This window comes from Pomacea canaliculata, linkage group LG10 (genome assembly GCF_003073045.1).
Source record: "Pomacea canaliculata isolate SZHN2017 linkage group LG10, ASM307304v1, whole genome shotgun sequence".
In the NCBI taxonomy this organism is placed as follows: domain Eukaryota; kingdom Metazoa; phylum Mollusca; class Gastropoda; order Architaenioglossa; family Ampullariidae; genus Pomacea; species Pomacea canaliculata.
This window is the reverse complement of record NC_037599.1, coordinates 5,352,947-5,425,035: the sequence shown is the minus strand read 5'-3', so window position 1 is coordinate 5,425,035 and position 72,089 is coordinate 5,352,947. Positions and strand designations below refer to the sequence as shown.

General features: G+C 41.8%; 3 protein-coding genes across 3 annotated transcripts; 1 reads left to right on the top strand and 2 right to left on the bottom strand.

The window, feature by feature from the left end:
* Nucleotides 1–24,025: 24,025 nt before the first annotated feature.
* On the bottom strand, nucleotides 24,026–26,166 carry LOC112573657. Its single transcript, XM_025254219.1, has 4 exons — nucleotides 26,067–26,166; nucleotides 24,759–24,889; nucleotides 24,078–24,281; nucleotides 24,026–24,031 (listed from the first exon to the last, which is right to left on the bottom strand). Exons 1-4 carry the CDS (start codon nucleotides 26,164–26,166, stop codon nucleotides 24,026–24,028), a joined length of 441 nt encoding a protein of 146 aa, XP_025110004.1.
* A 1,511-nt stretch (nucleotides 26,167–27,677) lies between these two features.
* On the bottom strand, nucleotides 27,678–30,828 carry LOC112573655. The gene is made up of 5 exons (XM_025254216.1): nucleotides 30,753–30,828; nucleotides 30,356–30,546; nucleotides 29,768–29,868; nucleotides 29,054–29,264; nucleotides 27,678–28,464 (listed from the first exon to the last, which is right to left on the bottom strand). Exons 1-5 carry the CDS (start codon nucleotides 30,826–30,828, stop codon nucleotides 28,342–28,344), a joined length of 702 nt encoding a protein of 233 aa, XP_025110001.1. The 3' UTR covers nucleotides 27,678–28,341.
* Nucleotides 30,829–40,284: 9,456 nt separating this feature from the next.
* LOC112573971 lies at nucleotides 40,285–53,133 on the top strand. Its single transcript, XM_025254723.1, has 2 exons — nucleotides 40,285–40,895; nucleotides 50,067–53,133. The coding sequence occupies exons 1-2, from the start codon at nucleotides 40,608–40,610 to the stop codon at nucleotides 50,568–50,570; spliced, it is 792 nt and encodes a 263-aa protein (XP_025110508.1). The 5' UTR covers nucleotides 40,285–40,607; the 3' UTR covers nucleotides 50,571–53,133.
* Nucleotides 53,134–72,089: the final 18,956 nt, after the last annotated feature.

Sequence of the window (72,089 nt, the reverse complement as noted above, 5' to 3'; positions counted from 1 at the left end):
TAACTACTTTGTTGTAGACAAGTCTCAACAATATTTAATTGCATAAAATTTTTGCATTCCATCAAACTGTACTTTTTCAGACCATGAATAACGGGATCATCGCCTTGGTCGTTGCTTTGATTACGTCACACGCTAGTCTCGCGCTCACCACGTACAAGACTTATGAAAAAGTTAGTGAGAAGTCGTTGTCGCAACAACCGGAAATGACGTTACCGGCACTATCCCGGATCCACTGCGCCATCAAGTGTAAGAAATACCCACACTGCACTGCGTTTGCCTACGACGATCATTCTTCCTTGTGTTTACTCTTCTCTGCAATGCCGGCGACCGTAGCTGATGCCAACCACACCTCGTCTAGTGGATTGTCGGTCTACACAGACACTAGTGAGTTGTCTCTCTCTGGGAAAGCCCTCTGAACATGTTTAGCTTCTTTCTACATACAGACTTTAATATTCTTATACCTATCGTCGCATATTAAATTGACAAATAGTCATCGAGATATTGTAGTCCACAAAGTAGACATGTCAGACCACTCCCTTGCCGTGGGCTGCATGAGCATGATGTGGGCTGTATGAATGTTGGGCTTATTAAGAAGGTTTATTCCGAACTGATCACCTGTCTCGTGGGCACCATTCTTCCATAATCAAAGAGTATGAGTATTATGTGAGCTGTACCAGCGTTACGAGGCAGTCTGGGTGTTTTTTGGGTTGTAAATCAAGTAAGGGTTAGGGTTTGGATATTTTAAGTGTTGTGTGGACTTTATGAGCAGCATGTTGACTGTCTATACAGGTAGTCACTGTCTAGACACCGCACTTAACGTAAGCCATGGCTTAGTGTCGGTACAACGGTCACTGTGGTCAGTGGAAGGAAACATCACCTGTGACAACGACTACTGCTCCTTCCAACTGTGACGTCAGCAGTCACGTGCCTGGCTGATGGCAGCTGGTCCACGATCAACGCTGAGTGTGTGAAGAGAGTGTGGAGATACCCCGAGGTGAGTGTGAGATCACTCGGGTAGCTCTCATTTCCACCCGACGAGAGACTGAATCATTATGTTTATCATGAGAATCCTGCAGGGCTTTAGAAGAAAGAAGATTTTCAGCAATGCGCCAGAGGGAAGACCGTTTAGATAATTACCACAGTACTCGCGTGATTGATGACAGCACATACATACAAGTAGACAAACAAATAAACCTGTACGAAGGCAAGGCGTGCCCCTTCAAAGCTCACTCATACAAGTATGTTTGCTTCTTAGCTAGTATAACATTCGTATTTTTATATTTTTGCAGACAAAGATGATTTTACCACGTCACCTTTCCCATACCTGGTTCTGTGATCAAAGGTTGGTCACTGTGTGTCGAGGGGGTTCCTACCAGCAACACTAAGTGAGCAGTCAATGAATCTATGTTATCTGTTTATATATGTATGTGTTTCAAGCTACAGCAGAAATTATTCACACATTGTGATTTCTACAAATCGCTCTCCCTAATAATACCTTCAGGGCTTGCAAAAATATTTTTCTGCAATCCACAGTTGCCTGTTAAATGAACTAGCTGTTTACCAAATTAATAAAACGAATGAACCAATGTACGTATAAAAACAAATTACTTTTGTTTGGAATGTAAACGTATTTATTTTTTCAACAGAACAGTAGTGGAGATATTTCAAGGCTCATCTTTAAACCGTCCCATTCACACAAGCTGGCGGCTTACTACCTACTTGGCCATCAATGACATGATCAATGGCATATGGGGAGCAGAAGTGGGTGTTTGGACTCCCCCTTTCCCTCTGGTGGTCGGGAAACCATTTTTTTGCAGACTGACAGTTAACACCTCGACCTCTGTTGATGTGAGCAAAATTTAGGTCAATATTTGTTAAAAGCAATACTGAAGCATGATTACAACATAATTAAGGCCAATAAGATGCTGGTTATTTTTCTACAAGGCCACACTTGCATCTTCAGATTGGTCAAGATTTTACAATAATTATGGTTATCTAAAACATTGACAATTTTTTAAAACTTTCTTTTATATTTGTTTTGTTCAAAAGGGCCTTTAAAATATTTTAATTACCAAAGTCAGCAGCATGTAAGACAGAGAGTGCTAGCCATGTCTTAAGCACTCAAGTAGACATGACAAGGAAAAGCGTCAAACATCCACGACTAGTACAAACAAAAACAAAACCCGTGCAATAAATCGCTTCTGACATCCTAAACAAGTTGTCTGCGAATTTTTCTTATTATGCATTCGTCATTTAATCTTTGTTTTAGTGTGTCGTCTGTTTACATGAAACTGAAGGGTTCTGACTCTGTTCTATAACCAATATTTTTCTCTGTTACAGGTCTCCATGGACAACGTCTTCTTCAAAAGATTTAATCTCAGATTTCCTCCTCGTCATTTACTCTCGTGAATATTTATGGTGATGTCAACGTGACTAAAGTAGAAACGTGGTGTACAGGCTGACCAACGAGAGTTTTGTACAAACTGTTCCTTCTGTGATTGACTGGTAATACCATTGACGTGTATACACAGTCCGTGATAATACCAGATCACAGGAATGGGCTACATTCTTCTTTGATAGTAATGTCTGTCAGACACGCTTTGCTAAGCACTGCTAATATCCACATTCCATTGGAAAAAAATCTTCAGCACGAACACAATATTTCTCTTTTTCCTTTACATAGTCCTCATTTGCGTCCGTGATATGTTTTTTTAAGTACCAGGAAGAGTTTAATCCCACGATCAACGTTTACCGAGATATTATTTCAATGTAACTCATCTTTTTTTTCAAAAATTTAAATGTAATTAACAATTGTATCGCTTTTAATGAAACGAAATTTAATAGTTGAGGCGCAGCGGCTGCTGAACAACCAAGCCATGATGATCATCTGATCTACAAACAGATTTGTTTATAAGCAGGTGTCACAAACCTGATGTTTATTTGGAGTGGGTTTGTTCTGGTTTTGTTTTCATGAAAGTGGGACACGGAAAAAGTAGGAGGATTTCTAATGTTTTGCTTGGAAGTTCCTGGGTGCATGCAGGCGCGAGCGAGGGTGTGAGGGTCTCATGATGGCCGTTTCTTCTTTGATGTAAGGGCATCACTGAGAGGCTCCGCTAATATGATGGGAAGATTAGGATTGTTGCCTCTTGTCTGAACTTTGACTATGAAAGAACCTGGCCATTTACCATGCATGGGGCCACAGATATAGCTATTTACGATTAGTTCGGTTTTATGTTGCTAGACAAAAGCATGTTCGTTGATTCTTGTCTCATATTTTTTCTTCCGATCCATAACATAGAACAGTTTCCGTTATATGTTACAGTGTATATCTAACACATTTATTACTTTGTAACTAACTCCTTTTTTATACATTACCAGCCAATAACTGACACTAACTTTTGTAATTAATTAATTAATCTTTCACTTTTCAACTGACTTTTTATATCTTAAAAGCTAAGTCGTTTTTCTTTAGGTTTCTATCAGAAAGATTACATTTATTGTCACTTTGCTTTTTCAAAGAAATTTAGTGTGTTGCAACCCAAATAAAAGTAATGGAGGCAGTCAACAGAGTTGATCTGACATACTCATTTCCTAAATTAGCTAAAGAACACAAAATGTTTTGAATGCTTTTTGGAGACTTGTCATAAAGTCGTGTATGATTGTTTGATCGGTTTATTTTTGAGGGCCATGATGTGCAGTCTACAGAATGTGAACAAGCATACCAGAATATTACAATACAAAGCATAGTGGGAAAACGTTTTCTTAACATCGTGATCCAATCATTAAGAATAATTCCTGCCTGATTAGTAATCATAAATTGAAATACATAATATAGAGAATATCCCATTCTGTTCAGCACTATGATAGTAAAATGCTAACTACTCAGCAGATATCTCTAACACGAAGAGAGGACACAGTATCTCAAAGCAATACAAAATACAAAATAATATTAATGTTCTTAAATTGTTTTACAAATTCAGTATTGTAAAACACCAGCAACTAATAAGACTTTTTCGTTTCGTAAATTTAGTGTCAAACGATAAACACAAGGAATCAACGAAGAAAAAAATCCTGAGCAAGGTAACAATGGTACGACAGTCAGAGAGCAGAAATTTCCGACATCATCTGTCCCCGTCGGAATATTAAACCTATTCACATTTTTATGGACAAACACTTTGATAGCGAGCTTTGTCCTTCTGTGGTATGCTTTAAATTAAAATGGATCTTTTCCTTTAATAATTAATTTAAAAAATTTCTTCATATCTAGCGTTTGTTAGCCGCTGCACCAGGTTTCCACTTTCGTCAGGTTGACATACATATCGGCGCTGATGTAGTAAAGTGACGAGAGAGGCGCACTCAGTGTCCAGTCACTGTAGAACTGCTTGTCCATGTAGACCTGAAACATAACACACGGTGACAACTCTTGTAATAAAACACTTTGTATGTTCATTGTTGACGGCAACCACCACCACTTTGTCACTTTCACTCGGTGAATCAGGACGTGATTCACTTTCTAGCGATCACCAGGGTTCACACACACACACGAGGTAGTAAGAGTAAGAGCATCCACCTTTTCAAATTGTCTCGGTGAAAATATAATTCAATAACAATGTCGGGAATGGTTTTAGTTGCCTGTCTGTGAGTGCGTACCAGTGTGTACGAAAGAAGAAAAGCATAATTTGCGTGAGCGCCAGAAGATGACAGGGGAGCTCACTCTCGAACTTCCGAGAGTGAAAAAAAGTGGATGATGGGACTGAATCATGAGTGAAAAATAATCTTGAATAGAGTTAATTGAAAGTAATGAATTTCTATGAATTTCTTGGTGGTACTATGAAAATTTCGTTGCCCAGACAAGGACAAAGAGTGTGTAATAGATACATAACCTGCTTGAGCTGCGTATATTGAGCGATGACTCAAAAGAAAACGAGTTTCCCCAAACAAGTTGTCTGCCCAGTTTAACACTGGGAGACGAAATGGGATAAATAGCTTCCTTAATTAATGCAAACAACACAATCAGCAGAACTCTACTTACATAAACGGTTCGTGACGTTTTCACTGTCAGTTTGAAGTCAAACGGCTGACCGACCTTCAGGAGCAAGGGAGGTGACCGCACCCGCTTCTCTAACCCCCACACTCCATCGAAAGTGTTAAGTGCCAGATAAGGGTTAGGTTCGATGTAGTTTAGCCTCCAGCTGGTGTGGACTAGGATGACCTTGTCCGACTTGTCACGTATTTCCAACGCAAACCTGTAGAAACGCAAACGACGATAGAATATCAGTGTACCGATGTCTGAGTCTGCCACGCCACATTTTATTTTTCTTGTTCTTCTAGTGTTGTTGTTGTTGTTGTCGTTGTTGTTGTTGTTGTTGTTGTTGTCGTTGTTGTTGTCGTTTTTTCTTTTCTCTTGCTACTTTTTTCTTCTTTCCTTCGTCCTCCCTCCCTCCATCCCCATCTCAGTCTATCGCTTATCGCATGTGTCTTTCCTTTAAATGTAACATTAAAAGTATAATCAAACGTTATCAAAACTAAATACTAAGACTAAAATGCATTGACTTTTGAAAAAACTGAGAGAGAGAGAGAGAGAGTGAGAGAGAGAGAGAGATCGTGAGAGAATGTGTGAGGGGGGAAAGCTGAATTTTGAGTGAGAATAAATAAGCAAGAATGGTGGGTAGGGTGAAGGAATTGATGAGTCAGGAAACGACAAAGTAGTCAGCCCGGTAAAAAAGATGTCACACAGAGAGAAAGAGGGTGGAAAGACATGGGAGACTGAAAAAATTGCGAGATTAAAAGTATTTACCATAGGTTTGCCGTTGGCTTTCCTTGGATGCATAGTGACCAGCCCACAGTCACAGTTCCCGGTATCTTAAAAATTTGACGGTCGACACGCTCCATTGTCTGAATGACAGACAGGAAACAGACTGTGGATTCACATGGCACTATACTATCATAGGAAGTGTCTTCGCAAAGCGAAAGAAATTTCGCCCTCAGTTGCAGTCAGTTAAAATACTTGCTAATTATATACAAAACGAATCAAGACAAGACTTTAAAAACTACTTCTTATCTTGGAGATCATATGATGCTGTAAAAATATGAAATTTCAGTTTCGTCAAATATGAATGACTACAAATGTGAATTAATAAACATTTTTACCATAAAATATAAAATGGAATAGACGCTAAAGAAAAAACTCTTGCACGAAAGAGGTAAAAGTTTATCTGTACTAAAGAAGTACAACCTTACTTATACTCAAATAAAATCAAAACATGTTCAGAAACTTTGTTTTTTGTTCTGCCTGCGGTAGCAGCCATTTTCACTGTTCCTTACTCCTTCCCTTTATTTAAGTCATTGCGGGCAATTTTCATTCTTTATTCCTTTTGAGTTATTCGTTTCTGATGGTTTCTGTATTCAGATTTACCTCTGGGTAACTCCAAACCCTCTTCAAACATCGGACTTCATTCCACTTCCCATCAGCCGCACACGTGACCTGCAGTGTAGACGGGAAGTAGTCGTCATGACACGTGACCTTTGCTAGCACGCTCCACAGAGACCGCTGAATGGTCACTGCCTTCATTGAATCATTAAGAGGAATGCCACTGCACCTTGGATCTCATGAAACAAAAGCAATTAGCTGTTTAAAAATAAACTTTAATTCTTTTTCCTCGCTTCAAAATGATCACCTAAAAAAATTAACTGAATAAAAGTAAACATTAAGTTATCTGCCTTTAAATACGTGCTCTATAAACAAACTTGGGCTGATTGTAGTAAATCTTTTCAATTTTAAAAACTTCTTACTTTCTTCTGAGAAAACCACAGCAGTCTTGCTCGTCTGCGTGTCTCCTGATGTGACAGGATGAAGATAACAGAAGGAATCAGTCCGACTGTACGTGAAAGAAGTGCAGTATGGGTATCGTCTGCAGTGCACAGCGCACTCTATCTTAGAGCGAGCCTGGATTGTCGCCTCCTGACTGATAACCGCTCCTCCGCCAACGGCCTCTAGCGCCGTGAACACTGTGGCGCCACTGCCACCAAGGGACGTCATCAAAATGCAGGATAACCTCACACACACTAGGATTGAGAGGTAATCCATGATCTACAAATAATTAAACCAAACATCAACTTCAAAAGTCAACACCAAAGCATTAACGGAATATAAATTTATTGTAGGTAAAGCTTCATATTTAAAGTCCTTATTAATTCGGGTATTTTTTGCAAACAATTACACTTCATCAGCACCATTTCTTACAGTTTTGTATGAGTAGGTTAGAAATAAAAGTAAAACAAGCTAAATAAAATCAAACTTTTTAAACAATCTACAGGGTTTTTTTTAAATAGTTAGAATTCATATCTCTTCGAAAGAATGTGTTCACTTTAATAAATAAATGTACACTACTTAATAAGCACGGCAGTTTATTTCTTGAGAGACGACATTTTGGCTGAGCCTTCAGACTTTTACTTACCCTCATGGGATGCTCTGTTGCTGTAAGCAGCACTCCGAATGAAATGTCTTGACTGATATCATGCGACAACTCCGCGTTTCACTGCTTCTCTTCGATCAGTGTGTTGCACCTTTATAGTTTTCAACCCACATTTTAAAATAAACTTCGACGTATATCTTAATGGACCTTCGTCTTGAAAAAATTTTGCTTCGTCCAAGTCTGCTTTGTCTACATGAGAATTCTTCCCTCCTGTCGGCTTGGAAAAATTGTAGGACTAAAACACCCTTTAGCAGCAGGAATAGACATGAAAGGTGTATTCATGTTAAGCTGTTAAAGAGCAAACGAGACTTCTTCTCAAAACTTGAGTTAAACAATAAATGTCTTTACATTGACGATTCACTCGTACGACCGCTGACATTTGACGACAGCCACGTCCATTCGATCGGGTACAGGCGGCCAACAGCCAATCGACCAGCAAAAGTGAGATTGAATACCGAACTTGCAACGCAAGAAAGCAATTTTGATGAAAAAAAAGAAAATTAAAACAACCAGGACCAATGGGGAGGAATCCCCGGATCAACGACCGCTTCTTACCTGGTAACCACAGCGAGATGTTGGCTCAAGCCATGATGATGATGTACGAAGTCGGTGGCTTAAAGAGGCTGTGACACTCCCACCACCCCACCTACACCCACATTTTGTGTTTTGTTCAGAAAAGGACAACATTAAGTGGAACCACACGGACAAACTAAAAACCACTACGGCAAATTCGATGACAGAAAAAAAGTACTATTGTACTGTTGGTGGACAAATACAATACATACCCAGACCTCTCCACCAACCACATAAAAGCTCAACAACTAAACGACCCACAAGAACTATGGAACAAAGCAAAACTGAAAAGAGATGCTTTGCTTCTTAGAATCCTTATTTATTCTTTTTTTTTTCTTTCGTCCCTTGACTGACACTAGATGACGAACTGTTCCGAATTAGTGTCGAGGAGAATAGCTGGATAGTCACAGCTGCTGACAAGGTTCGCAGTCTAGACCTCTGTTGGGTAAAGGTGACAATGTCCTGCATGGAGCGCCATGTCTACTCCACAAAGAGGTTCAATATCAAGTTCTACAGAAGCGTTTCTTGTTTCCTCGGTTATACGAAAGTTTTGGACAATTTCGAAACATTTTTTTTTTTGCCTTTTTCTTCAGCAGTTCTGCTTTGTTCAATTTGCTTTGTCTACACAGGAATTCTTCCCTTCTGTTGGCTTGGTAACAGGATCGAAACACCCTTTCGCTACAGGAATCGACATGAAGGGGCATTCATGTTCAGCTGTATAAGATCACACGAGGCGTTTTCTCAAAACTCGAAATAAACAATAAAATGTGCTTCTATTGATGTTTCACTCTAGCAACCATAGACAGTTGATGAAAGCCACGTTCGTTCGATCGGCTACAGGGTTCAACAACAAATCGACCCACAGAAGACTTAAAGCGCAAGAAAGCAATCACGTGACCAAGATAAACGAGGAACAATTCTCAGAACAATGTTGGCTCAAACAGTGATCATGATGGCTTGAAGAGGCGGAGTGACACTTCCACCACTCCACCTACACCCACGCTTTCTGTTTTGTTTGGTCAGAAGCAGACAACATTTAGTTTTTAAAAAAGTAGACCAAACGCCACGATGGCAAACTCATTTACAGGAAAAAAAAGCCCTAATTAATTAGGACCTACTGTCGTGCTGCGGGCCTAGGTAACAGTTAATACAACACACGCGGACCTCTCATCCAACCACATAAAAGCTTCACAATAAAGAGACTGCAAGATCTTTGGAACAAAATTAAAAAAAAGAAATAGTTTCTTTGAATCAATAACAGACGGGAGTTCTCTGTCTCGTACTCCTCTCCACTTGGACAAGTAAAAGAAGACGTGGAGTAAAAACTGCAGAGAAGCACACTGTAGAAAATGTGAAAAATAAATGACTCTCTTTGGTCCGTAATGACTACTTTATTGAAACACACTACAAAAAGGGCTTAATAATTAATAACATGCAATAACTGGTGCTTTCAGAAAATTGGTAAATCTTTACATCTTAGAAACAGCACAAAGCTTTGAGGATCAGAAGCAGTAACCATTGAGCAGAGGTAAAGTTACCTCCAGGTTAGCTAAGGACTTAAAGAGTTGATGGTAGGTGAAAAATGAAACCGGCAAAGACCAAATAGATTGACTTATTGTAGTGGTCATTAATCCTTATCGTACCTATAAACACCTGTATCATTATAATTATGACTTACTAGGGTTGTAGGTGGGCGATGGAGAGAAAGCAAACTCGGTAGTTTGCATAATCCTGAAGAACTATAAATACAGACCTGAAACTTTTTACTCTGATCTACATTAATTAAGCATGTTTAAATAAATAACAAGATTTTACTTTACTCTAAATTTACTTCGGTAGGATTTAATATTTCTTAATGTTTATTTTATTATAGAAATTGCGTCTACGAAGACACCTTTCACTATTTTTATTTCTTTTATTCTTTTGTGAAAACCAGCTGAAACAATGGGCTATATATATAAGTATTAACGAAAATCAAAGCGTCTAGATTCTTAAAGAAATGATGATAACAATACAGTGCAATATGGTTCTTGTTTTCTATCCTAATCATATAACGTGATCTAAGTTAGTTTAGTTTAAATACAAATAATAAGATTTATTCCTGTATATTAATAGCCATTTTCATAGAAGTAAAAAATCAGATGACTGGACACTGGACTGATAAAACAGAAAGGGGACAGTACAAATAAACTCGGACACATTCCGCTACCGATGAAAAAGGAGGATTTATTTAATTGCCAACAGCAAGGAAAAACATTAGCAGATCTTGGTTCCTCTATTCATTATTTTGAATAAATATTAAAGGGTATAAATAAAAGTGTGATATCTATTGCACCAAGCCTCCACTTTCGTCAAGTTGACATCACCAGTACCGCTGATGTAGTAAAATGAAGACAGAGGTACCTTCAGGGTCCAGTCACCAAAGAACTGGTGGTCCATGAAGATCTGAAACATGGACGTGAGGGCGACAGGTGACATGATAAACTGGTTTTGTAGTCCTACACTCACTCACTCACTCACTCACTCACTCACTCACTCACTCACTCACTCACTCACTCACTCGCTCGCTCACTCACTCACTCGCTCGCTCACTCACTCACTCACTCACTCACTCACTCACTCACTCACTCACTCAGCTTGGGCTGTCCTCGCAAGCTACCACCCTTCATCTTTTGGTTGACATAAAGTAACAGCCAACTGCACATCCTTTTCTCAATAGATGTGATGTATGTTCTCTAAGATAATGTATGATTTACAATGAGTGAAAAGTATTTCTCTAACTAATAACATATTCAAACAAATTTGACGAAAACAATAATCACATTTCAAGTCATTTTTCGTACTTCACATTCATTTTTTTAAGTTTTCAGTTTTCAAAACTTTTGGGTCTCTTACATTTCGTCATTCAACGCATTCATGTTCAGAATAATTTGACAATACTGTCATTCACATGTTCTTCAAATAAATGAAACAACCAGTGTAAATAAACTGAGTTGTACTTACGTGAAGAATACCTGACAGTATTTACTGTCAGCTTGAAAGTCGAAAGGCTGGGAGACACGGAGGAGCAGGGGAGGAGAAAACACTAGTTTCGCTGATCCCCACACTCCATAGAAATCGTTCACCTCCAGATAAGGTGTCGATCCGTAGGGATTTAATCTCCAACTGGTGTGGATGAGGATGTTGTTGCCAGTTTTGTCACGGATTTCCAAATTAAATCTGGAAACGCAAGCAACAATATATAACCGATGCAGTAATGTCTGAGCCTGTTTTATTTGTTGTCGATCTGCCTATTGTTGTTTGGTTGTTTTGTTTGTTTTGTTTTGTTTTGTTTTTGTTTTTTTTGTTTTTTTTTTTTTTTTTGTTTTTTTTTTGGGGGGGAGTTGTCTTATTTCTTTCTCTCTCTCTCTGGAGGTTAGGAAATGTTTTAACTACTTATAGATGCGTGTATTTATAGATTGATGGAAGTATAAAGAAATACAGGTGGTAACCGTTGCATATAATTAGCACAGTATGGTTGTAAACTAAAAGAAATATACTTAAAATATACTGAAAAAAAGAAATAACTGCTCATATTACGCATGCGCAGACACAGAGAGATTGGAGAGAGAACGGGCGATTGGAGATAAATAAGAGATCAAGATTATTGCATAATTACATTGTTTTTGCTGTAGGTATTCCCTGCATGCAGGCTGACCAGCCCACTGTCACTGTTCCCGGTATTTGAAAAAGCTGAACGCCGATTGTCTAATGAAAAATGGAAAACAAACCGTTGATGGATATGACACTTTACAGGTGTACCAGGTATCATCAGTTAAAATATTTGCTAATTATGTACAGCTCAAGATGAATCTACACAAACTGATTGTTATCGATTTTATTAAGATGATAAGTCGTTGCAAAATGTGGCACTAATACAAATATTAAAGAGTAGAAATGTTTTTAAATAAACATTTTATTTATACTAACGAAGTAAAACTAACAAATATTTAGACGCAATTTTCTTGCGGTGCTTGAGGCAGCAACCATCACTCCTCCTCAAGATTTCCCTTTTGTACGTCACTGAATCACAAACCCATTCTTTCTTTCCTTATTAATTTATTTTTATTTATTTGCCTTGTCTTTCCTTCCTGTAGCTTGGTTCATTCTAGTCATAGTCGATTAAGTATCATATCTCCCATCGTTTCTGTATTCATCACTTACCTCCGGGTATCTCCACACTCTCTTCAAACATCGCACGTCACTCCACTTCCCATCAGCCGCACACGTGACCTGCAGTGTAGACGGGAAGTAGTCGTCATGACACGTGACGTTTGCTTGCACGCTCCACAGGGACCGCTGAATGGTCACTGCCTTCATGGAAACATCAAGAGGAATACCACTGCACCTTGGGTCTGACGAAACAAGAAGAAAGAATGAAATGAAACAGAAATCGTGAATTTTAATTGACTTCTTTACACACTGTTGTTTGACTCATTATGTATGTGTGTATGCATGTATGTATGTGGGTCGAATTTTGTAATTTTTCACCCACTTCCCCTCGACGTAGAGGCATGAAATTTTAACCAGTTATTTTTTCCAGTGACAATACAATATTCAATCATTTCCAGCAGTCAAAAATTAGTAAATTTGTTTTTTATTTTCTACGAGAACTTATAGACCTAATTAGAGGAGATATGTAACGACCTTAGGATTAGTAAACCATAGCTTATCTCCCCAAATTATTGAAAGTCTAATTAAAGCAGGGTGACGACAAAGCATCGTCACAAATGCACCAACATTTTTTCATTCCGATCTCCTCACCATCGAAAAGGGGTTAAAATGTCTTCATTTTCACGTGAGGTGTAGATGAATATAAGACTTGCTAAATCTCCTTCTTTGAAAATAAAAATTGTTTTACCATCACTTAAAAATCATTAACAAAAAAACCTTATACAAACTAAACTTAATTTATCTATCTGAATTTAGAACATGAAAATTATTGCTAAATATAAGTGTCTTACTTTTTTCTGTGAAAACAGCTACAGTTTGGTCCCTGGTGTTGCTTGGCTGCGTGACTTCTACTTCTGTTGACGTCACAGGATGCAGACGGCACGTGGAGTTACTGTATGCAAACGAAATGCAGTATGGGAACCTCCGGCAGAGAGCAGCGCACTCTATCGTAGAGCGAGCCTGGATTGTCTTCTCCTGGCTGATGACCGTTCTGGAGCCAGTGCCCCCTAGTGACTGGAATGTCGTTGCTCCAGTGCCATCCAATGACGTCATCAACAGGCACCACAGCCTCACAGACACCAAGACTGTCACATGATCCATGATCTACAAATAATTAAGTGGGTCACAGAGATTTAATTGTGATCATTTAGATAAGCAGGTAAACAGTAGATAAGTTTCGTATAGGTAGACTTGATAGTTAAGGTGTCTGTGTGTCAGCCTGTCTGTCTGGTTGAACTTTTGTATTCGATTCTTCCCCTGCTTCACATCGTCCTAGAGGTATAAAATTCTCACCAGTTACTCGCTTCCAGAGAAAATACAAATAACCAAGCGCATTTCCTACTGGGACTAATCAAGTTGGTCATTTGTCATTTATGGTTTACAATTAAGAGTACATGAAAATGATAAGTTATCAGTAACATGTTCCAATTTAACCTCTACCGTTTTTAAAGAGAACAAACTATGTCGATGATTGATGATTGAGCAGGAGAGAAAGTGCCTGGGCATACTTTATGATAATTGTCTTAAAAATAATTTAGAAGTTTAGAAAATTTTGCTTGATAAATGACAAAAGCTTTTGATTTACCTTCTGAAGAACACGGGTAGCTACAAGCAGCTCTGCCAACACAATGTCTCTTGATTCAGTCTCACTGGTACTTTGACAACGGCTCTGTCTTTGGGAAAGAGAAAGAGGCGGGTGCTTTGTTCTTTAGCTGGTAAAAACAAATGTTGTTAATGTTAACTGTAAACTTTTCAAACATTTTTATTTTCTTGTCTCTCAAGATTTATCATTGTTTTCAATGTATTTCTTTTCCTTACGTCGATGGGCTGGCACTTAAGACTCAGCTTTCATCGTTTCAAAAGTTTTTATTTAACAAGAAGATATAATGATTAAACCAGTGTAATATTCATGTAAAAGGATTGCTGCAGACGTGCATGACTGATTTTCAAAATCACTAAAAGGAGACACGAAGAGTGGTTTTATTGTGTAGATGGTTTGGTTAATAATTAATAAACAAAGTATAAAGTCCACCACATGGCATCAAGGACTTTCAGTTTCATCGGCTAACTTTCTTCAGTCGAGGCAATCAGTGTGCAGCGAATTCATTACGAAAATCCCAAACTAACATAGACCAAGACAGTGATTCTATCTTCAGCAATTTTTACCCGAGGTGTATCTTGTCCTTTTATTACTACTGATTTGGATGGAATTGTTCTACACAAATACTTCTGGTATCCACAATGCCATCTTCTAAAATCGCTCCTTTTCCCCTTCACCACGCCAGTTGATCATTACACACACACACAGCATAAGCCAACAAATATTTACACAAGGTATACGCATGGTACGACATCGACCAACCTTTACAATCCATTGTGTCGACTGAGAAATTAGACTATGTGTGTGTTGTGATAGAAGTTGTAGTCCACAGTAAAGGGACTTTAGTCATGATCGTTACAACCGTGAAACGACTGCTTGTGTAATAAATAAGCTTCGAATGTTCTCACAAGTTTATCCCCTTTCATCTTTTGCGTTGACATAAGAAGTAAGTCGATTGTCATGATTGTCATAACGGATGTGACAAATTGTTTTTTCCAAAGTCCTGCTCGCTTTCTGATGAATGAAAACCATTCTGTACCTTAATGACTGGAACGTCATTTTCATTGAATTTCAATCATGAAAACAAATATCCACAAACCAAAGCATTGTTTGTTTCTTTATACTCTTCTTAATTAAAATAAAGGTACATTTTAAAAATCTGTTGGGTCTCTTGAATCTGGAAATTAAACGTCTAGGTGAAAATACGGGTATAAAAAGAAAATGTAACAGGACTGTTGTGTACTTTTACTTCATAAAAAGTGAATCCATAAATAACTATTAGCAAGCCCCTGACTTGAAATATGCTTACGTAAACAGTGTCTGAAGTATTTGCTGTCAGTTTGAAATCAAACGGGTGGCCGACCTGCAGGAACAAGAGAGGTGATCGCACCAGCTTCTCTGATCCCCATCCTCAGACGAAAGAGTTCAGCGCCAGGTGAGGCGGCGGTTCATCGTAATGTAGTCTCCAGCTGGTGTGGATGTAGATGAAAACTATATTTCTCAAATATCTTTAATAGAAAACTGCAAAAGCAAGGACAGATACATGATCGATGCATAAATGTTTGAGCCTGTCCTGCATCACAGGGTTCTTCTTGTTCTCGATCTGCTTGATGTTGTGCTTTTGTTGTTGTTGTTCTTGTTGTTGTTGTTGTTGTTGTGTTGTTTTTTTGTACTTTTTTGTCCGTGCGGGCTTTGTTTATTATCCACTACCTTTCATTTTCAAACTTCTTTGACACTTGACTTGTGTACCAGGTATCATCAGATCGACTTTCCTTCATTCTGATCATTAACTGATTATTTCTTATCTCTCGGCAGATGGAAGTCAAACAGCGGTACAGGGACAATTAAGATCAATATGCAATTTTACAGAAGTCTTTTCTCTGGTCCTTCTATGTCACAGGAACACGTTTGTCGATAACTATAATTGACACACGACAAGGGAGAAAAAAACTGTCCAAGACCTGCTCCGGAAGTCCACATCTGCCCGCATTGTGTTGGTCTCCTTTGGATGTTTTGAAAAGTTCTCGTTTTCTCTAGGTGCTACTTTAAATATTGCGGTTATTTGATCTTGAAATACACCAGTTAACACTCACTTGCACATTTATCTTATAAAACTGTTGTATTTTTCTGCTTCTACATATCACAGGTGTGAACAGCATGTAGGACAATGAGTCGGATGGTGAATATATCAGCATGGATTTTTCTTCCATGGGGCAGGCGCGGCCAAAAAGTGAAAGAAAGCTAGGACAGATGCACTTGTAATCGACTGCTTAATAGAACAAAGAAATAATTTGACAGGAAGAAGTTGACCTGAAGAAAAACTGATAAAAACTTGATAAAAACAACAATGTTAATAAACACTAGCAAAGTGATGCGGCTCGGGCAAAGGAAGCAATAATCATTGACATCATCGGTTAACAATGAAAACAAACAGACCCTTTTGATTGAAAACAGCAAAGACGAACATTTTCAATTGCAAACTGCCTCAGCTAGATAATGAATCTTGAAATAAAGATAGACGACTTTATCTAGCACATTATTTTAGTTTGCTATTTACTTTTTGTTAGCCACTGCACCAGGTTTCCACTTTCGTCAAGTTGATATCAGCAGCGCCACAGATAAAATAAAATGTCGACAGAGGCACACTCAGAGTCCAGCCATTGAAGAAATGGTTGTTCATGAAGATCTACATCACAGAAAACGGACAACAACTCTTGTTAACACGATACCCACATACCAAACCATTTTCTTTCTTCTTGCATATTTTTATTTAACTAGTTGTGAGAGGTTTGGGGAACATCTTGGGTCTCTTCAGTGTCGACATTAAATGTCCAGAGAAAATCCGAAATAAACAGCAATAATTAGACGACACTGTCCTGCATTTTTATTTTATAAATAAATAATCTTAACTAATTACTACAAACAACTAGTTCAGTTAAACTGTGCTTACGTGAACAATGTTTGAAGTATTTGCTGTCAGCTTAATCAAACCGTTGGCCGACTTGTAGCAGCAGGGGAGGTAACCCAACCCGCGTTTCCGACCCCCATCCTCCGTCGAAAGAGGTCACCGCAAGGTAAGACGTCGGTTCGTCGTAATGTAGTCGCCAGCTGGTGTGGAGTAGGATGACATTGCAAGATGTGTCACGTATTTCCAACGTAAAACTGTGGAAACACAAATACCGATGCATGATGCAGGGATGTCTGAGCATGTCTGAGTCATGTGATTCTTGTTCTCGATCTGCTTGATGTTTTGCTTTATTTTGTCTGTCTGTCTGTCTGTCTGTCTGTCTGTCTGTCTGTCTGTCTGTCTGTCTGTCTGTCTGTCTGTCTGTCGGTCTGTCTGTCTGTCTTTACTCTCTACCACCTTTCATTTCCGTACTTATGTGACCGTGGTGTTTAATTATGTTTAATTACACAAACTGTATCAAAACCTCGTACTAGGGCATTAAGATATATCAAAGTAAAGAAAATGAAAAATAATGTAAATAACATATGAGAGACGGAAGCAGAGGAAGAAGGGATGATGAATGAAATTTTTAAATATGAAAAAGCCACTTAAATAAACGTAAGAAGAAATAGGAACGTGCGCACAATACGCATGCGTAAAATGAGAGGATTAAACTAACTGCGATTCAAGATTATTGTCTGATTACTTTGTGATTGCCGTAGGCATTCCTTGGATGCACACTGACCACCCCACGGTCACTGTACCCGGTATGTGGAAGACCTGACGTTCGACCCCTTCCTCCATTGTCTGAAGTCAAATGAAAAACAACAGACTTTAATTAATATGACACTTGACAGGTGTCATCAATTAAAACATTTTATCTTTAGACAAAAAATTCGTTAGACAAGAGAAAACTTCAAACTCAGAGTTATCGGTATCCTAAACATGAAGTTTGTGTGGCACTTGCGAATCATCAACTGTTGAAGAGTAGATAAAGGTTTTATTACCAAGCATCTTATTTTCACGTAAGTAAAATATAAAAGAGTAAGTGTGTTTTGAGACGCAGTTTATTTATACTAAAGAAGTAAAATCAAAATATCTTCACACAACCTGTACTTGCCTCACCTTAGGCGACCACCTTCACCAGGGTTTTCCTTCCTTCCTGCACGCTGTATATACCCATCATTTCTTTTCTTCTTTCTTATGTATTTATCTTATATTCATTTTGATTCCCTATAATCATAACTAATTATGCGTTTTATTTCCAGAAGATTATTTCTGTATTCGATCACTTACCTCCGGGTATCTCCAGACTCTCTTCAAACATCGTACGTCACTCCACTTCCCATCAGCCGCACACGTGACCTGCAGTGTAGACGGGAAGTAGTCGCCATGACACGTGACACGTTATCTTGCACGCTGAATGGTCACTGTTTTCAGTGAATCATTAGGAGAAATGCCACTGCAGCTTGGATCTCATGAAATAAAAGCAAATTGTCGATTAAAAATAAACTTTACTTCTTTTTCGTCGCTTCAAAATGATCACCTAAAAAATTAAATAAAAGTAAATATTAAATTATCTGCCCTTAAATACGTGCTCTGTAAGCAAACCTGGGCTGATTGTAGTAAATATTTTTAATTTTAAAAACTTCTTACTTTCTTCTGTGAAAACCACAGCAGTCTTGCTCGTCTGCGTGTCTCCTGATGTGACAGGATGGAGATAACTGATGGAATCAGTCCGACTGTACGTGAAAGAAGTGCAGTACGGGTACCGTCTGCAGTGCACAGCGCACTCTATCCTAGAGCGAGCTGGATTGTCTCCTCCACACGGACAGAACTAAAAACCACTACGGCAAATTCGATGACAGAAAAAAGTACTATTGTACTGTTGGCGGACAAATACAATACTCGCAGACCTCTCCACCAACCACATAAAAGCTCGACAACTAAACGACCCACAAGACCTATGGAACAAAACAAAACTGAAAAGAGATGCTTTGCTTCTTAGAATCCTTAGAAGGAATTTATTTATTCTTTTTTTCTTTCGTCCCTTGACTGACACCAGATGACAAACTGTTTCGAATTGGTGTCGAGGAGAATAGCTGGATAGTCACAGCTGTGACAAGGTTCGCAGTCTAGACCTCTGTTGGGTAGAGGTGACAAGGTCCTGCTTGGAGCGCCATGTCCACTCCACAAATAGTTTCAAGTATCAAGTTCTACAGAAGCATTTCTTGTTTCCTCGGTTATACAAAAGTTTTCGACAATTTCGAAACAGTTTTTTTTTTTTTTTTTGCCTTTTTCTTCAGCAGTTGTTGCTTTGTTCAATATGCTTTGTCTACACAGGAATTCTTACCTTCTGTTGGCTTAGTAACAGGACTAAAACACCCTTTCTCTGCAAGAATCGACATGAAGGGGCATTCATGTTCAGCTGTATAAGATCACAGGAGGCGTTTTCTCAAAACTCGAAATAAACAATAAAATGTGCTTCTATTGACGCTTCACTCTTGCAACCGTAGACAGTTGATGAAAGCCACGCTCCGTTCGATCGGCTACAGGGTTCAACAACCAATCGACCAACAGAAAACTTAAAGCGCAAGAAAGTAATCACGTGACCAAGATGAACGAGGAACAATTCTCAGAACAATGTTGGCTCAAAGCCCTGACCATGATGGCTTGAAGAGGCCGAGTGACACTTCCACCACTCCACCTACACCCACGCTTTCTGTTTTGTTCGGTCAGAAGCAGACAACATTTAGTTTTTAAAAAAGTAGACCAAATGCCACGATGGCAAACTCATTTACAGGAAAAAAAAAACTAAATAATTAGGACCTACTGTCTTGCTGCGGACCTAGGTAACAGTAAATACAACACATGCGGACCTTTCATCCAACCACATAAAAGCTTCACAATAAAGAGGACTGCAAGATCTTTGGAACAAACTAAAAAAAGAAAATAGTTTCTTTGAATCAATAACAGACGGGAGATCTCTGTCTCTTACTCCTCTCCACTTTGACAAGTAAAAGAAGACATGGAGTAAAAACTGCAGAGGAGCACACTGTAGAAAATGCGAAAAATAAATGACACTCTTTGGTCCGTAGTGACTGACTTTATTGAAACACAGTACAAAAAGGGTTTAGTAATTAATAACATGCAAGAACTGGTGCTTTCAGAAAATTGGTAAATCTTTACATCTTAGAAACAGCAGCTTTGAGGATCAGAAGCCAGTAACCATTGAGTAGAGGTAAAGTTACCTCCAGGTTAGCTAAGGGACCTAAAGGATTGATGGTCCGTGAAAAATGAAACCGGCAAAGACCAAAGAGATTGACTTATTGTAGTGGTGCTTATCATACCTATAAACACCTGTATCATTATAATTATGACTTACTAGGGTTATAGGTGGTCAATGGAGAGAAAGCAAACTCTGTGGTTTGCATAATCCTGAAGTCTATAAATACAGACCTGAAACTGCTTACTCTTTGTTCTACATTAATTTAGAATTATATATCAATAACAAGATTTTACTTTACTCTTAATTTATGTCGGTAGGTTTTAATTTTTCTTAATGCTATATTTTCTGACACAAATTGCGTCTACGAAGACACCTTTCACTATTTTGATTTTTTTTTTATTCTTTCGTGAAAACCAGCTGAAACAAACCAACAGGTACAATTGGCATCGTGTTTTCCGCATTAATTAAAACAATTACTATAAACGGGTTTTAAGTATTTGCGGCAACAAAACTCAAAGCATCTAGATTCTTAAAGAAATGATGATAACAATATAGTGCTATATGGTTCGTGTTCTCTACCATAATTATAAAATGATCTAAGTTAATTTGTTAAGTTTAAATACAAATAAGATTTACTCCTGCATATAAATAGCCATTTTGTAGAAGTAAAAAAAAAATCAGATGACTGGACACTGGACTGATAAAACAGCAAGGGGACAATAGAAATAAACTCAAGAAAAGTGATAAGGCTACGCGGTGGAAACATCATAAGTCCAGGGCTTACGAAAAAAATTGGGTACAGTACGCATTAAAAGTTCGGAGGACCCCTTCAATTTTCGTCAGTGGGGTCCCAGGGAACCCCCTCAAATTTGGGCGAAGAACAGATACAAAATTGGGTAAGTGTAGTGTCTGACATCATAGCCATATCTATTGTCGTCTGCTACTAGGTGAGAGTAACTTCCCTTGCACTGAGTTTTTTCCCTTACCGGGAAGAGTTCTATTAACTATATCCAAGATGTCGTTGACAGCGTGGTTAAAATCATCGTCTCAGAAACGGAAAGAAAGTGAGCACCCCAAGTACAGTGAGCATAAGCTCATCACAGATGCTTGCACAGACATAATGGCACAGAAATCTCGCCATTTCTGACTTTACATTACACTGATTACAGTGCTTTGTGTGCTTGAAAGGCAGTTGAACAAAGTAGTTGATTTGTTGACTTTTTTTCACACTGTAAAGGGACCCCTTAGAGTTAGCCTGGGACCCCTTCTTCAGATTTCTAAGGGTTAGGAATTTAGCCTTAGCAGAAGCCCTGAATCATAAGTCTACGACACATTCCTCTACCGATGAAAAAGGAGGATATTTACTTTCCAGCAGCAAGGAAAAACATTAGCAGACCTTGGCTCCTCTATTCATTATTTTGAATGAATATTAACGAGCATAAATAAAAGTTTCACATCTAACTGCACCAAGCCTCCACTTTCGTCAAGTTGACATCACCAGAACCGGTGATGTAGTAAAATGAAGACAGAGGTACCTTCAGGGTCCAGTCACCAAAGAACTGGTGATCCATGAAGATCTGAAACATGGACATGAGAGTGACAGGTGACATGATAAACTGGTTTTGTGGACCTTCACTCACTCACTCACTCACTCACTCACTCACTCACTCACTCACTCACTCACACTCACTCACTCACTCACTCACTCACTCACTCACTCACTCAGATTGGGCTGTCCTCGCAAGCTACCACCTTTGACATCTTTTGGTTGACATAAAATAACAGCCAACTGCACATATTTTCTCAATAGATGTGATGTCTGTTCTCTAAGATAATGTATGATTTACAATGAGTGAAAAGTATTTCGCTACCTAATAACATATTCAAACAAATTTCATGAAAACAATAACCACATTTAAAGTAATTTTTCTTACTTCACACTCATCTTTTTAAAGTTTTCAGTTTTCAAAACTCTTGGGTCTCTTACATTTCGTCATTAAACGCCTAGATAAAAGTATTCATGTCCAGAAATAATTTGACAATAGTGTCATTCACATGTTGTTCATAAATAAATGGAGTTGTAAATAAACTGAGTTGTACTTACGTGAAGAATACCTGAAGTATTTACTGTCAGCTTGCAATCGAAAGGCTGGGAGACACGGAGGAGCAGGGGAGGAGAAAACACCAGTTTCGCTGATCCCCACACTCCATAGAAATCGTTCACCTCGAGATAAGGTGTCGATACGTAGGGATATTTAATCTCCAACTGGTGTGGATGAGGATGTTGTTGCCAGGTTTGTCATAGATTTCCAACCTAAATCTGGAAACGCAAGCAACAATATGTAACCGATGCAATAATGTCTGAGCCTGTTTGTATTTGTTGTCGATCTGCCTGTTTGTTTTTGTTTTGTTTTGTTTTTGTTTTTTGTCTTATTTCTTTCCCACTCTCTCTCTCTCTCTCTCTCTGGAAGTTAGGAAATGTTTTAACTACTTATAGATGCGTGTATTTATAGATTGATGGAAGTATAAAGAAATACAGGTGGTAACCGTTGCATATAACTAGCACAGTATGGTTTTAAAATGAAAGAAATATACTTCAAATATACTATAAAAAAAGAAATAACTGCTCATATTACGCATGCGCAGGCAGAGAGAAATTGGAGAGAGAACGGGTGATTGGAGATAAATAAGAGATCAAGATTGTTGCATAATTACACTGTATTTGCTGTAGGTATTCCCTGGATGCAGGCTGACCAGCCCACGGTCACTGCTCCCGGAATTGGAAAAACACTCGCCTTTGTCTAAAGAGAAATGGAAAACAAACCGTTGATGGATATGACACTTTACGGGTGTACCAGGTATCATCAGTTAAAATATTTGCTTATTATTTTCAACTCAAGATGAGTCTACACAAACTGATTGTTATCGATTTCATTGATGAAAAGTCGTTGCAAAAATGTGGCACTAATACAAATATTAAAGAGAAGAAATATATTTAAATAAACATTTTATTTATACTAACGAAGTAAAACTAAAAAAAACAAATATTTAGACGCAATTTTCTTGCGGTGCCTGAGGCAGCAACCATCACTCCTCCTCAAGATTTCCCTTTTCGTACGTCACTGAATCACAAACCCATTCTTTCTTTCCTATTAATTTATTTTTATTTATTTGCCTTGTCTTTCCTTCCTGTAGCTTGGTTCATTCTAGTCATAGTCGATTAAGTATCATATCTCCCACCGTTTCTGTATTCATCACTTACCTCCGGGTATCTCCACACTCTCTTCAAACATTGTACATCACTCCACTTCCCATCAGCCGCACACGTGACCTGCAGTGTAGACGGGAAGTAGTCGTCATGACACGTGACGTTTGCTTGCACGCTCCACAGGGACCGCTGGATGGTCACTGCCTTCAGGGAAGCATCAAGAGGAATACCACTGCAGCTTGGGTCTGACGAAACAAGAAGAAAGAATGAAATGAAACAAAAATCGTGAATTTTAATCGACCTCTTTATACTCTGTTAATTAACTCATTATGTTTGTGTGTATGTATGTATGTGGGTCGAATTTTTCACCCACTTCCCCTCGACTTAGAGGTATGAAATTTTAGCTAGTTATTTATTTCCATTTTCCAATATTAATTTCCTAAATTATTGAAAGTCTAATTAAAGCAGGGTGGCGACAAAGCATCGTCACAAATGCACCAACATTTTTTCATTCCGATCTCCTCACCATCGAAAAGGGGTTAAAATGTCTTCATTTTCACGTGAGGTGTAGAAGAATATAAGACTTGCTAAATCTCCTTGTTTGAAAATAAAAATTGTTTTACCATCACTTAAAAATCATTCAACAAAAAAACCTTAAACAAGCTAAACTTAATTTATCTGAATTTAGAACATGAAAATTTTTTCTAAATGTCATGTCTCTTACTTTTTTCTGTGAAAACAGCTACAGTTTGGTCCCTGGTGTTGCTTGGCTGCCTGTTTTCTAAGTCTGTTGAGGTCGCAGGATGCAGACGGCACGTGGAGTTACTGTATGCAAACGAAATGCAGTATGGGAACCTCCGGCAGAGAACAGCGCACTCTATCGTAGAGCGAGCCTGGATTGTCTTCTCCTGGCTGATGACCGTTCTGGAGCCAGTGCCACCTAGTGACTGGAATGTCGTGGCTCCAGTGCCATCCAATGACGTCATCAATAGGCACCACAGCCTCACAGACACCAGGACTGTCACATGATCCATGACCTACAAATAATTAAGTGGGTCACAGAGATTTAATTGTGATCATTTAGATAAGCAGGTAAACAGTAGATAAGTTTCGTATAGGTAGTCATTATAGTTAAGGTGTCTGCCTGTCTGTCTGGTTGAACTTTTGTATTCGATTTTTCACCTGCTTCCCATCGTCCTAGAGGTATAAAATTCTTACCAGTTACTCGCTTCCAGAGAAAATACAAACAACCAAGCACATTTCCCACTGGGACTAATCAAGTCGGTCATTTGTCATTTATGGTTTACAATTAAAAGTACATGAAGATGACAAGTTATCAGTTACCTGTTCCTATTTAACCTCTGCCGTTTTTAAAGAGAACAAACCATGTCGATGATTGAGGACGAGAGAAAGTGTCTGGCCTGCTTTGTGATGATTGCTCTAAAAAAAATTAGAATTTTAGAAAGTACTTTAAGAATATTTAGTTTGATAAATAACAACAGATTTTGATTTACCTTCTGAAGAACACGGGTAGCTACAAGCAGCTCTGCCAACACAGTGTCTCTTGATTCAGTCTCGCTGGTACTTCGACAACTGCTCTGTCCTTCTTTGTGAAGGAGACAGAGGCGGGTGTTTTGTTCTGAGGCTGGTAAAAACAAATGTTGTTAGGCTGCTAAAAACAAATGTCGTTAACGTTAACGCTGTAAGATTTTTCAAACATTTTTATTTTCTTGTCTCTCAAGATTTATTTTGTTTTCAATGTATTTCTTTTCCATTAGTCGATTTGCTGACACTTAAGACTCAGCTTCCATCCTTTCAAAAGTTTTTATTTAACAAGAAGATGCACTGATTAAACCAAGTGTAATATGCATGTTAAGGGATTGCGGCAGGCGTGCATGACTGATTTTCAAAATCATTAAAAGAGCCACGAAGAGTGGTCTTATTGTGCAGATCGCTTGGTAAATAAATAATAAACAAAGTTTGAAGTCCACGACATGGCATCAGTTTCATCGGCTAGCTTTCTTCGCTCCAGGCAATCAGTGTGCAGCATTTCAGCGAATTCATTACGAAAATCCCGAGACCAAGACAGTGATTCTATCTTCAGCAATTTTTATTCGGAATGTATCTTGTCCTTTTATTACTACTGATTTGGATGGAATTGCTCTTCACAAAGACTTCCGGTCTTCACCATGCCATCTTCTAAAATCGCTCCTTTTCCCCTTCATCACGCCAATTGATCATTACACACACACACAGATGGTCAAGCAACAGTTAAACCCACAAATATTCACACAAGGTATACGCATGGTACGACACCGACCAACCTTTACAAGCCCTTGTGTCAACTAATAGGACTATGTGTGTGTTGTGATAGAAGTTGTAGTCCACAGTAAAGTGACTTTAGTCATGATCTTTACAACCGTGAAACGACTGCGTGTGTAATAAATAAGCTTCGAATGTTCTCACAAGTTTATCCCCTTTCATCTTTTGCGTTGACATAAGAAGTAAGTCGATTGTCATGATTGTCATAACGGATGAAAACCATTCTGTACCTTAATGACTGGAACATCATTTTCATTGAATTTCAATCATGAAAACAAATATCCACAAACCAAAGCATTGTTTGTTTCTTTATACTCTTCTTAATTAAAATAAAGGTACATTTTAAAAATCTGTTGGGTCTCTTGACTTTCGACATTAAATGTCTAGGTGAAAATACGGGTATAAAAAGAAAATTTAACAGGACTGTTGTGTACTCTTACTTCATAAAAAGTGAATCCATAAATAACTATTAGCAAGTGACTGACTTGAAATATGCTTACGTAAACAGTGTCTGAAGTGTTTGCTGTCAGTGTGAAATAAAACGGGTGGCAAACCTGCAGGAACAAGAGAGGTGATCGCACCAGCTTCTCTGATCCCCATCCTCCGTCGAAAGTGTTCAGAGCCAGGTGAGGCGGCGGTTCCTCGTAATGTAGTCTCCAGCTGGTGTGGATGAAGATGAAAACTATATTTCTCAAAAATCTTTAATAGAAAACTGGAAAAGCAAGGACAGATACATGATCGATGCATAAATGTCTGAGCCTGTCCTGCATCACAGGGTTCTTCTTGTTCTCGATCTGCTTGATGTTGTGCTTTAGTTGTTGTTTTGTATGTTTTTTGTACTTTTTTGTCCGTGCTTGCTTTGTTTATTATCCACAACCTTTCATTTTCCAAACTTCTTTGACACTTGACTTGTGTACCAGGTATCATCAGATCGACTTTCCTTCATTCTGATCATTAACTGATTATTTCTTATCTCTCGGCAGATGGAAGTCAAACAGCGGTACGGGGACAATTAGGATCAATATGCAATTCTACAGAAGTGTTTTCTCCGGTCCTTCTATGTCACAGGAACACGTTTGTTGATAATTATAACTGACACACGACAAGGGAGAAAAAAACTGTCCAAGACCTGCTCCGGAAGTCCACATCAGCCCGCATTGTGTTGGTCTCCCTTGGATGTTTTGAAAAGTTCTCTTTTTCTCTAGGTGCTACTTTAAATATTGCGGTTATTTGATCTTGAAATACACCAGTTAACACTCACTTGCACATGTATCTTATAAAACTGTTGTATTTTTCTGCTTCTACATATCACAGGTCTGAACAGCATGTAGGACAATGACTCGGATGGGGAATATATCAGCATGGAGCTTTCCTCCATGGGGGGGGGGGGAATTGGTGTTTTACGCCGTGTCAGCAGCTAAGGCTATATTACGGCAAGCAGCCAGCCCTGTAAACAGATGCCACGTGCAGAGAAAGAACAGCATGCCCGAGACGAGAAATGAACTCAGGGCAGCCAACCTTCACTGTATCGGTGACAGGCGCTAACAGCGCTAACCGTTGCGCCACCGGACCGCTTTTCCTCCATGGGGAAGGCGCAGTCAAAAAGTGAAAGAAAGGTAGGAAAGATGCACTTGTTATCGACTGCTTAATAAAACAGAGCAAAAAAATTGACAGGAAGAAGTAGACCTGAAGAAAAACTGCGCAGAAGTATATCTTGCACAAAATTTGAAAATAATGACACTTACTTTTCTGTAATGACCACTTTATTTCAACTAATAAGCGAACATTTATGAATGGACAGAAACTTGCAGGAAGTGACTCTCTTTAAAGAAATTGGCAAATCTCTACATTTGTTTCAGAAATAGCACGCGAGACAAAACTACAAGTATCCGGAGTCGTACTCGTGAGGCAGAGATAAAGTTACCTCCAGGTTAGTTACGGACCTCAAGGGCTGCTGTATCTAAGCTCCCTATCCGAAATCGACGAATACTAAGGAGGTTAGCTTATAATAAAGAGAGGTTCCAGACTTGCGTAAGGTCCTCACCTGTTCCTACAGATGGTTCACTGGGGTTGTAAGTGTTCAGGGAAGATAAAACAAACCCTGTGGTTCACACATACTTCTTGACATCTTGTTACTTCTTTCTCTACTTTAACTTTGTACGTAAATAACAGAGAAAAACATTCTCTCTTCCCTTAGTAATTAAGATTACTAATGATTAAATGTTGAAGTCTTATTCTTTAAAAGAAACACTTCGTGCTTTCTATTTTATTTTATGACATATTTTGTATATGAAAACCTGTCACTATTTTGATTTGACGATATCTTTTATATGCAAAAGAGAAAAAAGAATAACACCAACATGACATTATAATATATTTTCGGTAATTTCATTAATTTAAGAACTCGTGACAACTAGATTTCTGAAAAAATGTTAAAAAATTATGGAGTACAGTGCAATTTAGTCCTTACTGGTTGTAGCGGGATGTGCACACTAACAGCCACTTTGATAAGAGAAATGAAGTGTCAGATGACTGGGTACTGAGTTGATAAAAACAACAATGTTAATAAACACTAGCAAAGTGATGCGGCTCGGGCAAAGGAAGCAGTAATCATTGACATCATCTGTTAACAAGGAAAGCAAACAGAACCTTTTGCTAGAAAACAGCAAAGACAAACATTTTCAATTGCAAACTGCCTCAGCTAAATAATGAATCTTGAAATAAAGATAGACGACTTTATCTAGCACATTATTTTAGTTCGCTATTTAACTTTTGTTAGCCACTGCACCAGGTCTCCACTTTCGTCAAATTGACATCACCTCCACCACTAATATAATAAAATGTCGACAGAGGCACACTCAGAGTCCAGCCACTGAGGAACTGGTGGTTCATGAAGATCTGCATCACAGAAAACAGACAACAACTCTTGTTAACAAGAAATATTACTTTAGGATCAGGCCATGCGCTACTGACCAACCCTTACAAGCCTTTGTGAAAATATGACCGAACGCTTTCCGTTATTATAGAAATTCCAGTAAAGTCGACATCTTAGCGATTATGAAACGACTGTTCTCAGAGGCAGTAAGCTTCGACTGTCCTCGCAAATTATCACTTTTCATTTGTTGCGTTGATGAGTAAAACATAATACACTTATTTTCTTAATAACTGTGACAGTTAGTGTGCTTTATGTTGAGGGAAAAAACATTCCTAAGTTACATTAATAACAATAAAGCCAGTAACATTGAAACAAGTTCAACGAAAACGATACCCATATACCAAACCATTTTCTTTCTTTGTTCATATTTTTATTTAACTAGTTCTGAGAGGTTTGGGGAACATCTTGGGTCTCTTCAATGTCGACATTAAACGTCCATAGAAAATGCTAATAAATAGCAATAATTAGACGACACTCTCCTGCATTTTTATTTTATAAATAAATAACTTAATTAGTTACTACAAACAACTAGTTCAGTTGAATTGTGCTTACGTGAACAGTGCTTGAAGTATTTGCTGTCAGCTTGAAATCAAACTGTTGGCCGACTTGTAGCAGCAGGGGAGGTAACCCAACCCGCGTTTCCGACCACCATCCTCCGTCGAAAGAGATCAGCATAAGGTAAGGCGTCGGTTCGTCGAAGTGTAGTCGCCAGCTGGTGTGGAGTAGGATGGTGTAAGATGTGTCACGTATTTCCAAGGCGAAACTGGAAACACAAATACCGATGCATGATGCAGGGATGTCTGAGTCATGTGATTCTTTTTGTTCTCGATCTGCTTGATGTTTTGCTTTATTCTTTCTTTCTTTCTTTCTTTCTTTCTGTCTGTCTGTCTGTCTGTCTGTCTGTCTGTCTGTCTGTCTGTCTGTCTGTCTGTCTGTCTGTCTGTCTGTCTGTCTTTATTCTCCACTACCTTTAATTTTCTACTTATGTGACCTTGATGTTTACTTATGACCTTACAAGTTTAATTACACAAACTGTATCAAAACCATGTAGTAGGTTATCAAGATAAATCAAAGTAAAGAAGAAGAAAAATAATGTAAATAACATGTGAGAGATGAAAGGAGAGGAAGAAGGGATGATGAATGAAATTTTAAAATATGAAAAAGCCACTTAAATCAACGTAAGAAGAAAAAGGAAGGTGCGCACAATACGCATGCGTAAAATGAGAGGACTAAACTAAGTGCGATTCAAGATTATTGTCTGATTACTTTGTGATTGCCGTAGGCATTCCTTGGACACACACTGACCAGCCCACGGTCACTGTACCCGGTATTTGGAAGACCTGACGTTCGAACCCCTCCTCCATTGTCTGAAGTCAAATGAAAAACAACAGACTTTAATTAATATGACACTTGACAGGTGTCATCAATTAAAACATTTTCTCTTTAGACAAAAAATTGGTTAGATAAGAGAACATTCAAACTCAGAGTTATCGGTATCCTAAACATGAAGTTTATGTGGCACATGCGAATCATCAAGTATCAAAGAGTAGATAAAGATTTTATTAAACATGTTATTTCACGTAAGTAACATATAAAAGAGTAACTGTGTTTTGAGAAGCAGTTTATTTATACTAAAGAAGTAAAATCAAAATATCTTCACACAACCTGTACTTGCCACACCTTAGGCTACCACCTTCACCAGGGTTTTCCTTCTTTCCTGCACGCTGTATATACCCATCATTTCTTTTCTTCTTTTTTTCTTATGTATTTATCTTATATTCATTTTGATTCCCTGTAATCATAACTAATTATGCGTTATATTTCCAGAAGATTATTTCTGTATTGATCACTTACCTCCGGGTATCTCCACACTCTCTTCAAACATTGTACTTCACTCCACTTCCCATCAGCCGCACACGTGACCTGCAGTGTAGACGGGAAGTAGTCGTCATGACACGTGACACTTGCTTGCACGCTCCACAGGGACCGCTGGATGGTCACTGCTCCGACTGACTCATTCACAGGACTGTTGCTACAGCTTGGATCTGATGAAACAAGAACAAAACAAACTGAAATAAGACAGAAATTGTGACTTGGTTATCGAGAACAGTGTTATTGTGTTGAAGAACCTGTCTCACGATATTTTCTTTGCACGCACAGTTACTGAATGTCTTCAGCGACACGACTGCGTGAAGAACAACGAAGTAGAAAGTAAAATAGATTGCTCTTGATTTTGACAAAAGAGAAGAACCTTTAAGCTTGGTGATGCAGCTACCAGTTACTGAAACTCCGTACTCACACGAAGACCCTGAGAGTCTTGATATCATCTATCCTCTCCTCTTCAACCTCTCGCTCTCAACGACAAGGCCTTTGAGCAGGTCAACCACACTGGAAAAGGTTTACATAAAACTAAACTTAATTAAGAGCATACACGATATTTCTGTATGAAAGTCTCTTACTTTTGTCTGTGAAAACTGCTACAGTTTGGTCCCTGGTGTTGCTTGGTAGCATGTTTTCTTCTTCTGTTGACGTCACAGGATGCAGACGGCACGTGGAGTCACTGTATGCAAACGAAATGCAGTATGGGAACCTCCGGCAGAGAACAGCGCACTCTATCGTCGAGCGAGCCTGGATTGTCTTCTCCTGGCTGATGACCGCTCTGGTGCCAGCGCCCCCTAGTGACTGGAATGTCGTGGCTCCAGCGCCATCCAATGACGTCATCAACAGGCACCACAGCCTGACCGACACTAGGACTGTCACGTGATCCATGACCTACAAATAATTAAGCGGATACAGACATTTAATTGAGATCATTTAAGTAAGCAGGTAAACAGTCGATAAATTTGCTATAGGTAGTCATATATAGTTAAGGTGTCTGTTGATTTGGGTCTTGTTTTATAGCCAAACTTATAGCCATGCAGTCTTACCGGATGTGTAGATGAGAGAGCAAAACTTGCTAGGATTTCACAATACAAAGTATAAACTTCAGTTTGCTTTGAATCTTTTATTCAGGTTCCATCTTTCATTTACAGATACTTCTCGAGCCTATATTTTGTCTATTTGTTAGATTGTCGCACTATCCTTCACCTTTGTACGGGTCTCACGTGCACACAAATTATTGCAGAAATATGCATTATTTTTATTAATTTATTAGTATTTACTTTTAATCTATTAGTTTTATAAGAAATGGTAGTGTGTTACCACGGAAAAAAAAATGTTCAGCTATTTTTCTTCTTTCTAGGTGAGGCTTAGAAATTTTTGTTGTAACAATCTGTTTATAAAAAAATGACAGCAACTTTAACTCACCTGACAGAGTAAGCACCACCCGGAATGTCTTCTGAATAAAACTGAATGGCACATTGGCACGCGCGCTCTTTCTTTTTGTTTAATGAACTGCTTAAGAATTCTGAGTCCATAATTTAATCGAAAGAATCCATCTTTATGATGCTTGCTTTCGCTCTAATATAATTCCTTTCTTCTGTCTTAATAACGGATAGAACACGACGAGAAACGCCCCCTTCAGTCTTAAGATCTGCTCCCACAGTTGCTGACAGTCGATGAAACCATCTTTACTATTTCTCTCCATCTGCCTGAGGCGAAACTGCAAATCGTGCTGAGAAACCGAACACTGGAATAACGCACGATTACAAGTTTATTGACAGAAAAAAACCGATCAAGATGAAGGAGGAAGAATGTTAAGACAAAGGCTGGTCAGTCTTCCTAGTGACCGCTGGCCGCGGGTTCAAATCCTGACCCTGGCGTATTAGGTCAGTGGTTCTTCCACACATACATCTACGTTTTGTTTAGTTCGGCTAGAGGCGGACAACATTCAGTCGAAGCACATAAAGTCGATAAAACAACACTACGACAAATTTATTTTTAGAAAAAAACTTAACAATCAAAAACTAAACAATCAATATTAGCTACATAAAAACTCAACAATTAAAATGTCTACAAGACCTTTAAAACAAAATACAACGGAAAAAATGACACTCGTTAAAAGGTGTTAAATCAAAACAATGCAGGAAATATATATCACAGACTGTTTCTTCCCCGCACCTCCTTCCTCTTGCTACTGCTCATTCATTCATTCAGCCTTTAAGTGGTACCGGCAAACCACTTGAACCTGTCAGCTGGTCTTGCATGGTAGGACTAGTCACTCCTTCCTCTCCAGCCAGTTCTTTCTCCGTCCACCCACTCCCCTTCTATAGACATTTGACATTTTATTTATCTATTCACCCCATAAAGGGTATTGAGAACTTTCAGCTATAAACAATCAACAGTTTTAACCATGCAAAGCTTTAATGCACGTACATAGATACAAAATAAGTAAAAGTAAACAAAAAATGTGCTCTATAAAAAAAAAAGATAACAGTGATGCTAATAATGTAACCAAGGTAACCAAAGGTCTTGGGGTCATGCCGGGTCACACGGTCGAACCACATCAGCTTTGCCACTTCACTGTGGCGAGAAATAGTTGTTGGTATCATGAAGGTGGGTTCGGTAAGGTCCATCAATACAATCCTCAATCCTAGGAGTGTCCCCTGGAGTCTGTCAGTTGTTTGTCGGCAGTCGGAGCCTGACAGACTTGTCACCACAAGCAGAGGGAAGTCAAACAGCCGGTACAGGGACAATTAGGATCAATATGCAATTCTACAGAAGTGTGTTCTCTGGTCCTTCTATGTCACAAGAACAAGTTTGTCGATAACTATAAAGGACTCACACGGCAACGGAGGACAACAAAAACTGTCCAGGACCTGCTCCGGAAGTTCACCTCAGACCGCATTGCGTTGATCTCCCTTGGGCGTTTACAAACGTTCTCGTTGTTCTCTGGATGCTTTGACATTGCCGATACTTGTAACACACCAGTTAACACTGACATTGCACATTTATATTGTGAAGACTGCTATCTCTGCTTCAACATGAGACATGGAGAGTTAGTTGTTTGGTTGAGGTATGAACAGCATGTAGGACAATTAGTGCTTCATGACAACTGGTTACTTCTTTCTCCACTTAACTTTGTACGTAAATAACAGACAAAAGCATTCTCTCTTACCTACTAATTAACTGTTGAGATGTTGTTATTTTTAATAAAGAGCAACATTTTGTTCTTTCTATTTTATTTTATGACATATTCTGCATTCGAATACCCCTTTCGTTTTGTTTGGGTTTGTTTGTTTTTTTTTCCTTTAATTTCAGGATATCTTTTACGCACCAAAAGAGAAACAAACGAACATGTTATGTTTTATGCATTATAATATTTTTGCTAATTTAAATGAAGTACTCATGACAACAAAATTAATTGCAGAATATCTATATTTTGTAGGAAAATGTTGAGACATTAAATAAACAAAACAGTGCAAATAGTCCTTACTGCCTGCCGTGGTTATAACGAGATCTGAGCACTAACAGACGTTTTAAAAGAAGAAATGAAGTAAGAATGACTGAACATTAAGTTGATAAAACCAACAGGGTTTGAAGATAATAAGCACAAGTAATGCGACCAAGGACATGAAAAATAATAACCCTCGACTTCATCCGTTACCAAGGAAAAAAATAGACAGCAGCAAAAATACAAGCAAACAACGGCCTTTAATAAAGGTATTTAAGATGAAAGTAAACGATTTTTATCCAGCACGCTATTTATTTAGTTCGATATTTATCTTTTGTTAGCCACTGCACCAGGTCTCCACTTTTGTCAAGTTGACATCACCACTGCCACTGATGTAAGAAAATGAAGACAGAGGGACACTCAGAGTCCAGCCACTGAAGAACTGGTTGTTCATGAAGATCTGAATCACAGAAAACGTACAACAACTCTTGGTAACAAGAAATAAACATTCAGAATTATCCCATGTGCCGCACCTACTCACACTTTCACTCCCTCAGTTACTAACCGACTAACTGCCTCTTGGTACCGTGCGCACGCACACACATACCGTAAAATGGTTACACTGTCTTGCATTTTTATTTCAGAAATAACTAATGTTATTAATAAATATAAACAACTAATTCAGTTGAACTGTGCTTACGTGAACAGTGTTTGAAGTATTTGCTGTCAGCTTGAAATCAAACGGCTGGCCCACCTGCAGGAGCAAGGGAGGTAACCCAACCCGCGTTTCCGCTCCCCATCCTCCGTCAAAGGAGGTAACCACGAGGTAAGGCGTCGGTTCGTCGAAATGTAGTCGCCAGCTGGTGTGGACTAGGATGGTGTTGCAAGATGTGTCACGTATTTCCAATGCAAAACTGTGGAAACCCATGTACCTCAGTGTTTTATTTTACATCTTATCGGATCTGCCTGTTTCAAATTGCATCATTGAGTTCCAGTATTTTTGTGAGGTTAACTGTGGCATTGAACATGTGCACAAACTTTATCAGAATTGTAAACTAAGGACTTTATGACACTGTACGAAACAGAAAAATCAAGTGTACTATAACATGAGCTAGTTGGGGAGGTGTGGAAGGATGGTGACGAGTAGACTTGGAAAGAGAAGAAAAAAGTAGGTAGACGAAAGAAGAAATTTAAAAAATTAAAATATCTGCATATTACTTATGCGCAAGAAAAGAGAATGCATAAAGACTATTTGAAGGTAAACTAAATAAGATATTAAGTTTATCGTAGAATTACTTTGTGTTTGCCGTTGGCATTCCTTGGACACATACTGACCAGTCCACGGTCACTGTTCCCGGTATTTGGAAGTCCTGACGTACGACCCCCTCCTTCATTGTCTGACGACAGATGAGAAATAAACCGTTTACTTATGGAACTAGATGTGGCACTTGAGGGGAGTGCCGAGTGGGGGACAATGCAGCAAACAGCTACCCTTGACATTTAAAAAAAACTGCTAACTTGTGGGATACAAATCAAACTGGGACTTTGAAGTACTAAACCAGTAGAGGGGGATACTTTAAAGACTAACCAATACTTGGGGATTACAGAAGAAGCTAGGGGATAAACCTTTTTCTTCCAAAGACTAGTTTGATATTTATAGCATAATTAGTGGGACATAGACAATTATCTACTTAACAGTGTGTTTACACTTTTGCAACATGTACAATCTTTGCCTGAAAACCTTTCTTTTCTAATGTACAATTTGTTGTGTGTGTGGTTGTGAACTGTACTGAGGTGCTCAGTAAGGTAGACGATTTATTATTATTATTACAGCCAACATGGTCAATGAACAATATGGGTATCAACAGCCGACATCAAACCGAAAGTAGTCTATCCTCAGCTTGAGTGAAGTCACATGTATGAATAATTATCCAAACTCGTCCACACAGGCCGCGGGTAGCACTGTTGTACTTGAGTTTTGTGTACGGTACTGTGGCAGCACTATGATAGTTAACTTTCCCACTCTTTCTTTCTTCCATTTGTTTTTTTTTTTTTATTATTATTTCTTTGTTAATTTTTTTTTTTTTTACTTTACTTCGAGATTTAGATATACAAATGTATGCATATTGGTATATATGTTTTCGCTATTCTGTTGCTTGCTCGCTCACGTCTTACCTCCGGGTATCTCCAAACTCTTTTCAAACACTGTACGTCACTCCACCTTCCATCAGCCGCACAAGTGGCTTTCTGCACTTCTGAACAGAAATAGTCTCCATGACACGTGACGTTTGCCTCCACGCTCCACAGTGACCGCTGAAGCGTCACGGCTCTGATAGAATCGTTAGCGGGGAAGCTGCAGCTTGGATCTGGTCAAGCGAGAATATAAACAAAGCGTGAAATAAAATAGGAACTATCAATGCTTATAACAAATATTCTTACAATAATAAACCTACTTTTTTTTCTGCGCACGCGCACTGCCTAACTGATCGTTGGTCAGTAATAGACTTGAATAGCGCAAAATGTTTAAACGGACTAATAGGGCGAAGAATAATCTGTTGTTTTTTCTGTTTGTTTGTTGTGCTTTCTTTTTATTACCAAATGACTTGATAGATCATTTTATAGGCACTTTGTAAGATTGTACCATACATAAATTTCCTGGCTCTATTTGAACTACACAAAGAACTGAACATCTACTTAGGGTACGATGACACCGTTACAAATACGTAGCAATTATATGTTTGTGTTGTAGATGAATGAGTGCACTGTCAAAATTTTACTGTGTAAAATAATTTTATTTTTGTCCAAAACTAATGATTAAAAAACTGACATAAATGAAAGAATAAATGGAAGATATCTGTAACCAAACCATGCAAACACACGGTAAAGAAACTAATAACACGCATACCTGAAAATGTCTTACCTTCGTCTTTGAAAACTGCTGTTGTTTTACTTTTCACAAGTTTGTCGAAAGTCGCTGACGTCACAGGATGAAGATAACACGTGGAATCAGGCGAGCTGTATGCAAACGAGGCGCAGTGTGGGTAACGTCTGCAGTGAACAGCGCACTCTATCTTAGAGCGAGCCTGGGTTGTCTTCTCCTGACTGACCACCGTTCTGGGAACAGCGCCATCCATTGCCTGGAATTTCGTGGCTTCAACGGCGTTAAATGACGTCACCAACAGCACGAAAACGTCACAGACGCCGCACGTATGACGTAATCCATTTTATAAAAATAATAAAGTGGGGCCATGACCTTAGAGTGGTGGTGAGCAAGCCTTTTATTCTTTTTTGTTTATGTTGATCGCCTAAGTAGATTAAGCTTTCAGTTTTCGCGTCTTTTGAATAAATATTTTTCTCGTTACTTACGTGTTTCACCTTGTTAGCTCAGATGACCGAAAAACGGAGTGACAGAATCATTTAAATCAACCAGTAGATGAATTTTCTGAGCCTGCGCACTGAAGTTCACAGCAAAGGAAACCGTTGGCAGTTCAAATGACGTACCTTTGCGCATGCTCTGTCATCGACTGTTGCCGCTCCCATCGCTCTGGATAGGATGCTTTCACGTCACGTGACCCTGAATCATCTTCCTTTTCGCTTCTCCTGCCCTGTTTGTTCGTCTACATTTTTAAAACTGTGCTTTTTCAAGACAATGCCATTTTACCCCCTTCACTGTGAACAGGTTTATTTGCCCGCATATGCCTCTCACTGCCTGCTTTCCCACTTACCACCTATCCCGACAGGCCACTCCAAACACTGGCATTTCAGCTTGCAACGAACGACAGTCACTTTTCAGTTCTGCAGGAATGGCAAGTAAACACGCCGACAGGCAATGTCTGCACACTGACTGTTAGTTGGAACTGAAGGGTTTGACAAAAGGCTTCAGAAAAGGTTCAGACAAATTGTGACGACCACAACAGATAAAGCCTGTAGCACTGAAAATGTGTCAAACTTGGTTTTTATTATTATTCACTGATCTGAAAAAAACATTGTTTATTTTTTATCCTCGGGCTACACTGTTGCCAGTGTTATCCCCCACTCGTGAATTCTGCTGCAAACTGCAAACGCCAAAGACAAACACAGGCAAGTTCGGAAGAATATTCATTTTATTTTTTTTTTAAATTGCAAGTTTCCTGTGATCTCTTTGTAATTTTCTTTCATCAATCGATGTTTTTAAATGAACGTCACAAAGTTTTGTTGGCAGTTACACCGTGTAGCACTCAGGGCCGCCAAGAACCAGCAATGGCCCCGGGGTAGGTGATCTCTCCGGGTGCCTTTTAATTGTAATCATCAATTATTTCATCGGTATATAATAATATGCTTACAATTCTATTGTCAATACATACATTTAATTCAGTAAAGTAATATACACTGCAAACATTATGACGAGTGCACTAGGATCTACATCACTACTTGAGCATCGAGTTGTTTACATCTTAGTGGTTAGTAAATAATTAAAAAAATGTTATTAAAGGATCAGAAGTGTAGTACCCCGCTTCATAGAAAAATAATCCCTAGAGTAACGAATGTTACGTCAACGAAAACAAGGTAAAGCAAATCCACTGACCAAGGTTGGGTCCCCGTCACAGCCTGTCTCCTCCCCATCCCCTCGTCAGGCCTAGTAACGCTTCCCTGAGTCCATAAATGTTTATCTTGCATGTTTATTCTTTACTTTTTCTTGTATGTTTCTTATACTGATAGCATTGCTAAGGAAATATAAAGACAATTGCTACTTAAAATTCAGTGTGTGTATATTTGAATACATGGTTATATACAGTCAAATCTCGCTTCTATGACACCTACCGGTACCGGGACCGAGCAAAAGTGTCATAGTAGTGATAGTTGCATAATAACGAGGGTTCGTAAAACCGGCTTTACTTGTTCAAGTTACCCGTCAGTTCAAAGCTATCAAGAATCGTCGGCTAGCGCTAGATGTCTCCTTTCATTCTCCCCCTCACCTCTTCATCCTCCACCCCTCCCAACCACATCCGCACACCTGCATCCTGTCGCTAGTCGACCCTCTACCGCTCCCTCTCTCTGTCACGTGACTGTCACCCGGCCAGCGACCACCCCCATCGCCAGTCTCCACCCTCCCTGTGTGCGTGCTGTGTTCCATCCCACCTAACTGCCATGTCCCACACTCTCATATAATAAGCGAGCACTGCGCGGAATTTCACAACTTGTGCCTTTTTTAACAATCACACAATCGTGGCATAGTAGCGAGAGCAGGTGGTGGCATAGTAAATTTATTTTGCATTGAATGTTGTCGGGACCGAGCAAAAGTGGTATAATACCGAGAGTGGCATAGTAGCGAGATTTGACTGTATTAAAATATTTTAGTATTATATGAATAATTGTTTATATGTATAATTAGATATTTTCTTAATTTCTTAATGCAGTAATGCAAGTCACGGTTGTTGTTTCTATCAAACAGCTAAGGTCCGATGCAAGAATGAAAAAGAATTGTTCGATGCTTTATAAATGTACTTTTCTTGGTCTTTTAACGACCCCTACGTTTACTGAGCGTGAAATCAAATCCAGGTTTAGTTCTCAAGGGAAATACTTTAGTCGAAAAAATTTAAATTATCAGTAGAGTGGAACAACACTGTAATGAGTGTTTCTACAGACATGCCCGAACCAAACCAGTTTTCGCCCTTTGACGGTGACCAGCAGAGGTTCATTGCCACCAATCAGGGCGGTACCAGACTGCGAGAAAGTTCGTTTGTCTTCTGTTCCCAGTAGGAGAGCAGTCTCCGGAAGCATTTCCATCTCGAATACCTGGATCTTTCTCTCTGTATCGGCTTTGCAGCCTTACAGCAAGATGGGAGCAACCAGGTACTTGTATAGCTTCAAGCTCGAAAATTCCCACCACCATGGACGCCTAGTTCACCGTAAATGGAGGGAGATAAATCCTGCTAGTAATCATGTCACCAAGAGTACCGTCCCTTTCCCTGCCACTTACCTCGTTAGGCAATCTTGTTATTTCTCTTTTCTCTGTTTGGGTAAACAAACACGGCTTTTATTTTTCACCCTCAGTTTAGAAATTGCTCTGTTGTGTTTTTTTTTTGTTTTTTTTTTTTTGCTCCCACCAGCTTTAATGAAAATATTTTTCACCGCAGTCGTTTTCTGTAAACATATATAATGATAGATCTTCCAAAACGATATTTTCAATGACTATTTCAAATTACTAAATCATATCGCACAAGTTCTTGCTGCTTCAAATAGCTCGAAGCTATCGCCAAAAAGTGTGCCAGCAAGTGTGCGAACACCACGACGCCCACTGCGAGACTAACGGCGCTTGCCGTCTGCTTTCATCTCCGACGACAGCGGCAGAATGGACTCGCGCATTCTCCTCTCCCCTTTCGGTAAAGTGGACTCGCCATTTTCAACCAATGGGAGCGCGCTGTTCTCTTTACTCGGCGACTTCCCTGCAGTTTTGTTGCGCGCTGCTCGCCGTTGCATTCATTCTTCATCGTGACTCCACAAGAGAAGGAAGGAGAAATACACTTGTATTTTCACACAGACAAGGTTTTACTACCCCTCCTTCTTCACAAGCTCCGGGATCTACCCTTTTTTTCTGCGGCAGTCTTTCATTCATCGGTGCTTGGATGCTTGTAGTGCGAGTGAAGCAGTGAATATTTCGCATGGTGTTTGTGTCCTCCTGCAGCCAGTCTGTAATACAAGCAGGCGAGTAGCATAACACTTCTACTTGTAAGTAGAACTGCTTCCAGCACAGACCACTGCCATCAACTAATATTTAGAAAAAAAGTTGCAAAGATGGATACGAGAAGATATCTACAGGTGCCGGGCTTCGACCCCATGGACAAGTACACAGCATCTATCGAGCTGTCCAACGCCTGTCGTCAGTTCTACCAGTCCCGGGTGGAGGCGGCCAACTGCATCAAGACAAAGTGGGAAAAGAGTGCTTCTCCGTGTTCACGCACCAACAAAGTCCACAGCACCAGCCACACCAACACATGCGACAACAGCCATTCCACGACAGGTGTCGGACGACGACAGAGAAACTCTATTGACGAGGCGATGGAAAAACTACGAACAGAAATGGTGCGTACAGTGTACTTCATATTTACTGTTTTGTATAACTCTGTAGGTGTGCGTGTTCGTCTGATTTAGCATTTTTTCGGGAAAAAAGACTTCCAGTCTTATATATTTCCTTATAAAAACCAAAAATAGAAAATAACTTCCCGTAAGATTTCTGTAATTAATATTTCTTTCCGCTGTTATCAGGTCAGCATACAAAACGTACTTTGAATGCTGTAGTCAGGATGTAAATTGCATTCAACCGTGCATTTACTTTAACGACTTTTTTTCTCAGAAATAGTAGTTTCGACTGAATCGTTAAGCAAAACCTTTTTTTTTTATTTGGACCCTTTATTGACGATGCAGCTTTGACACATAAGGTGTGTGTATACCTGTCACTGGTCTCGTAACATTTTAAATCAAAAGCTGTTGACGAACTATGAAGCTCCGCGCAAAGTTTTAGGAATGACTGCCGCTCACAAGTCCGCATCGTCACGGTTGCCGCTGCTGTTGTCTGCAGAAAGTCTGTTCGCCCAAAGTCTGGAATATTTCCGCGGTGTGGAAGTAGTTTGAAGAGGACGCGGCTGCGGTCCACAAACTAGGGCAGCCAGAGTGAGGTTCGGTGGGGATGGAGGTCAGGGGTCAACGCCATACCAAGCCCTTCCCGTGCTTGAAGCTAAGCCGTGCGTGGAGAGGCAGACCCCGCGAACAGCGGGCAGTCGCCATGGTAAACTCGGGGCGCACTCTAAGGTCAGAAGGTGGTGGGGTGGGGATGGATGCTGGGGTGGGGGTTGACTCGCGGGGGCAGGAAGTCGTCAATGAGTATCAAGGGTTCGGTTCCTGCATCGCCGCGAGGTGTTTCCATCGATAAGATGACAGGGTGCTACTGGTCGTCTGCCCCAGACCTCGCCGCGTGCCGCCAGGGGCGCTTTCATGGCATCACGACTCGCGCTAACACCAACATCCTCGCGTTTCCAAGGAAGAGGAACGGAAACAGGGTTAGGGTGGAGGACTTACGTAAGATGCGTGCACGATTCTACAACCATTAGATCGTGGAGTTGCCGAGAGACGGAGACGGTTGTATGTTTGTGGAGGGTGAGGGAGGGACATGAATGAGTGCGTCTACATTTGTTTAATCAAACTGCAGGCTGTCACGACTTTAGCAATAGATAATGGAATTATGTCCAGCGATTGTATACGTGCACATTTTAGAATATTTGTGAAAACAATGTTATTTCTGCTGGTTATCACGTCTTGTATACTGTTGAATCGTGTCAGCATCCATTTTCGGTTTCGTGTGAAGAACAGAGTTTTAGGATAAGGAAGGGAGTTTGAGAACAATAGCAGCTGCATGCCACCTTCACTCAGCTTCAACGAACCTAATATGGTATCTCAATATTATATGAAGGTGAGTGGGAGGGCGCACCTGTTGTTTACATCAAACACGTCCTATACACAGGCTTGTTTCAGCGCCTGGGGTCTTGTGAATGATGCAGCAACTGGAGGAGACCACTGTGCAGCTGGGCACTCCTACTCCCTCCATCTCTCTCTCACACACACTCGTCTCTCGCAGCCCTGTCTCCAGGCTATTTATCAACTGTTTCTACGCGACATTTTCTTTTTACCCCTCTCGGCCAAATGTCTGAACCGATAAACACATTCCTCGGACTCAGTCGAGCGCATGACTGTAAAGTCGACTGTAATATAGTCCGCACAGTACAAAGAGGTAACACGAGAACAGTGTAAGAAAAGAATTCCTGTGTGAAAAAAAAAAAAATTAAAAAAGTTGTTTTTGCACGCCGCATGTGTGCGCATGTGTGTTCCTAGATAAAGGCGACTATGACCATCTTGTCTTGCCATACAATTGAAATAATCATTTTTGAAGAATGGAGCTTTTATTTATTTGGGTTTCGTGTTGAACTGTGCTCGCTCATCATTCTCTGCTCAGTTTGTGACCTTCTCACCAACCTTTTCCTTTCTTGAACTGCGCATGCGCAGAAGTCGCAGTGACCATGTGTTTGCTTCTTTCCTCCTGCATGCTCAGAACATGTGTGTAGTGACGCTGGCAGTTTCAGTCGAGTAAACAAAAACATAATAAATCTGGTCGTGCAAACAGACAAAACCATATATACTGAATGTTTTTACACCCCTCAACCTATACTTTTACTTCTGCATTTCATATGATCATTGTTGTTAAAGAAAAATGTGAACGACATCTCGCTTTTTATTTCTCTCCCCTCCATGACCACCTCCTCTGCCTCCATTCATAAATATCGCCACTTCTGTCCTTTCGACCGCCGTCTCCTCCATCGCGCAAGCTTGTCAGGTATTTCGACGTGCAAAACACTTTCGCCGTGTCGACCAGTTTCTCACCTGTTCAGGTAACACGTACACCACACAGTCACCGGGGCGACCCCTGGCGGATGACGACAGTGCGACGTGAGCCACGGGCTCGAGCTCGTGGGGCTCCAACGTCTTGAGCTGTCGGACATGCGCAAAACATTTCCAGAAATCGTTTGGACAAATATACAGGAGAATGGGGGAGATTACCGGCAGCTTTTGAGTTGGAGCGACAGAGGAGGCAAGAAATACAGGTTACTGTCGCCTCACCTGTACGCTTCATCGATATCCACACGAACTTTTTTTTTCTTTTACCTGTGTGGTTGGCTGTGAGGACAAAGGAGATGTGTGTGTGAATGAGAGAGAGTGAGAGAGACGTGAGAACTCGCATGTCCTGTCAGCCCTCGCCAAAGCTGTCCAGCAAGGTGCTGCACCAAGGATTGACTTGTCTGCTTACATGCAGCTTTGGCTCAGGTGAATTTTCTCCAAGCTGATGTCGTTGACTTGAAAATTTGCCAAACAAGCCGAACAGGCAAACATCACAACTGTTCCCAGACCGGCTCTTCTCATAAGTCTGTCTCTCTCTCACTCCCTCTCTCTTTCTCTCACGTAAAGTTCAAACATTTGTTTCCTCCTCTGAAGATCAGTGGACTTGCCAGTTGTGTGTAAACAAGCGACCTTTTGAAGTGACCTGTGTAGATCAGTGAAATGCGACAGACAGGTGCCGTCCTGGCTGGTTTTTTTCACCAAGGAAATTCAGTTTGTTGTTGTTTTTTCAAGCGGCTAAAACACGCAATTAGTGACCTGTGAACTTGTCTCGTTGACCCATCTCTCTGTTTCAAGGTGATCCTCCTTTTTCTGTGTTACATGAACAATCGTCATTAATCAGTACAGAGAGCATGTGGACATGTCAAATTAGATATTGGCTTATATCAATATCACGTTCTTACGGCCTACCTTCGTCAGCACTTAAGCGAACTTAGCTACAGTCACTCCTCTCTGTTGTCCACAAAAGTCAGTTGGAAGACATTTTGAAAAGTTAAGCTTGTAACGTGCTTGATCATGCTGTCCTCAATATCTGTCCCCGAAATATTGGAAACTTTTGTTGAATTGTCGAGAAAAAAGAACTACACATCACGAAGAAACAAGGGCATCAAAGAAGAAAATGAAGAAAAAAAAGAAACTAAAAGTAAAAATAAAGAACAAAAATTTTCATCGGTCTACCTAAACTTTAGAAGTTGTGCGCCATTTTGGATACCCGCTTCGTCTAAACTCTGAAGTATCGTACTTTTAAAAATGTGTGTTAGCATGTGGATCGCCACTGGGTCAAAGTTCTTTAACCCTTTGCGTTGGTAAGACGCACGTGGCTTTTGAAATTGGAGAACAAAATCCCGCACAAGATTAAGATATAGACCGTAAGTACACCCCATCCGGGACAAAAAAGAAAGGGAACAATTTTGTTTGCGCTCAGGCCATTATCAGACTTGGAACACCGAGACTTGCCAAGGAGAGCTGTACGTATACTTGCTTACTATACGGCTACGCTATCTGTGTCTAGCGACTTCGCCCTCCCTGCCAGGAAACAGCGGAGGGTTTATAGAATTCTCGACACCAGGCTTGACCTCAGCGTAAACTCGGAGCTCTGGGCAAGAGACACGACGATTGCAAATGAAAATCGAATGAGTCTGGCGGCGTGCCACCACCTGGCCCTCGTACAGCGGCACAACAAAGGCTCAGGGGACGAGCGTACCTGGGAGGTGAGATTACCTCCGTCAGCGGCACCCGGGAGGCCGAGTCGTTGCACACCTGTGCTCCGGACCCTCGCAGACCGAGTTCTTTGTGGAAGACTCTCCTTGAGCTTCTGGCGGTGAAGTGTCCTACAGGTGAATCCTCCCCTGCACCGGTCTGAAATAAGAAATACGTTTATTAATCGTTCATATTTCTTCACTGTACTTTCCATGTACATGCTAGCGCCACGTTGAGCGGTTTTGCTAAGGGGCACAACTGGAGTGGCAAGGTGCGCTATCCTTAATCCCTGGCTTGCCAGGATTTTTTCCCCTCCGTGTTTGGGACCAAACGTTTCAAGTGATTAAAATGTTATGATTAAAGCCGGAAAAGTCAACAGTACTTGTGAAAATGTTGACATTTTTAAAGCAGTATTCGACATTTTCGGTGTTCCCGCTGTATCTGCACACGTGACCATAACAGGACATGTCAGTGGACTAGTTGACTTGTCACAGGGTGAGGCCTGTCTTTGTGCTCGGACATCCGGGCTGTCAAACGTTGGTAGTACGTGCGATGAGAGATGCAGTAGGGGGGATGTACCGGGGGCAGACTGCCCCCCCCCTCTCACTGGTCTTCAAGGTGCGGAAGTGGGGGCATCGTGTGCGAAATGTTGACGAGGCGGAGCAAGAGAAGGGAGATAGAGAACTTAAAGGGGTGGGTGAGAGCACTACGGACTGCTGCGTCCTCGTGAGTGACGGGTGGACGAGGTCATTGTCTGTCTGGCGCCACTGTGGCGACGGGACGCGAATGCGTCTTCGTTATCGAGAGGTGAGAGTCAAGGCTAGCACTGTGGTGCTAAAGATAATGCAAAGTAGCATGGTTTGCACTCAAACCCAGCTACGGAAGGGGGGAAGACGATGTGAAGGTTTGGTGTTGTGAGGCGTTAGCACGAACTTTAATGTCCCTGTATCAAAGGATTCGATTTCAAGCCGCCATGGCAGAGCTTCATCAGGGATGAAACGAATGGCAGAGTTAGTAATTTCTGTGTGCATGCGTGCGTGTGTGTTTTGAACATTCTAGAACACCTTCGTGGTGGTTGTGAATGAGGAGGCAATGATGTGCGTGACTTCCTTTCTTGCTGGAGACTTGCGGCCCTTGCCAAGACCAGTAACCCCTGCTGACATCTGCCTTCAACGACTGCGACATCCGCGGCGCGTGGACAAACAAACGCTCGTACCACCACCCCTACCTCCACACCACTCCTCCTCCCCCTCCCACACACCCACACACGCTTTCACCTCGACATGCCCTTCGTCCCTGGAACAAGAGGCTGGACAAGTGTTTTCACGCCCGAGTGTTTCTGGTTTTTTTTTTCCAGTGGACAAAGATGCTCGGTGGTTTTTGTTTTAACCTTGGCCTTGGATGCGTGGTCCTGCGGTTGTGAACGGGACAGCATGCGCCCAGGTGTACCTACGTGATCAAACTGGCTTCTGCCGGCGTACGGGGGACAGGGACTGGGTGACAACGACGTCACGGACTGACATCATCAACTGATGCAAGCAGACCGTACGCCTGGCACTTGCAGCTGGTGTGCGCATGCGCACATCGTGTGTGAGAGAAAGAGTAGGGGAGGTAGGAAAGAGAGAGTGAGAAAGAATCGTTATCTTTCAGCTTTTGGTGTACGCTGTGTCGGGTGGGAGTTTCTGGGTACACTAGCCTACCCGAACATGCTTAGCGCAGAAAATATGAATGTCTCCAGCACGCCCTCCTGCTGTCATCGTCACTGCATTCAGTCCACAGAGGACCAGAGTGCGGACAGTGAGTTCAGGTCACCGACATACAACAGGTCAGGGGTCAGGCGATCCGTGGGGAAGTAGAGAACGGCAGCAGGGTCAAGGTCGATGCCGCTTGTGAATGGGAGGGGGAGGGGTGGAGCACGAACGTGATTCTGTCTTCCTCTCTCTCTCTGTCTCTACGGTCGACTTGTTTGAACAAACCCAATCGTGAAAGCTTGAAGATGTATTAAAGATGCTGACTTTGATAACATGGATGCTTTCATCATAGCCTCCCGGCAAGAAGCGATGTAAATGAAAAAAGCAGTGAGTCGTGGGGGTAGGTGGGAGGGAGGGAGAACACTCCTTGCGGACAGTGTGTTGATTCAGTAAACAACATCTGAGTAGTGCACGCCATCAACACGTGAGAGAACGATTTCATAGTATACAGGCGTTGCAGTGTTTGAAAATTGTTTTTTGAAAAACTTTAATTCTAAGGCCGCTAAGAAGAACTAAGATAAATCAACCTTTAACAGAAATATTATATAGTCATAAGAATAAAGAGCAAGGGAAAGCACTCTTATCACCCCATCAGAGAATAAAGAATAAAGCACTCTTATCACCCATCATGGGGGTTTTCGCGAACTAAATTGTAACTCGCTGCTCGAGAAAACGACTTTAAGACAACAAACGTTTTGTTCTCACAGAAGTTTTTTTTAAAACCTACCCCCCAGACCCTTTTTCAAGTTAGGCCGTTGAACAAAGGAGCGGAGGGGCTGTAAAGAGTTGTCTTCCCCACTGCACTCTGCTGGAAACGACGCCATTAGCCTACTTGCGGGGTCTGGGTTAAACCACGTGACCCAGTGCCACATTTTTCTTGTGGTAAGAGCAGTCGACTCTGGTGTTAAATGACACGCCATATTTTTTATTGGGAGTTGTTGTAGCGCGTGTCGGTTGTAAATATCGCCGCAACTCATTTTTCTTTGTCGCCTCGCAGTCTGTAGCCGCCGTTACATTTGCTTTCCTCTCCCATCATCGGTGGGCGTTGCAAAGATGGCGCGGACCATGCATAATCTGAAGACAAGACAAAAATTCCAGCTTCGAAAAGAAGAAGTCTTTGTCTTAATATCTCCCTCACTTCTGTCTGCACGCACTCACACTCACACCTGTTGGTTTTCAAGATCAGGAAAGATTTTGGAAGCATTATCGAACTGTCCAGAATCACAATTTTTCGTTTAAAAACATTTACAACTTCTAGGCTTTTTTGAGTTGAGGGTCATCAACCTTTTAAGGACCTAAGGTCAAAGGATAAGACACACGACGAGACTGTTATCTCCCGTCAAGCTCGTCCCTCTCTCCACACACTCCACCCACCACCCCTGTGCTCGATCCCTCAGGCTCCAGTTCGAATTCCACGGTAAGCTTCAAATTTATCGTTATCAGCTCGGAGAACAAAGAGTGCTGCCATCTCCCCCCTGTCCCCCCTGGTGAAGCTGTCGTTCTCAGTGAACTTATAAAGGCTCGTGTTCATCTTTTATTTGTTCGCACTCGTGCTGTGAAGGAGAGAAGGTTAAGTGTTTGTCCCGTGAAAAGCTTGCATCGCGAGTTTTGTACGACATACACAACTTTAATTAATACTTGAGAGATAATGGCGACAGGGTGGGCTGTGTCGTCTATGCTCCCTCATTCACAGTTAGACAAGGGTGTGATTCTCAGTCTAAAGCCTCTCCTGTCAGCCTCCATTTGTCTCCTTGTGACATGAAGTTACCCCCGCCCTCTCCTCGCACCATTCCAACCGCCTCCCGCTTTTTCCAGCCGCTCCTACACAAAGGCACTTCAGACATGCAGAGTCAAGCCTGTGGAGAGAGCACACCCAGACTTGTGGATCCTATATCGCCTTTTCTACCCCAGAGTCAGGCTGCACGGGGACTAGAATGTTCCAGGCATTAATGTACCCATAAATTTAGAAGGGAGTGAACTTGCTCTTCGGTCGGTTTTCGTGTGTAAGGAGGAACATTTTACTTCACGCAAGCTAAGCAAGTTTAAAAGATCATAAACTTCGCTGTTAAAATTCCTCCACCCGGAAGAAAGCCAACCCCCGTCCTGCACCCCGACCCTTCCTCCCTTTGTCTCCAGGGTTTATTCTGTCTCTCTCTCCCACTTTCATGGCAGTCCGCTGGGTGAGCGGATTGTTTCCTGGTGATAAAGATGTGCAGAGAGCCGGCTCTCCCGACGCTGCTGGGGGCGAGAGATGAAAGGTGAGAGTGGACATAACCTTAGGTTCAAGTCGCACCGAAAGATGGGTGGTCCCTCCCTCAGGTGAGTCCTTCCCGGTGGCTCAGGTACAAGCGCGTGAGTGATACGACTTTCACACAGAACGAGCATGTGGGAGGTGAAGGGTTGACTTCAAGGGGTCGAAACCCGATCTGACTTGGAAAGAACGGGACCCAACCTGGAAATGGTCGACAGGGGTAGCGGAGGTAGGGGGTGTCTGCGGGTCAGTAGAAATAACAACAGGTGTGAGGGTGAATGTGAGATGTGCCAGGTGTTGCATCAAACCCCGCCAGTCGCTGTTGCCGTGTTGTTGAGTCCTTGCTGCAGCGACAGTCAATCGACGATTGATCGATCGTCACGGTCACGGTCGCCATGAGTCACGCTTGGCCTGAACTCCACGTCACATGTCTGTTTTAAGTTCCTGTCCTCGTGATGCATTGCAACGATCCCGCGACGACGAAAGAAAGATAAAAAAAAAAGCTTAAGGTGGACGATTTTTCAGGAGACGGAACAACACCTGCCACCTTGACCACGCACGCATACACACACACTGTCACGAACACACGCATTCAGAGAATAGGAGGGAGGGAGAAAAAATAGGATTTTAAGGTTGTGAGACATTCGTAAGCATGACCAGCCTGGATATTTACTGAAATATTAAAATACTTTACCTAGCTTTAAAATGTGTATTGTTTACCTAAGCCTCAGAACACTGGCTGAACTAAGGGTGGTGATCGGATGGGAGGGAAGAGCTGGGCGTAGCGAGGGTAGACTCAGTACGAGTGTACCAGTCATCACGATGTGGATACCTGATGCCCTAGTTTTCATACCTGCAGGCGTTAGTCGTCCTCTCAAGTTCGTGACGGGAGCTGCTGCAGGTGTTTCGTCTCCATTTCTCTTATTCTTTGACGGCACGTGCACGAACCGTGATATGAATTCCCTTGATCAGACATCTTTTGACATAATGTTCACCCTTTTTATGTTTTTATCGTTTGATATATCATAATCAACTCGTTCTGTGAAGTCAAAAAAAAAAATGTTACGCATACAGAAAAGCATGACCGTGTTGTGTGTGTCGTTGCAGGCATCGCTGATGGACCAGGACCTGTCGTTGATGAAGCAGTTGCTGACATTGAACGAGACGATCGAGGAGCTGAAGTGGCAGAGGCGCTACTATTACAGCAAAACCTCCGTCAGGGGCTCCTCCCAAGACCTCGACCACTCCGACTGGTCCGTCTCCGACACCGAAATGTACGACTCCGACGAAGACATCGCAACGAAGACAGCAACAACGACGACAACAACAACGGCATCGCATTCCCAGGTCTCCTCGTCCCGGCAGCTCCCAGTCATTTCGTTATCTTCGACAACGACGAACCGCCGGAAGTGTGAGACGGTGCCGGCATTCGACGCAACTTCCGGTCTGGTTGTGAAAGCGCAGAGCAGCGACAGCAACAACAAACGCTACGTGGACACTCAGATTCTGGTCAACGGCTCGGCCATCAAAATATACCACGGTGAGCAGGACTCCTTCGACTCCGGTATTCACGAATCAACGGGCGAAGAAGATTCTTCGATGTCGGTGTAGGTGAAATCTGGGGTGATCGCCCCTGCCCCAATCCTCCATTTTTTCCCCATTTTTTTAAACGATGGACCTTGGTCACAGATACACAGAACACCAACAGTGACCTGATGACTAAGAGTCTGGAAAACGTATTTTGACAGCGAGACTGTGAACTGTTGAAAATAAAAAACTTGTCAGTCAGCAAGTCTGTCCATCAGCAGTTCAGTAAACCAAACTTCCCTCACCCCACCCTCCCACCCCTACCCCACTTGTACCCCATTTGACAACGTGCAACGAGTGCGTCATCGTCAGCACGGAGACCGAGAGCTGTGTCTTGTCTGATATTAAAGGAACTTGGACACGTGACTGATGTCGACTCAAGCCGCTAGCTACCTTTGCTCCTCCTCCATAGCTCGGCTGCTGTTATTGCCTCAGCTTCGTCATCTCATATCATTAATTTAATATCTTTAATTTCCGTTACAAACGAATGATATGTAACATCAGCTGTTTGTTTGGCTTATAAAGCTCGTGTGCATCAGTGTTTGAATCAGACAGGAATGAATGCACGCGCCTCCACCTTGATTACAGACTGTGGCCTTATAATTATGAAGCCTGTCCAAAATGCAGAAAAATCAGTTGACAAGTTGAAAGTTTTTATTCAGCAAAGTTGTGGGTGTAGTCGAATCTTAGAGGTGGGGTTTTTTTTTTTGTTTTTTTCTCTTTCTCTCTCTCTCTCTTGAGTGCTGTTCTCATGCAGCGTATTGCTTTTCTTTGAGTTGATATTTGTTCTGACAGGAAGTATATTTTCCCCAACCTCAGAAATGACATGGTCAGTTGAGAGTAAGGGGTTTCGAATCAAAGATTCGGACGATTTGAGGTAGTGTTATAGTGTATGACGAGTGCATTGTGCATGATGATATTGTTTTCCAAACTCTGGAATCTTTGTTCCTGGCAGTACACGGTTCACTGGTTTGTGATGTCTGCACTTGTCATTCCCTCTTAATCGAGATCGTGTTCTTAAATCTTGAGACGAGTATCTTCTGTTAACTAAATGTACAAAAGGAGGCCAGCTTTAACTGGTAGAAAGATAACTGATTTTTTTTAAACACTCGATATTGGAGGAACTTGTTAAGACAACAGATCATGGATGTGATTACAGTTCGCTCTGAAGCAGTCGAAAGTGGGAGAACATTTGATGGTTTTCCTTTGCTTCTTCCCTTGTTATAGAAGAACAGTAAGGGTGCTTGGTAGGAGAGCAGCAGAATCCGAAATTTCACATACCTGCTCCTGAAGAGAGCAGACCGTTTTGTTTTTGTTTTTTGTTTATTTTTTATTTTGTTGTTGTTGGGGTTTTTTTTATTTTTTTGTTGTTGTTTTTTGTTTGTTTGGGTTTTTTTTTTTTTTTTTTTTTTTGTTGTTTTTTTTTTTTTTTTTGTTTTGATCGACGCAAAACGAAATGATCAATTTTGTTAAACGCAGAGATCAAGAATATCTCGAAGATAAAAATTATTGTTGGTGCTTTTTTTTAAAAAAGGAGCGGGGTGCCAAGATAAAGAGTTTTCCCCCTTCATCTATTTGACTTTTGCCTCCAACATCTACACCCCGGTGTAGGTTGCGGATTGTTGTGATGGGATCTCGGTCAGCCATATCCTGCCTTTCGTTTCTATCCTTGCCATCGACATCGTTCCTGTCTTCTCATGCCAAAACCTTTGTTTACGTAAAGCAGCGCCTCGCTCCCTGCCATCCATCCTCAGCATCCGAGTAGATGCAAAGGGGAGATAAACTTTCGGAGTAGGTCAGATGAAACAAGGCCGTTAGAGGTCAGATAGGTAAAAAGTTAAGGTACGTTTGTCTCTTTTTGTTTTTCTTGAACTAGAGCCATGCTCTTGAAGCATTCAAGAGCCAATGTCTCCCTGTCTTCCATTAGTCTTAAACAAACGGAACGAACAAAGGCCGGGTAGGCCGCAGGGTGTACTTGTCGTCTGGCTGCAGCCAGGCCCTTGGATGGGTAGCAGTGGATGTTTATGGTGTGGTGAGACTGTGCCATCAGACGAGCGGCACGAGGATGTGTGTGGTCTCGAGTGGATGACCAGCTGCCATGCTTGTAGTGTCAAGAGTTGTACCTGGTTCAAGCCTGTTGAGTGTGTGTCAAAGGTCATTGTATATGCCCCCATCTCCCATCATCACTTGCTGCTGTAAGTCACGTGACCCGCTTGTTGCCTGTAAGTGTAATGCCTGAACCTCACGCTAGTCCCATGTCTTCCTGGAAGTTGTTACAGTCGAGGTGTGTGGATGTAGCATTATATCGGAACCGGGTAGCTCAGTCTGGATGATTTTTACACCTGTTATATTTATTGTTTGAGACGAATGCGATATAAACTTGTAATTTTTTGTTTATTGTAATAATTTTGTAAAACAGTTTTCAAACACCGTGAACTCCACCGCAGGAGGCACGCAGTTGTCGCTGACGAATGTTGTGGGGGTTGTGGTGCTCATATATTGTAACTGCGCTCACATTGTCATTTGTTATTATTTGAGCATTGAGAGATTGCAGAAACAAAGTTGAAATAAATCTGTAAACAGTTTATTTACTTGTTTTTAATCCCTGGATTTCGTTGGAGGAGAGAGTGTGTGTGTGTGTGCTTGTATTTCCTTACTTATATAGTTGACACAATAAAGATAACAAAAAGATGTTTATCATCACTTCTCGATGAGCATGAATCTTAGATAACGGCAACGATGACGGGACCTTGAGATACGGCAAGGGCCACACGAGCCACTAACCCACTGCACTCGTAAAGTGCAGCAGCCAGATGCAGTGCAGCAGCCCACCTGTCAGGTGTGTCAGGCTGGAGCACAAAAACAAAACACTCAGTTCTTATGTCTGTTCTCTTCGTGCCAGTGATGAGTCATCAGCGAGCCAGGGTCTGGGTGTGTCTTCACAAGGATGTCCTTATGTCTCACGTCCTGCCGTGCAGCCGGTCATTAAACTCATCCGTTAAAAACATGACGTCACCCAACTGTAAAGTCTCGTTAAACGGAATCCTAGTACATGCAAAAAAGTAATAAAAAAACTTTATTTTTCTTTTCCTTAAGGATGAGCTGGCAATTTGCGTTGTGAAAAAATTAAAAAATAAACAGCTTCCACTTTCGTATACACATTTTTTTTCGTTTATTTTTCATGAAAACAATCAAAGATTAATGGATATGGATGGCATGCTTTTACTTAGAAGTAAATATTACCTGTCACGAAAGAAATGAAGGGTAAAGGAAGAGGAGAAGGGGCAGCTGCCTGCCAAGCACATACAATTAAAAATTAATAGTAGATAACTCATTGAATTTCAGCAGAGCCTGAATGTTTGTTGATGACCAGCAGATGGATTTTCTGTTATAGGAAATTAACTACTGCATTTAAAAATAAAATATTATTTTCTTTGTAGACTTACGTTCCTACTTGGTGTCATGATTGAATTAGTACAACAAATGAGCAAGGGATAAACCTGAATCATAAGTTTCACAAGGAACAAGAGCAGAAGTTGTATTAACAAGTCCAATCCACGTTTTCTCCATCTTCACCTCGCGACACACAGCAACCTCTGCTCCTCAAAGACTGTCGGACTGGGGTCACCACGTCACCGACCTACTGCAAAGGTCACTGGGTTGTGTGCTCAACCAACTCCCGAGGAAAAAAGTCAGAAAATAATGGAAGAAAAAGAAACACAGAATGAAGAGAACTCTGCCACAAATCAGACATAGACAGAAAGAAAAAAATGTTTATTGTGTTTATTTGCACATGCATCTACGATTATCTTTTGTCAGAACTTTTCTTTTTTTAAAAAACTTCTTCCTGACCAGTCTGCAAAGACATCACATAGTCGGTTTCTTTGCCATGTTCCCCATCCCAATGCACACAACAAACCAGATGAAAAAAATTAAATTCGGAAAGCATCGGGACTGTGACCAAATAAAGGTACATCCTCCACTTCCGCTCAGCTTCCCCCAAAGGGATGCCATCGTATAACCGCGTTTTGTCCATCAATCAAGTCAGCTGTCAACTAAAAATACTTTGTCTTTTCAACAATGCCCCCCACCGCCTGCATGTGTCATGTGATTACAATGCCATGAGTAGACACATAGGTGGAGGGTTGGCCCGGAGCAAATTCTTAGTGGGTCCGAGCCGGATGAATGTTGAGATGACGCCAACAACGAGCGTCGTGCTGTCTGTTGACCGAGCTCATTCGTCTTTGTTCAGTCTTGTTTGTTTATTAAACTGCCTTTGTTCAGTCTTGTTTGTTTATTAAACTGCCTTTCTTCAGTTTAGTTTGTTTATCAAGCTCATTTGTCTTTGTTCAGTCTTGTTTGCAGTTTCCGAGACCCATACCTGTTCAAATGGAGTTGCTTTCTTTGTCTCATTGACCACTCTCGATGTAAAGTTGAAGAATTTTTGGCTGAAAACTGCTCATTAAACCACACAGGTGAGCGCTGCACTGATTGACACCTTTACTGACGGATACATGTGGATGAGCGTTGATGTGGTGTTTGTGATTCACACTGATGAGAAAAATAAACAAAATGAGCTTAGTAAACAAGATATAGTGCCGGTGATCAGTTCCTTGTAATCCACCTGGAAACATTCCAAGCACCTGACAGTGGAAAGTACACACACGCGAACATCTAGTCCGACTGTGGTCAAATATTCTTTGTACACCAGGGATCATTCAGTTATTTCCGTGCTATTGGTATATTAAATATGTTTCATTCCATTTCAATATATGCAAGCTTCGCACTAATCGTTGTGAAGTGTGAAAACACGTGTGACAGCCATTTTGTTGCTGTCGTCGCTGTGTTTGCGGCGGTTGTCAGGGTCACTGTACGCCTCCTGTCGTCATAAACATTGTTGTGGTTGGCGGCAGTGCAGCTGTCCACATAAACACGACATGTCTCCTGGGTGCAGGTCGGGTTGGCGGGTCGAGCTGAATGTACGGTAAGTGTCTTGTCACAGGGCGAGTGACGTGCAGCGCCGTCGTGATAACAACGTCACGTCCACACTTGCGCTGAGTCACCACAGCCGACAAATACTCGAGTGTGGAAGAGAGAGAAAGTGTGTCTGTGTGTGCGTATGTGTGTGCAACTTTGTGTGCATGCGTAGGGTTAGGGGTGTGTGTGTAACTGTTTATACGTGTGTTTATATGTGTGTGCAAGTTTCTGGGAGTGATTATGTGTTCGTATACGTGTGTGCGTGAGTATCCGAGTTCAAAAGCCGATTGCCATTATGCAGCATAGATAATGTCTTTGACCTGACTGAAGGTTTTTTTTTTCCTGTGGATGCGAGATTGAGGACGGATAGATGATGATGCAGTCACTGCGCGCGCAGATGACAAGTTGAGGAGACGATAGGATACCCGGGGCACACGACACGTGCAGACGTGCAGCACAGCACGTATCACAATGCAGTGCGTGTCTTCCAGGCTGCAAGAGGTTGTAGCAGCTGTGGGTGAGCATGCTGCATGAGCGTGTCACATCCGTCCTCATCCCGTGTCACGTGGTCTTATATATATATAGCAGGGTGGTCACACGTGGTATCGACAAGCTGGCGTAATATATACACCACCCGACTACTGACACTGCCTCGTACACACAGACAAACTGTCATAAACACACGCATATGCATTACAATTTTTTAAAATATACACACACCTCACGACATTTCACTTGATCACATTAACTAGTAATTACATATAGATGTGCACACATGCACGCAAAAATCTACATTATGAACATACACCTGCACGTGTACAAAAATCATTCTCACATACACGTACATATACGTACACGCACACACGCACACACACGTGGCCTAGCTGATACGGTCTGTGCGTTACGTGCAGTCACACACGGTTACCTTATCAACCCCCGGCGCTGACGAACAGTCGATTGAAGATTGAAAAGCATGACTCACTCTACCCCTCCCACCCGCCTCCACCCCGATGTACCGCTTTGAACCGATCTGCGCTATTCACAGACAGCATGAATGTCAGAGAGGGAGCAGAGTTCAGGCTGTTGTCACTAATGTCTGTGTGTCAACAGAAAGTGAGAGTTGTGGTGGTCGTAGTCGCTGCTGTGTGTCGTGTTGTCGGGTGTCGGGTGGCGTGTGCGGACAGCGGCTATACAAACAGTTACCTCTCCTTGTTGCATGCAACTCTTTCATAACATTACCTTTATTTATTTATTTTTACCTGCGAGACGAGCAACTTTTGTTTTTATCTGAAACTCGCCGACAATCAACCAAGGGAAGATAACCTGCGATGTAGACACACTTGATTTCTGTTGGTTCTGAGGACAAAGGTGTGGCTAGAGACTTGCTTTCTGACTCATCTCCCCTTCTTTGTGGCTTAGATACCTTAGGTACATTCGTACAAGTTTTCCCGACATGCTTTACGCCCATTTAAAATCCTCTCCCTATCTTGAGAATCCTTTTAATAATGTCTGACTCATTCCTAAAAACTGGATAAATATTTGGTTTCACTTTTCATTCATCTCGGTGTTTCGAGACAGATTTAATCTCTAGAAAGAGAAAATCTGTGTTTTTTGTCTCTAGACTCGCTCACCTGGTCTGTTCGTTAGTTCGTTAGGCCCACTACCTGCACACGTGGCTGTGAGCTTTCTAACGGTTTTAACGCAGCACGAGACGATAAATCTACCCACCCCCTGAACCAGACCGGGAGTTAAGGACGGGGGTTGGAAAGAGCGACTGGAGGAGGAAAAGGGAAAGTTTGGAGGAGAGGGAAAGTAGCTGTAGCTCCGTACTGCTGAGGGTCGGGTTGAGTTTGCTGTACATCACCATCAGTGGTAGTGTTTTAACATCGACGTTCATCGTCAACCCTGTCATCAGTGTACGTGAGCATTGGCGCATGCTGCGACTTTTGACCTTCCAGGAGCTGCTGGGAAAAAGGTTTGGGAGCTTTGCTGCCGACAGTCAGGTGGCGGGTGCACCGACCCATCATCGGTCGTGAGAGCCAGATACCCTGGTCCCTTATTTTAATAGTCAAGGTGAAGGTATCTTTGAGTATAATCTGTATCGCACAGTCATGTATGCAGACCATCACGTACTCCGACACTGCAGCCTACTTACAATATCATTCACTATGTAATCTCTCTCTCGTCTGTCTAAAAGCACGTGTGCAAGTCTTCTCATCAACAAAACAAACTTTGAAGTTTTAATTAACTGCTAGAGCACAGTTGGAGAGCACAGCTGTTGAACTTTATGCGTCCGGTGCTGTCAACCTGTCAAGTTAGGGAAGCGACACGAAGAGTTTATTTGTCAACCATTTCGCGACACCACCGCTGCCCACCAGTGCGATCGTCTTAAATAAAGCGACATCTCGAATGTTAATAGAAACAGCAACAGGAAGAGTTCACGTGAGAGATCAACCTGAGGGAAGACTAGCACCCGGCTCAACAAATATTAAAGATGCCTACTTTCATGTTAACAGATATTTCAAACCACCCTTGTACTGCTAGCTTGCATTAGGAAGTATAATAACTTTAGGGGAGATAATACTCTGATCTCGATGATAAAGCAGGATGGGATTAAAAGGCAGTAAATTAAAGACGACAGGCTTCTCTCTGCCTGTGCCAACAGGCCATTAAACCCACCATAGAAAACTTCACGGTGTTTGTGGGAAAAAAAGAAGGGAAGTGCGCTATACACGTCACTTCCGGCTTTACAGAATTTAGGGTGTTTCCCAGTGACAACAGATGCCTAAGGCTATGGTAGTCAAGACTAATTTGTTCCTTGGATTTCACCAAGAAGTGAAATAACCTCAGGTTGTGTATCAACGTCTGGCACAACATCCCTGTCGCCTATGTGATGGTATGAGCGGCCCGGTGGCGCAACGGTTAGCGCTGTTAGCGCCTGTCACCAATACAGTGAAGGTTGACTGCCCTGAGTTCATTTCTCGTCTCTGTTTACAGGGCTGGCTGCTCTCGGTCCAACCGGCTGAAAAAGGAGGAGGTTGGGCGTGGTAAAAACAAAACAACAGTAAACTGTCGTCGATGGCCTATGCACCTGGAGGTGCGAAGGGCAAAATTATATATTATATTATTATGTGATGGTATTGCTTGTGGAGGATGGGGGACATGGCAAAGGGTAGATGTTGTCTGTGTTGTTGTGAGTAATTATCTTAAACGTTTGTCGTGCCTTATAAAGCCAATTTCTACTTTTAAGCCATACCAACACCCTCAAAATATTTAAAATATAATTATTGAAGTGTAAATTTGAGTCTAGTATATAGGTAGACAAGTAATGATTCTAGAGGGTTCGTTACCAGATGCACACAGCCGAGGTGTGCAGGGCCCGTGGAGTTAGAGTGAGGTATGTGGAGAGTAAATATTTACAGCACGCTCTGCTGAGCTGTTGCAAGAAGACTTTGTTGTCGAGGGCAGATCATGTCAAGAGGTGTGAGTCACTCGTCGCCACGCTCTCGATCAAGTGTCGCTAGTGTTGTGTTTGCAGAACGACACACACACACGTGTGGCAAACAGGCTGTCACCCACCCTCTGGCGCATGTCACGTGATCGTCTCCATCATGCAGTGTCATTTGACACCAGTAACATGTACAGTATGGTTTACTGGTCTCCTGCTACATACCACGATGTTTGTCTCCTGCATGTAGGGTCACGATTGTTTGTTTACTACAAATGTAGCGTAAATGTCTGTCTCCTTCATGCCTTTCGTCTCCTACATGTATGTCACGAATATTTGTCTCTTACATACCATGACTGCTTGTCTCCTACATAGCACCCATGTTTGTCTCCTGAGTGCAGCTCACTATCGTCTCCTACATGGAGTATTCCTCGGATACCCAGCCTTGTGAAGAGGTGTTACAGACAGTGAGATGTGACGTATGGCTTTCACAATCCTTGTTATCGTGTTCATCCACTGCGCTACCGAGGCAGCGCCCACCTGCTAAAGGTAGGAGCTGACTTATGTCCAGACAAGGTTGCTCCTGGCAGTCATCCGACGACCCCAGCAACCCTCCTAACCTCAAGGCGGCGACATTTTATAAGCAGTTGCTTCCAGGTCACGCTTGAGTCGGGTCTAGAGCAGCAGTGCGTGGTGTGACGTAATGCGATATGACGTTACGTGATCCCAACGTGCGAGGACGCCTGGTAGCGTTACGTCTCAAAATGCGTTAGGGTGTGTAGTGACGTCAGCACAACAGTACCCAAATCCAGTTTCTCGTCACATTGTTACGCCACATGCGTGTTCGTCGTCATATAAAATGTCGGAAAAGGTTTTTCCTCAGTTTAGCCCAGCACAGACACCATCTTTCGGAGGTCATATCTGGCAACATCAGTCTCGTGATACAATCTCATTTAACGCCTCAGACAGACTTTTGCCTCTTACAGTGGCACGCGCAGGAGTCAACCGGGTCATTTCCGCCACGTGATAGGTCACTTCCGTAAAGACACTATATCTCTGGCTATTTAGCACACATCTTGTTTATTAGCCATTTTAGGGGCACCCGGTAGTGTAGTGTCGCCACTGCAGTTAGATGGCCTGGGTTCAGATCTCGGGCGTTTTTCTTCGGGTACTCTCGATTCCTCTCCATACATAGGGCGAAATTACCTCTGCCTGGAAGCACCTTCCAACCAACCAACCAACCAGCCAGTCTTTGTTTTTTGTGTGTTTGTTTGTTTGTTTTTGTTTTTTTTTCTTTTGTTTATTACTTCTGTGTGAACCATACTGCTCTTTATATTGCTGTATCTTATTATGCCTCATTCTTACTCATATTCATAATTTACATAAATAATTCTGAAGCAGTCATACAACAAGTGGCTCATCGGTCCTAACAAAGGACCTGCGTCACACTCCTACTACTCTCAGCTCGGGTTGGAAGCAAAGTGGTCGTGGTGGTGGGTCTACATTCTAAGATCGAATCCATGCTTAGGGGGTTCATCAAGTAGTTAACACTACGAGCGTTGTCGACTCTGTAATGAAATTAATCAAACCAAAGTGGTTGCCTTGGGGAAAGAAGGGTGTGAAAATAATTAACCCTCTTGAAAAAGTCATAATGGCAGAATCCAGGACGTGTATCCGAGAGCGGCATAACGATATTTTATACTTGTGTGTGCATGTATGTGTCTCCTGCTAATGGATTACCACTTGCCCCGACCAACTTCCTTCGTTAACCACTCGCAGCTTTCCTAACAGAGACGCCAAAGTGCATCAGGTCAGAGAACCAGGTCAAAGGCCATCAGTCATTATACAGTTGTCAGCCCCGCCACAGATAAGTGGCATCCGCGTCAAGCTAATGGCTGTAGCAGAAGATTTAAGGAATGTTCTCCTCTCCTGATTTAAGTCCAGTAAATAAAAAGGTTCTTATCAGACCACATGCGGTCGCCGCCAGAGGGAGCCTGACTTCCAGAGGACAGCTCTGCTTCCCCCGGCGAAAACGAGGCTGAAATACTGGCTGCTGAAGTTGTTGATAAGAAGACGACAGCATCAGCAGCTTCTATCTAGAAACAGAGTAATAGGCATAGAATCCTCCTGACGATTTTATTCCCAGATTAAACGTTTTTTTAAACATAAAAATTTTACAACCAATTAGTTGCAATTCATTAAAATAATTTTTGAAATTCCTTTATATTCATAAATCAAATAGGTTTTTCATAGATATTATAAAACGATTATTGATCAAGATTGAAACTATATACTTTCGGCATTTATATTTACCATTAAATACAGATATCTGTATATATAGAGAAAGAGAGATAGCTTATATCCTAATTTCTGTGACCATAAAAAAACAAACAAATAAACAAACTTAAGATAAGGATGAGCGGTGGTACAGGGGAGCTGGCTGAAGATGTGAAGATGTGAACAGGTTACAAACGGAGGCGAACGGCAATGAATGAGGAGGGGAACGATGAGGGCAGTTAGAGGGAGGGAGGCCACTAGGCAGGGGAGGGACTTGTTTTCTCTTCCACCAGCCTCGTTGCTCACTTTTCTCTACCTGCTGAGGTTTGTGTGTGTAGAGGTCAACTACTCTCTTCAACTTTTTCGAATAGCAGTGCCATGAAAACAAAATTTAAAAATTCAGATCCTAATTCTTAGGGTTTGGGAATGTCACGACCAATTTCTGAACCAGGAAAACCAATTTGTTGGGTTTTTTTCTGTACGTCTTGGAAAAAAGTAATTCAAGTCGCGCACAGGTGCAGCAGGAGTGGGTGAGAACCATCAAGTTCAATGACGACAGCGATCCCAACTCTCCATGTTTCTCGATGTGGTTCGTGGGTTTTTTCCTGATTGTGATAAGAGTTCAAGACTCCGTGTAACCGAATCCTCCTGTGAGTTTAAAAGCTAAGCTGGGTTAAACACGAAATTAAACTCAAAGCCGTTAATAGTAGGGGCAGACCACCGCCTCTCTACCTTTCTCATTGCAAAGTGGTGTGGTGTTTTCAATGAATATTGACCTTTAGGTGTAAACAAGCACAAGTTGTGTCTAGTATCTAAGTCCTTGTATAGCGCAGTCCACGTGACAGCTGTCAGTAGAAGGATTAATACTTTCGTGACGTCACTGGAAATAATTTTTGACCAAAATAACAACTTTCAGGAACTACGTACGATATTTAAAAGTTATCTACCAAACGTAACAGTCCTCTAAGATTCTGGAAATCCATTTCAATCAACTAAGCCATTTTAAGAAGAAAATTACACCCCAGTTGACCTTTAACCTCAGCAAGGCAGGACGCTCAACGCTACGACAACGAGTGTCGCCAAGCACAGCCACTCGAGCCAGAGAAAGTTATTCGAAAAATCGCAACAAAGCTGTAGGATCTATTTATAGGCTGTTTGAGGAAGACCATTGAAGTCTTCGCGCAGAAATACAAAAGAGGTGAATCATATAATCCATGTTGAGGAGTAGATAGTGCAGGGTGTGCTGTGAGGACGAATAAATGACCCATATTTGAAGGTACTTCCTGGGCAACCGTCTTGGATCTTATTTTGTCCCGAGAAAAACAGCGAAATGTCCCCCCAGGTCCGCATGCCGATCGTGTCCACAGCCTTTGCCATGCTTTTCCCGACTCACGTGCTGGATTCTAAAATTATGCTCCATGTGTCCTTCTGCATTTTTCGAGACGTTCTCTGCCCTCGATCGTCAACACGCGAGGCTCGGCGTTATTTTGACGTCAGCACGTGAGGGATTTGCCCCACAGCACGTGTAAGCTGCACGCGCCCACTTCCTCAAACAAAGGATTTTCTAAAGAGCTGGAGTCCAAGTCCTCGAAACAGTTCAAAAAATGTTGATGTTGCATCAGGCCAGTTACCTGAAGAAAAACAAATGAATACTCCTGGCCGGATTCGAACAAATCAAGAAACATTTTTCTTTCTTGTTTTTCATTCCTATCGTCTTTTTTTCCGCTGAATGGGATGGGGATAAATAGTAAGGAAAAGGCGATGCCGGGAAAGGATTTTATCCGTTTGTAAAGATGACCTAAATATTTTTTCCTAAAGGAATAAAAGCTCAAAGACGAATCAAAATGAAATTTTCCGTAAAATCCCGAAACACGCAGACACACAACCACTCTCAGTCTCGCCGCAAACTTGTGACATGTTGTGTGTAACTGTGGTTGACCTTTTGACCTGTGGACTAAAAACCAACGATTTCTGTACGCAAAAGGGTTGTAAAAGCTGACTGGTTATAAGATGATGTAACAGCGGAAATTTTCGTGCCTTTTCGGGCTCTTCCTGTCTCGATAGGGAGTTCATCATGGTGGCGTCAACTCTTCGTCATCAGGATAATCAGCCAATCACAGGCCGGAAACGGTCCTCGCTGAGCTCATACAGGACACCAGAACCACCGAGTGGTGAACCTGCCTCGAAAAGGAGGCCACGGTTATTGTTTGTTATCGTTTTGCTCAAGCCGGAAGTGATGCACGACTTTCTGGGAAACACAGTGCTTTACTCCGCACTAGCAGTCTGAGACTGAAGAATGTCAGAAAAGATTAAAATAGTCCGCGACTACATCGAAATGTTTTAAATAAACGTTTATGTGATGTAAATTGTAAATTTATTTATCAGAGCATATGCGTTTACCAAAACAACTAATTTCTGTATTCCGTGGACACATTGGTAATGTCTCCTAACCGATGTGTATATTTTTACATGGTTTGATGACACTGACTGTCAACGTTTCTGTAGACTGACTCATCTCAGTGTATTTTTAAGGATTTTCGTGTGGTGACACATGTCAATGCCACCAAACTGACACCTCAACATATCTTTGCAACCATATCGGGTAGTGAAACTCATTTTCATCACTGACTCATTTCTCTGTCATCTAATACAAGATTAGATTGCTTTCTACATTTCAGCTTGATTAATCCACAAGGTATCCTATGGCGGAAACTAAATACTTACGACATACAACCGTGTCGACAATCTAATTGTGTGATTACACCAAGCTGCAAGTTAGAAACAATTAGCGAGTAATCATGCACGCGCTTTCTAAGTGTTACTTGATCTTTGAGAAGAGGGGCAGCAAGGGGGGCGACCGAAGGACCAGGAAGACCTTTCCTACCGGAAACCGGAAATGACATCACGGATGCAACGGCGCAAATGCGACTCGCGCCAGTGGGAGAGCAAAGAGAGGAAACAGTTCGCAATGTCCACAGCAGCGAGGAATGCGGCGAGAATATTATTTGAATCTTCCTGACCTGCCAGCACCTGACAAAAAAAAAAATATAAAGGACTCGGTCACCAGAAATAGAAATGGCGCCCAAGTGTCAGATTGTTGTCTAGAAAGGACGTTTCATTCTTTCTTCTGTCTGTCTTTTTAATCGTTTTCCCTTCCTTTTGTCTTTTTAGCTGTCTCTCGTTTGTCTGTTGTGTTTTCTTAACCCTTGTTCCTTTCATAAAAGTAAATAAATAACCTGGATTGGAATCTCCCGCTGGCAGCAGACATGTTGTCTTCGTGTCTCAGCCAACGTCTGTTGAACAGACCCGGAAGCTCTATCTCTCGGGCTACCCCAGTGTCACAAGGGATTCCCCTGCGTCAGACAGGGTGACATAAATAAAAACAACAGTTGTGAGCTGTACCACCAATAAACTCCTACAACAGCAAAGTTCTGTCTTCTGGGCTCTGCACGTGTGTCACAGCGGCAACTCCTGATAAACATAATCACAAAGATGAAGTGTGTCAGTGTCACACACCTGATACACATAGACACATAGTATCATAACATATAGGTTGTTCTTTAGTATAGCTTTATTTAAATGAAAACATCTTTAACCGTCTTACAATTTATTATGTAAATATATATACATCGTAACCTATTACAATTTGTTATATGATTGTATAAATAGTAACTGTTTCCCGTATATTACATAATGCATACTCGAATACAAGTAGGATCAGGGTATTGGAAACATGAATGCCAGCAGAAGTGAAGATGGAGCTGTTAGGTGGACAAAAGACAAGGCAAGACTAGAGAACTGAGGTCAAAGTGTGAAGTATAGGCAGAGAGCGGGGTGGTCATGTCATGGCGGACAAGTCTGAAGACATTGTAAACATTGTGATTACAGATACCAGAGTGACAGAGTGTAGAAGACAGGGGGACAGTGAGTGCAGATACCAGAGTGACAGAGTGTAGAAGAGAGGGGGACTGTGACCCTAGACTGACTAGTGGGACGAAAAAAGACGGAACCGGCGAACAAAAGGAATTGTTAGTAGAACTTTTTTTTCAAAAAGTGCTTGCAAACTGTACCTGACTAATAGAAAAGGACGAAAGAAGGTTTTAACGATTTTAGCCTTTAATATCCACGTCTCCTTCGACACTCATATCTCTATTTTTTCTTCCTTTCTTTCATTTTTCTCCTCCCCTACCCTGTCTCTTCTTTTCTCTCTCTCTCGCTGCTTTGCACATTCCCCTCTCTCTCTCTGCACCTTCCCCCCCTCTCTCTCTCTTCTTGACTTCCTCCATTTGCAAGATTTACAATCGCGTGACTTGTCAAGAGAACTCCTCGTATCAAGCACAGGTCTCTCATTCCACATCCTTCAAACCTCTTTTAGCCATATGGCAGCCGCTCAGACCCAAGAGCCTGGCACGCCGATTATGACAGTCTGATTAAATTCCGTAACCCCCAGACTCCCACCACCACCACCACCACCACCACTCTCTCAGCCAGCAGTTCTTCACCCCATCCCTCCCTCCCCTCATCTCCTCCGCGAATTAGAGGGATGAGTGATGATAGGATGTTGGACAACAAACTGAAGCTGGAGAAGAGGCGCACTTTACAATTCTCTCTGATGCTGGTACAGCAAGTATGTGGTCCTCACCAGGCCCCAGCTGTCTGGGGTTTATATCTCACCGGGTACGTGTATAGGATCTCTCTAACGCCGACTTGCAGCTGTAGGTTGACTGTGAGGTCAGCCCTGAGACCAACCTGAATGGTGTGCGTTGTTTGCAGATATCAGTAGATGTAGATATAAACCTAACTCTTAAATGTCAGCCTCCAAAACCCATCTGTTAATTAATTATCCGCTGAGATTTTCATCCACGAACAACGAGCGCTGATAACAGTGTACTACGTCACGCTAGCAGTGTACTACGTCACGTTGGTGCACCATTTACAACATTGCCAGGCGTCAACCCAATCAGAGCGAACGTTAAGGTTATTCAGACGTTGAAAGCTAGCATTTCTCGTGCTAAAGTAACAGTTTTTGCCAGAACCAAGAGAAATTATTTATTTCTCTCTCACTCCAGCCTCACTCCCTATCTCTCTCTCTTTTTTTTCTTCAAGCTCTCCTTTATCTAGATATACAGACATCCATACTTTTTTAAAGTGGTGTCAGTCATTTCTCTCTCTGACAGCAGGAGACCAACAAACACGACCAGTACCTCCCTCGTCCTCCCGTCACCCACCCACTTGACTACTTCCGTTAGTAACACTACCCAGTGGGTAGCAACACTACAGCAGCTACTACACCACGTGCGTCAACACCATCACCGTTATTCTCGCGCCACCTCGTGGCTTCGTCATTAATACAAGTCTGGAAGGTAGACGAGGAACGACGGTTGCTGACGTCACTGGACAGGAAGGTGAGCGGGTGTCACTCGCCGCTCGCTGCCCACGCTCAGCTCAGTCTGCAGACCTCAGGCTTCCGTCCTGACAGGGAACTGAGACTGGAATAAATAAAAATAGTCGCATTGTAGTACAGCGTGCTTCCTCTTCCTTGCACGTGTAGAGGATTTGTTTTACATACTCTGTTCTTCGTGGCTAAAATAATGTAGTTGTGTTTACATGAGACAGAACACAAATAATCTCAATTTTGTGGCACAAACAAACACACACACCACACAAACATACACACGTGCATACACACAAACACTGTAAGAATGAGATGACAGTGTGAAAACAGACACAGAGGTAGAGTGGGGATTGAGAGCTTGGTCACGTGATATCAACTATTTGCTGACTGTTGTCTAGCCTTAATACCTGCACCACAACTCTGGTGTTGCTGCGCTGACGCTGGTGGTTGTGTAGTGGCACGACACGTAGAATCATTGGAAGAACATTTGTATCCGCGCTGCCGGGTGCTTCTCAACGACTGGCACAACGGTGACAGCTGACGTGGACTTCCTGGCAACAATCAACCACTCACGTAGGCCTACAGTTGATAAAGTCACAATATTATCACGTGATTCGTAGTCTGAATGACGTAGAAGGCCGTGCCTTCTGTCAATAAATAAACACTCGCTCTTACTTTCTTTGTGTACGAGTGTGTGAGAGTATCTGAGTGCGTGCGCGTGTGTGCGTTTGTAAGTGTGTGTGTTACGTGCATGCATGGCAGATAGCCATTAGAAGAGAATGAGCTGTGCGTACCAGCAAACACAACCTTTCTATGATGTTTTGTCACTGAGTTGGACGAGAGATCATTAGAGGAACTCTGTCTTCCGTAAACCTGTAGTCATGCTAGCCTATCGAGTTTGCGCATGCGTACTCTAAAAAAACAAATGTCGACTTAATTCCTTTAAAAAAAAAAAGGAGGAATCAAAAGACAGAACGAAAAAGAGGTAAGTGACCTTGAGTGACCAGGGTTCGTGACATAATTCTCTAAAATTAGATTTTGTCGTTTTGTCAGTTTAAGCGGTCACGACCAGCTGTGACGTCCAGAGTACTAAAATGACGTCAGAGTCCAATACCTGTCGATCATCACAACAGGTAGGATCAGCGGATTGGAACGATGATTGAGTGTCGCAGGGAAGTCATTCACTCGGCGGTGAGGAGCTCGTGGCTGACCGTGTGTGACGTAGAGGTGTTTGCAGTGACGTGGCCAGGCGGCTGCTCACGGCACGTCCATGTGTGTACGTGTGGACATGAGCCGACCTGACCCCAGCTCGTTGATGCACGAGTCGACCTTTGGCTTTTGGAATGTGCCAGATGTGACGCTGATGTGAGTGGCGTCGCTGCAGGTGTCGCGAAGGTATGCGCGCTGCACGCGTTTTTCGGGCATATGGAGTTATCTCGCCTGCCCCCTGTGCACTCACAGCTTCTGCCTTCGGTTCGATGCCGCTTTCCACCGTCAGGTCTAACGGGGGGACTCGGGGAAAATGGTTTATTTAAAAAAATAAAAAAAAACCCACAAGAGGACATGTTTTGGTCTTACACTGTCACTGGATTCTTTACAGTTGACATTATTGTTTATCTGACATTTGTGATGTAATTTATTATCATGTACCTTGTTTTAAATAATTGTCTTGTGTGATATGGTTATGGTGGGGACTCATTAGTCATCAACCCCCAAACCCCACATCTGTGTGTGAGTTGTGTTTTGTGTGTGTGTGAGAGAGAGAGATGCGTGCGCGCATGTCTGCATGGAAGTTTTCTTTGTCCGTGTGACATGCGTGCGTATATAACGTTACAATCGAATCTCAATATCTGCAATGGAAGTTTTCTTTGATTGTCCCCCCCTCTCGTCAGGCCTTGTGTTTTGGTCCTGGGGCTTGACTCAGCATGATTAGCTGTCAAATAGGAAGAATGGATCGAAAACTCTGTCTCTGTCTGTGTGTGTGTTTTTGTTTTTGTTTTTTTTTTTGTGTGAATGTATTTATTTGTCTCTGTCTGTGTTTGTGTTTTGTGTGTGTTTGTTTACGTTCTGTGCAGTCGAGTTAGTCTGTATTTCTTCCTTTGTTTGTTTGGGGTTTTTTTCTAACGCTGGCAGAAAAACCTTCAGAGAAACCTCACAAAAAGTCCCTAATATAATCACCAAAATACGTCCCTGAGATACCCAGTCACAAACATCATGAACCGTGACAACCGATTCTTACGCTTCGAACTGGAAGTGACGAGCAGGCTGAGCAGCAGCCAATCAGAATCGCTTTCTTATGCAGCCTGGGCACGTGTTTCCGTCCCATCATGCAGCCTGGTAAGTCCCAGCCCATGTGGCCACTTACAGAAGGAAAGCTCTTCCAGCGCAGAAAAGTGCACGAGATATGCGCGAGCACATCGCGAGATTTGCTGTGGCACGTCCCGAGTTAAGTCCCCTGTCAGATTACCCCAGTTTGCCCAGACTCGGGGTGTTTGCTGTGGGATCTGATTCGTCCAAGACAAGAGGACCTCTACTTTGTAAGCTAAGATAATCTTTCCTCCGTCAAACCTTTGAAGCGGGCCGACTGTAGCTGGAGTGAGAGGAAAGGAAAGAGAAAGGGAGGGTTTTAATTGTAATTTGACTTCAGTGTCCCACGGGGAGGGACTGACGTCAGCATCAAAAGAAAGGAAGGATTAGTACGAGGGTGGGAAGGACAGCTTAAATTTTTTTAAAAGGAAGAAAAGACAAAAGAATCAAGGGTCAAGTGTCATCTGTAGAATATCTGAGTGTCTGCATGCTTCCAAAACTAACAGAAACAAGAGAATACACTTCGTCTGCTTTTATTTGCTGTCGTGTCCAGATGTCGGATTCTGGCTGACATTTGTTTACTGATATGTATGTTTCGCCCATGATACTTCCGAGAAGCTTTTATTTCAAAACTCGTTTTAAACTGTAGTGTTTTCTCTACTCCTTACATAGCAGTCCCAGAGAGAGGGCGCCATTGATGACACTACCCACAGAGACAAACAATATTTGGATTCCATTCCGCCTTCCTTTATCGCCCCTTGTTCCCGGTTGTTCGTATAGCAGCTTTGAGGAAACGCACGTTTTGAAAGATGGATTTTGGATCGTCTTGGAGCAAACTGCTAATAAACCACCAGCAGTGGCATTCCGCGGGATAAGAAAACCCCAGGGGGTGAGGAGGAAAGTTCGTGATAAGAAAAATATTTGATGGTCAGGAGGAAAGTTTGTGGCAGGAAAAACGATCTAAGAAGAACCGCCAGCGACACGCTCGCACCTGCATGACTCTTCACAGAAGGAGATACAAATTGCGACACGAACGTTTGCTGACATCAGAACCTGCTGACGGTGGGTTTTCCCTTCTTCTGATGATAAAATCCTCTGAGGCTTTTGCGTGAAGATGATTGCGCGAACTCACGCACAAGCACACGCACACGCACACGCACACGCACACACTCCATAGAATGGTGAGAGTAATGGAAAACAAGGTCTTGTATGTTTGTTTGTTATTAACACTTACTGATCTTCTCCACAAGAAGTCTTTTTATGTCAATCTCCACACAATGACCAGATTCATCAGAAGCCATCTCAAAAATTATTCTAAAAATTATTTCTTTCAAATCTCATGAACATTTGCTCCAGGAATTCAGAATAATCACTGGTCTTCAGACATCAGTGCTGGCGATCTTCGTCTCCCGAAAATGAAGGTCTGCACTTGATGCACAAGCCTTCGGGCTCTGAGAAGACGATCTTTCAAATTCCTGCTTCTCAAATACCTTGGCCGATGTGAAGGTAGAAGGTCAGTCAAGCAAGAAGATGGCAGCTCTGTCCTGCCCTCCCCGTCAAAGAATGTTCAGTGATAATTGGTGGCAATGGGGTATCTCCTTGATGTTTCACCTTCTGGCAGCAAGAAATCTTTTTTCATTTAAACATGAGATATTTGTGCTGTCGTCTAAATAACGAAAGAGAAAACAAATGGATATACACCCAAAAGGAATGAAAGAAGGGAGAAATAATAAACGAAAGAAGACATAAACGGATCGGAAGAACAAAAAGCAGGAGTGGACCATTTGTATTCGACCATTGTTCCCTTTTCGCAAGAGCTCTCCTAAAAGGAGACTAAGGAAATTGGATGTTGGCAGGAGCAGATAACCCTGTGTCAAGGGTGCGGAACTCAAGAAGCCATTTGCGCATGTCGCTCAAGTCTAAGATCATTAGCAAGCGTGCATGCGAAGAAAGTGGGAGAGAGAGAGAAAGAGGAAGGAAAGGACTCAGTTTAGCCTTATCATCATTGAGAACTTTATGCCACAGCGTTGGTACGTTTCGACAGCACACCCAAACCACATGCTGGCCACTTCTGCAGCAGCCACTGAACGGCCTCGTCTGCAGGTAACCGTTCTTTCATTCATTCAGAACTCTAGTATGCCATTCAGCCATACCCGAGCTCGGCACCCCATCCATCACCCAGCCACCCTACCCGCCACCGGGTTGTTATCGGTCTTTCAGGCAGTGTGCGCCGTTCCGCAGAAACGTCTGGAATCATATTTCCTGCATTCCAAATTTTTCAACGCGGAGATAACGGGTCAACGAAAGCGTGGCTGACTCTCCATCTGCTGGATGGAGGAAGGGGATGGGAGATGCCAAGCATTTTTCCCCTGGGGTCCACGTCTCTAACGAGGCCAGCAGACAGGATGACGACCGCGCGGAGAAGTGTTCGGTTTTGTCAGTTGAGAGATACGACTGACGATGCAGTCTGGCTGAGAAGTGCCGGTCACGTGAGCTACCGTTAATAAGATTTATTTCCCCAGTTTCGCGGACCGGCCAGGAAGTCGCCGCCTTGTTGAAATTTGTTAATAAGGACCGCAGGGAGAGTAACCTGACCTGACGAGTTAAAGATTGCAATGTCAATGAAGTGCTACATGACTGAAAACGAAACTTGGCTGTCTGGTGAAGGATCGATGTTGGACGGATGGTGAGAAAGAGAACGTGTGTGTGTGTAGTGCTGTGGAGTGTATAAAACTGTTTGACATACATCCAGATATATGTAAAGGTGTTACCATCATCACTCAAATGAAACAGTAAAACGGTGTGGCTGGGAAAGACAGATATTTGAAGCTCCTGTGGTCTCCGTTATCGTCACCATCATTATCTAGCTCGCCCGACATTGCCATTATCGTTACCACCATTTTCTGGTAATAACTGTGTCCCCTTAGCGATGTACTGAGACGCTTTACTTACAAGTATACATGTTAATTTTTGAGACTGTTTTATTGTTTAAATATTTGAAATACAGATTTACTTTCCTGTACATTTCTTTCTGATTCCTTGTTTCCTTCTGATCATCGTTTCCTCCTTTTTGCTCCACTTATTTGCAGTTTGTTTTTTTTTTTTTGTCCAAACGTGCCTTCGTGACTGGCATTGCATT

What these genes read in the sequence shown, in the direction of transcription:
- LOC112573657 (XM_025254219.1), bottom strand. Translation starts at nt 26,166, where the DNA reads ATGGGGATCAGAGAAGCTGGTGCGATCACCTCTCTTGTTCCTGCAGGT. An exon ending in ACACTTCAGACACTGTTTAC is followed by an intron (nt 24,890 to 26,066) that starts GTAAGCATATTT and finishes TGTTTTTACCAG; the next exon opens with CCTCAGAACAAAACACCCGC. An exon ending in CTACCCGTGTTCTTCAGAAG is followed by an intron (nt 24,282 to 24,758) that starts GTAAATCAAAAT and finishes AATTATTTGTAG; the next exon opens with GTCATGGATCATGTGACAGT.
- LOC112573655 (XM_025254216.1), bottom strand. Translation starts at nt 30,828, where the DNA reads ATGATATCAAGACTCTCAGGGTCTTCGTGTGAGTACGGAGTTTCAGTA. An exon ending in CTGCATCACCAAGCTTAAAG is followed by an intron (nt 30,547 to 30,752) that starts GTTCTTCTCTTT and finishes TTGTTTCATCAG; the next exon opens with ATCCAAGCTGTAGCAACAGT. An exon ending in ATGCCTACGGCAATCACAAA is followed by an intron (nt 29,265 to 29,767) that starts GTAATCAGACAA and finishes TTGTGTTTCCAG; the next exon opens with TTTCGCCTTGGAAATACGTG.
- LOC112573971 (XM_025254723.1), top strand. Translation starts at nt 40,608, where the DNA reads ATGGATACGAGAAGATATCTACAGGTGCCGGGCTTCGACCCCATGGAC. An exon ending in AAAAACTACGAACAGAAATG is followed by an intron (nt 40,896 to 50,066) that starts GTGCGTACAGTG and finishes GTGTCGTTGCAG; the next exon opens with GCATCGCTGATGGACCAGGA.